Source organism: Orycteropus afer, unplaced genomic scaffold, assembly GCF_000298275.1.
Source record: "Orycteropus afer afer isolate SDZICR_OR568_19922 unplaced genomic scaffold, OryAfe1.0 scaffold00003, whole genome shotgun sequence".
NCBI classification, from domain to species: domain Eukaryota; kingdom Metazoa; phylum Chordata; class Mammalia; order Tubulidentata; family Orycteropodidae; genus Orycteropus; species Orycteropus afer.
In genome coordinates this window covers 23,776,064-23,848,152 of record NW_006921590.1, presented here as the reverse complement: position 1 = coordinate 23,848,152, position 72,089 = coordinate 23,776,064, and the positions used below count along the sequence as shown (strand labels likewise).

The window sequence follows — 72,089 nt, the reverse complement described above, 5'->3', positions numbered from 1 at the left end:
CAGGCTAGATGAAATCTGCAGATGGCCACTCCCCGTTGTACGGGCAGGCCAGTGTCTTTTGCTTGGGTAGCTCCAGCTCCTACCCAGCACAGGATATGGCCCATAGTAGGTACTCAATAAATGTCAGTTGAAAGAATGCATAAATGGATGAATAAATGAATGGAAACATTTCTCCAGAAGTAAAGGATGAGGTGAAGTAAGTGATGTCAAAATAATCAAATAATTAGAAATATGTGAAATTTATCTCCAAAAATTTCCCAGATCCCTAAAACTCTGACACCGAATAATAACAAGTTGGTATTGAAAGTCTGTAATGTTGGGGATAGGAGGTGTGGAGAGGGGGTGGCAGAGGCATAGAAGAAATCAAGTATACCCTAATGCAAGACCAGGTGGGCTGAGCAATCACTCCCTTGTAGGAGTTAATTGTTAGGGCAATCAGGAGTTAGCAGGGAAGGAATCAAGAGGAGTTTCCTTGTAATTGTTATTGTTTCAGTACAAATACGTATCTTTTTCTGGCATGTAATTGCTGTTTTTCTGGGTTGCAGCCATAGGTCCTAACTATGGCGATGTCTTTAAGGAATGACTTCAGATGACTAAGCACAGCCTTGCATCACCAGCTTGTTTGCTATGGCACATGGTGTTTGCCCTCAGCAGCAGCCTCCCCACTGGGCTCTGGCTCCCATGGTTGCTCCTTCAGGCCCATTCTCCACACCACAGAGACCTTTCCAAACCATGAATCAGATCTTAGGAATCTCCCCCTTACTTAAAAATTTCAATTAATATTTCCATTAGAATAAGAGTCCAAACTCCTCAGTGACTAGCAAGCCCCTACATGGTGCAGACCTTGCCTACCTCTCCAACGCCTCTGCTCCCTGTGCTCCAGCCACACAGTTCCACAAACACTCCCAACCCATTCCCATTGAGATTTACACTTGTCATTCTCTCTGCCTAGAAAGCTCCTACCACTTTCCTTCAACAATGCTGGCTCCTCCTCCTCACTCAGATCATTTCATTTCCTCAGAATGTCCTCTGACTTCCTGAATTAAAGTAACTCTCCCTTCCTCTCTCTTTTCAGCCCCCAACTCATGGCAGCCCCATGCACAATGTAACAAAACAAATTTCCCAGATTTACCTAATTGAGCATTGTGATCCATAGAGTTTTCAGTGACCAATTTTCAGAAGTAGAACACCAGACTTTTCTTCCTGCTCTGTCTTAGTCTAGAATGTGTTCAGCATCATAGCAACATGGAAGTCTCCACTAACAGGTGGATGTTGGTTGCACATTTAATTCCATTGGCCAGGAATTAAATCTGGGCCTCCTGTGTGGGATGTGAGAATTCTACCATTGAACCACCACGGGCCCCCATGTCATTTATGACTACCTAAAATTACTCTATTTCTTTGTTTAGGTCTGTTGTTTGTTCATTTTCCTTCCCCTGAGATATATGGTTCAGGGGAAGGAATATATGGTTCATGGGGTCTCCATCCATCAGGTTCTCTGGTCAATCCCCAGCATAGAGTGGCCCATAATACCCACCCAAACCCACTGCTATTGAGTCAATTCCAACTCATAGCATCCCTAATGGACAGAGTAGAACTGCGTTGTAAGGTTTCCAAGGCTGTACATCTTTACCAAAGCAGACTGTCACATCTTTCTTCCATTAAGCAACTAGTGGGTTTGAATCGGTGACTTTTAGGTTAGCACATGAGCACTCTTAGCTACCACCAGGGCTCCTGTGGCCCTAATAGGCACTTAATAATAATTTGTTCAGTGAATAAATAAACTCTGTTCAACTGTAAATAAGCTAGCTCGTGCAGCAGAATCACTGCCAACTTCTTCCCATCCTTTGCTAGAAGATGAGGGTGACTAACCTCACCTGCAAGGTGAAAGAGTGCTGGGAGTGGAAATGCCACAGGCTGCTACATCCTTCTCCCAGGAGCATAACCTCTGGGAGACAATGACTCAGCACAGCACACCTGTTCCCAGGAGCACTTTGAAGATCCCTGAGACCTCCTGGTGACCCTGAAGAAACTAGTCAACCTAGAAGTTGCCAATGACCCCACAGCCCCAGAATCCTATTACAAGACCCAGAAAAGGCATTTGTTTGGTATGAACACCAAGTTGGATTCCTGGACTAGCAGTCATCTCTCTTGATTAAGAGAAATTGTTGCTCAGGAATGGTTTAGTAGCAATGGCAATCAATACACAGAATATCTAAGCAAAATGGGAATTTACTAGAAAGATATGAGAGGGTCACAGTTCTAGGTGGAGGGACTGACATGATTAAGCCAAGGAAGCAAGGAAGTGCAGGGCAGAGCAGGGGATCAGTAGGGGACACAAAGGCAAGCCAAAAACGTCACAGGGGCAGGAAACCCATTCTATTTCCCAGGCACATTAGGTGAGTCCCCTGCCTTCTGTCTTCCGTTCCTTACAGGGTTGAGAAAGGGCAAACTCATCTGAAGTAGGATATCCAAGGATTAAGGAAGCAGCAGTTTCCCCTGTCAGCTCTTCCTGTTGAAAAGGGAGGAGGTGATGGTAACTCCTCATCACCACCTCCAAAGGCCCTGCCCAGGTCTAGATCTTATAGGACAACTGGGGCAACGTAATGGACAAGCATATTCCTTAGCTGACACTCAACTTTTTATATTCAGACCACTTTTGTGGTGTTCTCAGCTTTTCTCTATGACCCCAGGAAGTGATTTTATTAAGACACCAGTGATTGTAGAAGCTACTAGAGGCCCATTGGCCTGGAGGAGCACAAAGGGGAAAGTGGTTTCACGCAGGGCCCATAAGCATGCACTGACTTGCATCTGAAGGGTTGCTACTATTACTGCTGCCACTGTTAAAAACACCACTAAGCAGGAAGCCAAGAGTCACTTGTTTATGCTCCTGAAACTGCTGCCAGAGCTGCTGGAGTCCTCAGTTGCCCACAGCCAACGCTGCTGGCTGTGCCCAGCACCCTACCATGAAAGAGTTCACAGTAACCTGCGACAGCAGCTGCTAAGGTCAAAAACATGTAAAAATTGCTTCTCTCCTCCTGCCTTCCAACAAACTTCATACAGATCCTTCTACTACCAGGACCTAACTGGCAAGAACCCATCTGGCAAGGAAGTTTTGGAAATGTAGTTTCCAGGCTTCCAGCCCCCTGAGATACAGAAGAGAATATGGAAAGGCAGGAATGGGGCTGAGTAGATGTTTCTTGGTGTAGCTACTAAGAAGTAGAGAGGCAGGAAGATAGCACCTGAAAGTTAAGCCTTGGGATTCAGACATATGCCACTAATTAAGAATCAGCAGCCCCAAAGTATTACAAAGTCCATTTGGTACAGACATTTTTCTCTGATCTTTCTACCTAGTCCAGGACATTCTCCTCTGTGGCTTCAGAAGGACAGATGAGAGGAAACAAGCTCCTCCTGAGGAAGGAGCCACATGTTAGAAGTTTTCTGTTAAAGCAGGAAGCATCAGCCTGGAAACCTGAGGCTCCCATTCCATTCCCAGCTTAGTAGCCAAGTGGATATGCGTGACTCTGAGAATAAACAGAGCCCAGGTCAGAAGTATGCTGAATCACTCTCCCACCTCTTTTCCCAATGCTAGTTAAAACTCTTATTCGTTTGTTTTTCTGTTTAGGTATATCACAAATATATGTATTGAAAGCCAGCTGTGTGCTAGACACTGTGCTAGTACTAGGGTTATGGATGTTGACAATAGGCATGCTATTCCAGTGCAGTGTGACAGAGACATGCTCACAGTGCTTGGAGCATAGGTGCCCAGGAGAGGAGCTCTCAGCCCAGACTGTTAGTGGGAGGCACTGTTAGGAAAGGCAAAGAAAGTCTTCCTGGAGGAGGTGCCACTGGAGCCCAGTATAACAAGGAATTAACCAGTTGAAGAGGGGGTTGTTTAATCATTAAGCCTCCAGAGGGTCCCTGTTTGCATACTAGGGGAGAACTTAGAGTTTATGCTAAATTTTTCTCCTTCAAGTATGGATAACAGATTAAGGGCATTGGGAGCTTCTTAGACAGCAGACTCTCAGAGCCCAACCCTGAATTATTGAATCAGAATTCACATCTTAACAAGATCATCAGATGATATGTGTGAATATTAAAATTTGGGAAGCATTGATCCAACACATCCTTTTATTTCATAACCGAGGAAACCAAGGCCCAGAAAGAAGTGATGCTTCCAAGATGACACAGCATTTAAAGTAAAAAAAAAAAAAAAAAGTCTTAAATCTAAGTCTTTCACCTACAACAGCCCCCTTTTTTTTTTCAAGAATTGACATATTTGCCAGTTCACATTATGATGCTGATATTTTTACCCAACAAGCCTGTAGGCCAAGCCTGGAGGACACATTGTTGTTGTTGTTATGTGCCGTCGAGTCAAACCCGACTCATAGAGACCCCTCCTTGGGTTTCCGAGGCAGTATCACTGCGGAAGTAGGATTGCCCAACCTTCCTTCCGAGGAGTAGCTAGTAGCTCTAATTCATCAGGTGAGAACATGGGAGGCCCCAGCAATTGACCTCTGCTGATGCTGTTCTGCTTTCTGTTATAGATGGTTTTGACTGCTTTATGGCTGGCGCCTACCATTTCTATATTCTCCTGGGAGTTGAGCATCTTCCTGTACTTGTTGACATAATTGCTGCTTTTGTCTAGAAGTTGTTAAGTGCATCCTGCATCCTGGAACCCCGGATTGCACCTGTGCTCCTATCTTCCATATCAAATATGTGTGTGTGTATATTTTTATCTTTTCTTTTCTTGGTTTATTTCTTTAAATGTCAGAGACTGCTAATTGCCTGGGTCAGGGAATATCAAGCCATAACCTCAGTTTAAGGTGTTTTGGAATTTTCAGTGGCCCAGACACCTCACAGAAGCAAATAAAAATTTTTGTTGAAGGAAGGTACTTTCAACATAGGCCTCAAATCATTCCAACACATAATTTTTCAGAAATATTGTCTAGCACACCTAAAGAGATAACACATAGAGTCCAAGAATGGCAATTAGCAAAAAGAAAACAACAACAACAAATAGAAACAGATCTGCGAGGAGTTCAGATACTGGAATTATCAGATACAGACTCTTAAAACAAATATGCTGTTTGGTTTTTTTTTAAGGTAAACTTGATAATTTCAGGGAACAGGAAACTATAGAAAGTAATGTTGTCTGTTTGAAAAAGAACTAAATAAAACTGTTGGGGGAAAATGCAATAAGCAAAATACATGCATGCAAACATATATAAATATACATGCATAACAACTTAATGGATGAGTTTTAACAGCAGATGAAATACAACTGAAAAGGGAATTAGGGTATTAGAAGATAGGGCTGAAGAAATTATCCAGATGTAGTTCCTAGAGATAGAAATATGGAACACACAGAAAAGAAGAGGCATACAAAATACATGAGGTCTGACATGTTTTATCAGACTCCCAGAAGAAGAAATTTGAAAGAATAGGGCAGCAGCAGTATTGAAGAGGTAGTTACTGAACTGGGTCTTTGCAGCATTGACTGTGGGTAAGGGGCCTACTGTAAGAAAGCAGGAGTGGCCATGCTTGTGCCTACAGGTGGGTCCCTTCTGGTTGGAATTAGAGAAGCAGAATCAAAGAGCTGGTTTCCACCCCCAGTCCCATCCTCAGCTACATTTCCTTCCCTTCCAGATGTCTTTATTTCTTTTTCATCTATTTCTAGGAGGTTCTGATTCTATGTGTGAAAATAAAAAATCCGGTGTTTATTTTGGATTTCACACACATGGCAGACATGGTTTCTAGGCAAAAATATGTAATTTAGTGAACAAGAAAGCATTTTCTTTTTTTCTGGCACTGCTGATGTTAGAAGCATTTGGGACAGGAAACAAATCTTGTTGGAGGCTAAGGGGCAGGCCTGACACATACAATTGTACAGTTTGTACACTGCACAAAGGGGCCTTCTAAGAGGATGAGAGCCTGAATATAACTATGGCTCCTTGGAAATGAGAATGGCCAGACCTCATCTCATCTACTTTGTCCATGTGGTCAAAAGGGACCATTCCCTGGAGAAGAATATCATGCTTGGTAAAGTGGAGGGTCAATGAAAAAGAGGAAGGCCCTCAGCAAGATGGACTGACACAGTGGCTGTAATGATGGGCTCAGGTATAGCAAGGATTGTGAGGCTGGCACATTCTGTTGTAAATAGGGTTGAATGAGTCAGAGCCGGCTTGATGGCACCTAACAACAACACGTCCTGTGTGTGTGTTTATGTGTTTATATGTTTATGTGTTATATGTTTATGTGTTTATATATATGTAGTAGTGTGCATTATGTATACATGTGTGTATACATAATGTGTACATAAGCATACATGTATAAACTGTGTATATAAGTATGCATGCATGTGTATATAAATATGTATGGTTATGGATAAGTATGTCTGCCAGAAGGGTGCCTTTCACACAAAGATACTACACTAAGTCATACATGCTGCATTTGCCCACAGTAAGCTACTTTTCTATCTTGCCTAAAAGTGTTATATCTATTAGTGGGGACCCACCAAATGGTCCACTGAAGGAATGTCTAACCAAACACAAATCTATTTTCAGGTACCTCACTAAAGCCAATCACGACTAGGGAACTCTGTGTGTGTGCTAGAACATGGTTTGGTCTTGCTGGGTGACCAATTACCTCCATTTGCCAGAGCATCCCAGGCAAACTGAGACAGTTAGTCACCTTATTCTTAGGAACTCCCACGAACTGGGCAACTTGTGACTTTCACTACATGAAGAACTGGAATTCCTAATATTTCCCCTTTCTCTTCCCTGATGATTTTCTTGTCTCATGCTGACCCTTACATTTAAAGAATACAGATCATGTTCTAGTATTTCCCCTTTCTCTTCCCCCATGATTCCCTTGCCTTCTGCTGAGCCTTAAGTTTAAATGGTGTAGACCGTGTCACAGTGGGAGGAAGTCTTCTCATAAAAACATGCGTCGAATGGGGATGTTCCAGTTCCAACTCCTCAGATTTCTTGGCTAACTTGGTAGGTCACATCTTTATTCCTCACCCAGCCCTCCCAAAGGTGTCAGCTTGTCTGTTACTCTTTCACTTTTTGCATTATTTTCTTTTTGTTTTTCTAGCTCCCTTCTGCATTCCCTCAGAGCTCTATTTTTTTTCTTTTCTTTTTTTTTAAACTTTCTGCTGTGAGTTGAATGAAAGTTTACAGAGCAAATTGGTTTTCTGTTCAACAATTCATACACATTTTGATTTGTGACATTGATTGCAATGCCCACGATGTAACAGCACTCTTCCTACTTCCTGTGTTTTACCATTTCCATTCATCCTTCTTTCCTATCCCTTCCTGCCTTCAGAGCTTTATCCCTGACAAATGCTGCCCTTTGATCTCGTAATGTTGGTTATTATAGGGAGTACATACTTCCTTGGTGTTATGGCTTACCGTATAGGCTTGTCTATTATTTGGCTGAAAGTTGAGCCACGGGGAAGAGTTCAGTTCTAGGCTTGAAGGGTATTAAGGCCTACCATCTCAGGGGTTCCAACAGTCTCCATCAGACCAATAAGCCTAGTCTTTTTTTATTATTTTGACTTTTATTCCACATTTTTCTCCCACTCTACCCAGGGCCTCTTATTGTGATCCCTTTCAGAGTGGTTAGCAGTGAAGCTGGGTACCATCTAGTTCTTCTGGTCTCAGGGTTGTGGAGACTGGGGTTCTTGTAGTACATTAGTCCTTTGGACTAATTGTTTTCCTGTGTCTTTGGTTTCCTTCACTCTCTTTGCTCTGGTCAGGGAGAGACCAATAGTTGCAACTTAGATGGCTTCTTCCAAGCTTTTTGTTGTTGTTGTTTTAACCTAATTTTTTTTTTTTAATTTCATTCAAAATGCCTTCCACTACTGAAAACACTTCATTTCAGCAAAAAATTCAAAGCAGAAAATAATTTGATCTTGAAAAAGTTGAAGTATTTCTGGCGTGCCAGATACTATGCTGGGTTCTGAAGATACATGTGTGAATAGGAGACTCAGGGCCCCTGCCCGCACGAGGCTCTGCTGTGAGCTGGGGGGTGAACACTGAACACACAGTGAACATGACACAGCTGAGGTAAGTGCTTGGGCCATCTCTACCCAGAGTCCAGGGGGCTAGGTTGTTTTGTTGTGAATGGCCTCAGTCCCATACCCACTTCTGCCAGTAACCCTGGTCTCTCTGTTGTTGTCATATATCTGCTTATCTGGCTGTGCAGGGGAATGAACTCAGCTCCATGGGTGCCAGGAAGTGAGACAACCCCCCTCCCCAAACACACACACCTCATTGGGACCACATCCCTTAGAAAACACCCATCAGAATCCCTGGGGTGGGAGTTAAAACTTCAGACTGCTAGGCTCCCCTTCAGGCCTCCTGAACCTTAGTATGCATGTTTACCAGGAAAACCATGTGATACTTCTGTTCATCAATCTGAGATCTACTGGTCCATATTTGATGGATGTAGGAATGGTTGTTGTCAGGGCAAGTGCAGCAAGCATTTGCTGACTGCTGCTAAGGCCCACCCAGGTGGGTGATTTCATGGAGGAAGGACGGGTGTCCAGCTCCATCTGACCCAGGAGATGGCACAGGTCTGCTTCCTGACGGAGCTGTTAGCTGAGGGGCTGCTTATGATGGAGCAGGGATCACTGTCCTGCTTCCTGTGTGACTGTGTTTGTTCTACTGTTTCTAGCTGCTGGGAGCCTTTCCTAGCTTGGGGACTTCCCCAGGGTCCTGCAGTGCCCCCAGCATAGCACCTACACCCAATTATTACTCCTCCTCCAGGCCGTGAGCTGTCAACAATGAGTACAGTAAATGGGACTTTCCAGATATGATCAAGGTTATGGGCCTAAGATCTGGAGATTATCTGATGGGTCCAATCTAATCATGCAAACCCTTGTTGTTGGGTGTGTTGATTAGGGCTCATAATGACCCTGTGTGACAGAGCAGGACTGCCCCCTAGGGTTTCCTAGGCTGCAAACTTTACAAGAACAGATTGCCAGGTCTTTCTCCTACAGAACCGCCCGTGGGTTTGAACCAACTCGCAAGCTTTGAAGACACCATTCATCAGAGCTCTACTTCTCTGCTCTTTGGATCCCTGGGTAGAACAAGCTGTGTTATATATTGAGTTGTTTCCAAAAAAAATATGTGTCGACTTGGCTGGGCCATGGTTTTCAGTTGTTTGGTGGTTATGGAATGATTCCCCATGATGTGATCTGATGTGATAAGACAATTAGCTGTAAAAGGATTAGGGTGGACACCACCCTAATCTCATCACAGCCCTGATCCAGTGTAAGGGGAGTTTGCCTCAGATGTGGCCTGCAACACCTTTTATCTTACAAGAGCTAAATGAGAAAAGTGAGCAGAGAGAGGCAGACCTACTACCACCAGGAAAAAGGAGCCAGGAGTGGAGTTCATCCTTTGGACCCAGGGTCCCTGTGCTGGGATCCTCCCAGGAACAAGAGACACAGAGAGAGAAAGCCTTGTCCTAGAGCCGCCACTCTGAATTTGGATTCCTAGCCTCCTAAACTGTAAGCGAATAAATTTCTGTTTGTTAACCATCCCCTTGTGGTATATCTAGCATCACTAGAGAAATAAGATTGGCTCCTTTCCTAATCTGACCCCCAATTATACCTCTGAGCGTCTAATAGTTTCACATAATTGTCTTTCTCCTCTCCTGATTATAAAAGCACATATTTTTGTTGTAAAATATTTAGAGAGTACAGAAAAGTATTAATAGTTTATATTAATGAATTTCTTGCCAGTATTTTTTTTCCCTATGCATATTTTTACATCATTCAGAATTGACTATAATTTTTTATCTGGCTTTTAGAAAAAAACAAAAACCCTTAACACTACAACATGGACATTCTGCTAAAATATTGAAAACATTTTCCTATTCATAGTGTTTGGGAGCTGTGGTAGCATAGTGCCTAAGGCACCTGACTACTAACCAGAAGGCTGGTGGTTCAAACCCACCAGCCACTCATCAGAAGAAAGATGGGGCAATCTACTTCTGTACTGATACTGCCTCGGAAACCCAAGGAGGGGTCGCTATGAGTCGGGTCCGACTCGACGGCACATAACAACAACATACATAGTGTTCATTGATGATATAATATTCTATTGTGTGGTTGTACTTAATTGGCTTAGTCATTCCCCTACCATTCACTTAGACCAGGGATCAGCAAACTTTTCTTAAAGGACCAGAGAGTAAATAACTTTAGGTTTTGCTGACTAGTTTTTGCCATTAGAGCACATGATGAGACACAGACAACAGTACATGGGTGTGGCTGTGTATCAGCGAATCTTTATTTACAATAATAGGTGGTAGACTAGCTTTGACTTTTGGACCATAATTTGCTGACCCCCTGGTTGCCATGGGTTGGAAGCAACTGGACAGCAATTAATAATAACAACAAACTTAGGCTATTTCTAATGTTTGACAATATACATAAAACTGCTAATGAATACCTTTGCAAAGAAGTCCTTGTATATACATCAGATTACCTCTTAGAAAAGAGTCCTACAAATGAAGTTACTGGATCAAAAAAGTATGGCCATTTTTAAGGTCCTTGATAAATAATCTGGGATATGGATTGGAGGGGAGCTCTGGTAGCGTAGTACCTAAAGCATTTGACTGCTAATGACAAGGCTAGTGGTTCAAACCCACCAGCCACTCCTTGGAAGGAAGGTTGGGCAATCTACTTTTGTTGTGATACTGCCTTAGAAACCCAAGGAGGGGTCACTATGAGTCTGATCTGACTCAACGGCAGTGAGTTGGTTTGGTTTGGTTTATGGATTGGAGCAGTTTTCTGAAGAGCAATCTGACTCTGATTCAACATTATTCTTGGATTCTGCCCATTGGACTCCTTGGAATGAACCTTTCCTTGGTTCTAAGAACACACAACTCTGAGCTGCCTCCACTCATCCAGATTCCTCAGCCATTTTCTACCTGACAGTCACAATAGTACCAATCTATTTCCACTCAAATCTCCATTAGTCACCATGAACTACCTTTGCCCTCCCAAATTAGTTGATTAAAGATGACAGACTGAATAGATACTTATTTCAGGTTCTTCTGGAAACCCCACCCTGATGTCAGTAAAAGGATTTTTAGGGTATACATCCACAAAGAGATGATAAAATTTGGATGCCTAGAAAGCAGAAAGGTGAACAGCAAATAACAGCACTTGAGAAACTGAGTCTTAAGCCAGTAGTGATGAAAGACAAGAAGCGACTCAATTTTCACTGACAATTCCCAAAGGTTTGTTAGCTCAGGATTTGGCACCACCAGCTAGCTCTAGATGTAGCACAGACGAGATTGGTTGAAAGTCTTTAAGAAACAAGTCCATATAGATGAATATATACAGGCTTGACAAAGGTTATTTTTACATATGTATTTATATGTACTGCAAATATATCCATGAATATAGTAGAGCATACAGGGGGAAAAGTTATGAAAATTTCTTAGCCATAACCAAACACCTTGAGGGAATGAGTCACTGGGCCTGGGGCTCAGGACCATAGTCTCAGGGGACATCAAGGTCAATTAACACAGCATAGTCAACAAAGAAAATGTTCTCTATCCTGCTTTGGTGAGTGGAGACTGGCATCTAGGAATCTTGTGAGCAGTCATCAAAGTTGCCATTATTGGTTTCTCCCTGTCTGTGGCAAAGAAGAGTGAAGAAAATCAAGGACGCATGCAAACAGTTAACACAGAGGACTAATGGATCACGTGAACCCCAGCCATGACCCTGAGACCAGAACTACATGGTGCCTGGCAACCAATGCCAACCACTCTGAAAGGGATCACAATAGGAAGTCCTGGATAGTATGTGAGAAAAATGTGGAACAGTACCCAAAATAATAATGAAAAAAAGAGAGCGGCCTTACTGGTCTGATAGAGACTGGTGGAACCCCCAAGACTATGGCCCCTAGACACCCTTCAAGCCTAGAAATGAACTCACTTCCCTCAAATTTCAGCCAAACAATACACAAGACTATGAAGTGAACAATGATACCGTATGTGATCAAAAGGCAGTGTTTGCCCAGGGATAAAGCTAAGAAGGCAGAAAAGGATAGGAGAAAAGTATGAAGGGAAATGATAAACACAGTGAAGTGGGAAGAGAGCTGTTATGTTGTGAGGATTGCAATTTATGTCATAAAATGTATATGAATTGTTGAATGGAAAACCAATTTACTATGTAAATTTTCACCCAAATCACAATAAAAAGAAAAAAACAAAAAGGAGAAAGCCTTAAAGAGAAAGAAAACTAAGGAAATGAAGGGGTGGGGAGAAGCAGTTAGACCTGCAAATTGCTTTCCCAAGTCCACACAGTCAGACAAGTGTCCATCCCCCACCCCAGAAGGAGATTGGAGGTTGAAAACAGAAGGTCTTCTGGTAAAGGAACACCAGGCAACAGGGAGGATGGGTTGTAGCTATTGTCAGCCACCTTCAAGTTGGCCCCTAACTCATGGAGATCCCATGGACAACATGGTTGTGATTCTTGAGGTTTTCACTGGTAGCTTAGTGCCTAAGGCACTTGCCTGCTCACCAGAAGGCTGGCGGTTCAAACCCACCAGCCATTCCTCGGATGGAAGATGGGGCAATCTACTTCCGTAGTGATACTGCCTCAGAAACCCAAGGAGGGGTCATATAACAGCAACAACAAGTTTTGGAAGTAGATCACCTTGGCCTTTCTTCCCAGTCTATCTTAGTCTGGAAGCTCTGCTGAAACCTGTTCAGCATCATAACAACACAAGCCTCCACCGACAGACAAGTAGCCCTTTAAGGAAATGTTTGCTGATCTAAATGACTGGTAGGAAAATTAGGCCAATTACATATAGTCACATGTTGTTGTTGTTATGTGTCGTCTAGTTGGACCCGACTCATACTGACCCCTCCCTGGGTTTCCGAAGCATTATCTACATGGAAGTAGATTGCCCAGTCTTCCTTCCCAGGAGTGGCTGGTGGGTTTGAACCACCAGCCTTCTGGTTAGTGGTCAAGTGCCTTAGGCACTATGCTACCAGAGCTCCTAGTCACATATTACAATATTATATAGTCAATGAACATTGTTTATAGAAAAAATGTTTAATAAAATATCCATCTACTGTGCTGAAGATAGAGTACTATACTGAAAGTAGTACTATACTGAACATTTTCATTGTAATCAAGTAAAAAGTTTGCATACTCAATGCTGAGACTCTCCTACTTCCCCTAGGAGCCTGGGTCCCAGAAGGTAGATAGTTAGGATAGTATCCACCAGGCATTGCACTGAAAGATTATTTTCTGGAGATACTTCAAAATATCAAAATGTGGAGTATATAATGCAACACCCTGTTCAGTTTACCACACAGAGAAGCCCACATCGTAACTCTCCACTGTGTGCTCACAGCATCCCAGCAATTTGTAGCTTCCCATTCTTAAGTATTTACAGACAATCAAAGATTGCCACACATCTGAGGGAAAACCCCTAAGAAGAAAGGTAGAGACCAAAGCAGGGAAGACAAAAAAAGAAGAGGCAACAGAAACCAGGCAGGGAGATAGAAACAAAAACCCCATAATGTCCTCAGAGCAGTGTTTCTTGACTTGTTTTCATAATTGCTCCTCTGAGAACAATGAAATTTTGTTTCTCCCTAACAGGAGAAATTCAATGTTAAAGAGCAAGATTTTGTCAGACAGAGGTGAGCTTTGGAAGACCACAATCATTGTAATGTCTAATAGTTTTGTCCTCCCCAATCCAAGAACCGAGTTTTTGCCCTCTTCAGGGGCAATGTCACCCATGGAGAATGCATGTCCTAGAGAGATAAGAGAAGACATTGCATCCATAAAACAAGAATAGGTTTTGTTTTTGTTTTTGTTTTTTTAAAAAAGGAACAGTGAAAAATTAAGGCTCTAAGAATTAAAATATATACATAGATAGATAGAGATATGCGAGCAGAAAGAGAGAAATAGAAGAGTTGTCAGTCAAATCTCCCAGAAAGCAAAACACTAAGGAAAAGAGATGGCTAAAAAGGAGAGATCAGGTTATAAAATTATAATCAGTTCAGGAAGTTCAACCTTTGAATATTAAGAGTTCCAGAAAAAGATAGCAGAGAAAATTGTGTGTGTGTGTGTGTGTGTAAGAGAGAGAGAGAGAGAGAGAGAGAGAGAGGCATGGGGGTGGAGGTGTACGGGATCATCAAATATATTGAGTAAATTTGCCACAACTTGAGAGCTATGCATTTCCAAAGTCATAGCAGCCATGGAGGGACAAGTTCAGCACATAAAAACATCCCAGTTCGCAGCACACCACCATTGCATTCCAGGACAGTGGAACATTCTCTCATTCCTGGGTGGGTAAGAATTTTAAGGTTAAAATGGTATTTCTAGTAGATTTGTCCCAAGAATTTTAGTCCATTTAACTGAGTTTCAGAGAATGCCACTTTCTTTTAATACTTTATTTTCTTAATCTAAAAGTAATATATCCTCATTATACAAAAGACGCATGGAAACAATTAGTCCTAGTGACTGGTACACCATGCGACCCTCAACCTACATGACTATGAGATCAGAAGAACTAGATGGTGCCTGGCTACCACTGTCAACCACTCGGAGGGGGATCTGTGTAGGAGATCCTGGTTAGAGTGGGAGAACAAAATTCAAATTCGTTAAAAAAAAAAAAAAAAAAAGGGATCAGGATGCTGGTCTGATGGAGCCTAGTGAAACCCCTGAGACTATGGCCCCCAGCCGCCCTTCAGATCTGGAATTGAACCCACTCCTGTGGCTTCCAGCTAAACAAAAGACAGGCATATGAGCTGACATTTACATTAGGTAGATACACTCCTTGGAGAGATCAATCATGGGAGAATAGAAGGGCTGTGTATGCACAGGGAGATAGCTTGGAGGCCAGGAGTGCATGGGAGAAAAGGACACAGGGAAGAGGTAACTATGCGGAGGGAGTGGGAAGACAGCTGTTGCTGTTGTGGGAAAGTGCAGTCAATGCCATGAGACAAAGTGTATGTGAACTGCTGTATGGAAAGTGAATTTACTCTGTAAACTGTCATCCAAATCACAATAAAAATTTTTTAAAAAAGTAATATATGCTCATTATAGAAAACTGTGAAATTTCAGAAAGCATAAAAACCCCATACCCACTGCCATTGAGTAGATTCTAATTCATAGAGACCCTATAGGATAGAGTAGAACTGCCTCATTGGGTTTCCAAGGCTGTAAATCTTTATAGATACAGCTTGCCTCATCTTCTTCCCATGGAGTAGCTGGCAGGTCCCAACCTCTGACCTTTTGGTTAGCAGCCAGGTACTTTAACCACTGTGCCACCAGGGCTCCTTCAGAGAAGTATAAAGAAGAAAAAAGTATTAGATATAATCAAACATTCTTGAAATAAATATAATCATCTTGGATTGGTTCCCTCTTGTGTTTTTTTTTTCTTTGCATATATCATCTATCAATCTTTTTATATTTATTATAATTAATTGAAACCATACCTATATACAGTTTTATATTCCTGCTTATTTACATGACATTATATCGTGAACATTTCCTTATCATTAAGAAGTTTAAAAACACTATTTTTAATGATTACACAATATTCAAACTCATATTACTATCAATTATATAGTTAACCTCCCCTTTTCACCAGTCTAAATGATGCCGAGAAGAAAATCTTTGTTTACATACCACTGATTATTTCCTCAAGTTAGATTCTTAACTGTGAGATTAGTGGATCAAAGATTACCTATCAATTTAAGGGTTTTGGTTCATGATGCCTACACAATTGTGTTTTAGACACGCAGTGTCCAATAAGGTAGTCACTAGCCACATGAGGCTATTTAAATTTAAATGCAATTAATAATTCAGTTCCACTACCACACTCACCATTAGCCTCAGTGCTCAAAGGCTACCATATTAGACATGCAGCCACATGACATTTCCATCATTGCAGAAAATTCTGTGATCCAGAATCTTGGATCACAGAATACTGTTTGTTGGAAACTTCAACTCACTAACTTTGAATGTGTCATCAGGAGGGCCAGATCGTTAGAGCAGAAAATCATAATGGTAAAGCAGAGGGTCAGCAAAGGCAAGGGGAACCCTCAGTGAGATGGGTTAACACAGTTACTGCAACAATGGACTCAAACATGCCAACAACAACAAAGAGAGTGCAGGACCAGTCAGTGTTTCGTTCTGTCGTACGTGAGTCACCATGAGTCAGAGTCAACTTTACCGTAACCGACGACAACAGAAAATTAGTGGACAGTGCTGTTTTAGAGAGATCATACTTTTCATACCCTCATAATCAATCTCTCTCCTCTTTCTCTTTTTCCAGCATTGAGTCTTATCATTTTTTTAAGCTTTCTTAATATGATAGGTGGAAAAAGGGAAGTCTCAACTTAGTTTATTATTTCTAATTAGAGTTGACCATTTTGCCCATTGTTTTAGCCAGTTGTGTTCCGTGTGGTAGCTGTCGGCTTTTGCCAGAGTCTTGATATTTTTCTTGTAGCTCTAGATGTGCTTGGCAAGACACTCCAACAAAGTTATGTGTCATGTTCTCATCTGCTTGGCCATGCCCCAGACCAGAAGTTCTGACGCCTCTACTGTGAAAATGTGGAAATATTCTTTCCAAATGATGGTAACAGTTGCCACACTCCGGTTTTCCATAGCCTTTCTTCCTCTTTTTCTTTCCTCTGATGTTCTGAGTATGTGTGTTTGGTTTACTAGCTACCTTATTTTACCTCAGTGAAGACGGGGCTGCAGCTGTTTGCCTACCTCCCAGCACATGCCCACACTGCACCTCTCCCAACTCCTGAATTTTGTCACTCCATCAGGGCCCTGATCCAGTGGGTACCTACTGAACACTATTTAATGAAATGCCACACATTTGGAAAGGGTAGAAATGAAAAGTGAAAAAATATCTAATCTTATTTATTATTTTTTGTAAGCTTATTTAGATTAATATGAAATGTTTGCTCCCCAACAAAAAAACATGGTCTTGTAAAATACTCTCAACTTTACCTGATTTATTTCAGTTTTCCCTTCCTTGATTGACAACTGTGAAGTAGGGAACCAAATACTGTCAAAAGATAACTATGAATAATGTATTAGGCAGGTAAGTCTCGTGCTGTAGTCCCTTCTCTTATTTTGCCTTAATTCCAAGCAACAGTAAAAATGAATCCACAGAATCATTGCGGGATGAGTGAGGTGGAAAGTATTTACCCACAGAGGGAAAAAAAAAAATTTAGGATTCTTGATTGGTGTCTAACATATATTTACACTTCTCAGTGTACCTGGAAACCTTCAGAACCCATCACAGAAAGCATCCCTTAAAACTGTTGCCTAAATTTAATTGAACACAAACTTCAGTAGGCAAAGTAGACTAAATTCTGGGTGAAAGCACCTCCTCTTTGAGACCATCATTGATTCTATGAACTACAGTGGGCCTGGAAACACATCTGTAAGCATTTTCCTCCCTCTACAATGACTATGAAGATGGACTCTGTTATGATCGCAATTAAGATGGGAGTTGAAGGCCAATAAGAACATTTAGTATTTACTGCCCCCTTGTGGTGGAGCATCCACACTCCAGGCCCTTTCTAAGACCCCATGATTAAAAATTCTTGAAGAATTTGCTCCAGCATTTGTACTTAACAATAATTATGGGAGTGGTTCTTTTCTTGGGAAAACAAACTAATGAATAATTAGCACTTGACTGGCACCTTGTAGTAAACAAAGAATTCTCATGTGAATGATCTATTTAATACTGGTGGCAGTCCTATGCTACAGTCACTAGAATCTTAGTCTTAAGAAACACGGAGACTGAAGCACAGGGGAATTGGCAACTTGTATTGGGCAAATCTTGGACTTCAATCCATATGATTAGTATTAGTACCACGGAAAAAGAGGAAGACCCTTAACAAGATGCATTGGCACAGTGGATGTAACAATGGGCTCATGCATAGCAAAGATTGTGAGAATGGTGCAGGACCGGGTAGTGTTCCCTGCTGTGTACACAGGGTTGCTATGAGTCAGAATCAACTTGAGGGCACCTAACTACAACAGCTAACAACAGTATATAGTCTATAGCACTATACAGTGCTACCAAAACCCACTGTCACAGAGTCAATTCTGACTACCAGTGATTCTGACTTTACAGAAGTAAATTAACTCATCTTCCTTCTGTGGGGAACAGCTGGTGCATTTGAACTGCCAGCCTTCTGGTTAGCAGTCAGAAGCCTTAGGCACTACACCACCAGAGGTCATATATATGATATATATAATTACAATATACACCTGAGTGGTGCAAACTGTTGTTGCATTTGGCTACTGACCAGAAGGTTGGAAGTTCAAGTCCACCCAGAGGAGCCTTGAAAGAGAGTCCTACTGATCTACTTCCAAAAGATCAGCCACTGAAAACCCCATGGAACACAGTTCAATTCTGACACACGTGGAGTCACCATGAGTTGGAACTCTCATAGTATTTTCTATAGTACTATTATTTCTGAGGTCCCTGTTTTCCATTTGTAAAGGCAAGGCATTATTGGTTGACTCCAGTCTATATGACTTCACAAATATGTCATCAGTTTTGCTACTAAACCAACCAACAGTGGCCTTGCTTCCCAGGGATCCTGGGCAACCAAACTGTGGGAGAACCTCCTCTGCTGTCCTCATGGGTGTGCAGTAAAGGAAGTGCACCCAGGGAGACTGAACACAAGAACAGTGAAGCAGTGAAAGCCGTTTTTATTATGTGCAGCCTTTTTTTTTTTTTCCCCTCCTACCTCTTTCAAGTTCCTTAAATGAATCCATTTGCTTACAACTAAAACCTTGATGGACTATGTCATTCATTTAACTATTAATATACTTTACAATCAACATATCTTAAAATAACCCCTGGATGGCGAAAATAGTTAAGCACTTTGCTAACAGGTTTGTGGTTTAAACCCACCTGGAGACACCCTAGAAGATAGGTCTGGTGTCCTGCCTTCTATAGATCTCAGACATTGAAAACCATACAGAGCACAGTTCCACTACCCACATGTAGCTTCCTGAGTCAGAATCCACTTGATGGAATTTTTTTTTTTTTTTTAATCTCAGGTTACCTTGCTCAGTGCCAGAAGTGGGCATGTCATTTCACCAGCTTTACATATTCCAAGTGAAAATACTTGCAGTCTCATTTTATGGGATAAGAACTTGGAATCATAATTATTCCTGTGGGTGGAGACAACTCCAAGTTGCTAGGGAGATACTATTGGCCCCCTCATAGGCATTCCTTCAGCCTAGCTCTTGGCAAAGGTGGGGAGACCTTCTCTTATGGCCAGGGTCCTCATCAGTCCCTTCAGCTTTCTTTAGAGGGTGTCACTCTGATGCCTCACTCAGGCATAGGGTCTGCCCTGGATCAGCAACCTTGAATAGTTGCACTTCTCAGGAAGTGTAAGCTACTCCCTGACTCCTCGATTCACATCACATGCTCTGCTAAGGGGAACAACTAGGAAAGCAAGACCACTGTTGATGGAGGATTGCAGAAGGAAAAACAGTCCATCAGTCTTTCCAGTGATTCTAATGCCCACTGGGACCATCTCCTTTCAGTCCTCTCCTCTTGGGGCATTTATCTAAAGCATTTTAGTGACTAGCCCTTTGGATTGTATCAACATTAAGTAACTATCAGAAGCCACCTTTCAGTAGTTTTGTTATTGGCAATGCTATTAAAAGTGTGACGTGCTATTCTAGTGTTCTCTTTACGAGAACTGAAGGGGAAGATTCCTCAAATCTTAAGACGAGTAGTAGCTGCTTCAGGTTTACCTTAAGGAGTTCAGACTTGTGTAGATCTTGTTTCTTCTTCACACTGACCAGCAGCAAGTCAAATTTGTAATTTATTTCCAAGTGTGTAGGAATTTCAGCTAGGCAGTTTGTATGATAACCCTTTATCCTCCTTTACTTTTTCCCTCTACTCCAACTTCCTTACTTAAAACACAATCATCTTATAATTTATGTATTTTTTTTAAAAGTTGTCCTTAAATTCTTTTGGGGAGAATGAAAAAAACTACTGTGCAATGTTGGATATCAGAATAGTGGTGATTATTGGTGAGATAACAAGCAGAAGGCAACCCAGGGGCTTCTGGGGTGCTAGTCATGCTGTTCCTTGCTCTGCACATGGATCTCACAGGCATGCTTATATGACGTCATGAACTACACACATGATTTGTCCACTTTTTTGCATGTTATGCTAAACTTCAGTAAAATGTTACAAAAAAGAAGGGACTAAAGAAACTGGTACTAATAGTATCGTGGGTCTACTATATGCCCCAAATTGTATTTACTTCTTTTAATGGTCAAAATATTGTTAGGTCAGTACTGTTATCCTCATTTTGCAAATGCAGACTCTTGAGGATCAAAAAGGTTAAGGGATGAGGTCAGAGTTCCAGTGGTGTCTTTCTGACAATGAAGCCATGCTTATCTTCCTCCATACATTGCTCCCATCTTTCTACTTTAAATGTCCCACTGCCTTTATTCAGTTTAACCACTGAAGTCCAAGCGCTTTTGGTCAGAGCACAGATAAAAGAACTTCTATGGAGGGGCAGTATGCAGTGTTCTGAGAGGCTGAGGCTGGGTGTGGGTTCATTTGATGGAGGGGTTTAGAAGAAAGATCTGTGGACTGCAAATGAAATCCTGGGCTGGTCCTTGCTCTCCCCTAACAAGCTGCTCTGGAGCACGGCTTAGAGGAATGTCGCTCTGTGAGGAGACCCGTGAGCCTCTCTCCAGACCCACCTTTGACTTCAGAATAAAACACTGCAAATGACAAACTCTGCACTATTCATCAGTGTTGCTCTTACTTGGTATGGACATCTTCTAGCCCCCAAAGGGAGATAATACACAAAGCAAGAAGTAGAAGCTTCTCTTGTTCCCTCTCTCCATCCAGACAGCCTAGGCCCCTGCTCACCCCACCCCAGTTGATGACAGGTGGCAGAGTTAAGACACCCAGTAAGCACCGTGTTGAAGCCATGCTTGCTGACCCTCTTCTCTCCAGAAGCGAGGAGGATTTATTCTGGTTATTCAGAAACACTGTGACTATTATCCAACCCCCTCCCTATGGGGGGACCCCTCCTCTCCAGATATGATTGGGGCTGAAGGGCTGTAGCGTGCTGCACACACATTCCACAAGTCAACATACTCAAGACACAGTGTTCTCATAGATAGCTTTCTGCAGAAAGGAAAACGTGAAGGCTTACAGGATCAACTTCAGTTAGCAGGCAAACAGAACTATGATTTTATTTCACAGAGTAAAGGGTATTACATGCTCAGCTCAGGAAACAGGTCAGCAGATAAACGCAGGGTTTACCTCATATGCCACCACACCACCAGCTATCTGCTTTCAGCGTCATCATTTCCCCCATCCACTGCTTCCTCATTTCCAGACAGGAAGCTGGGACAGTACATTCTAAAGTCCCTCTCAGCTCTGAAATTCAACTCTAGATTAGACATCCACTGTATCTGGAGAAAGGGCATTAGACAGACAGGGGGATAGGTAGTGGCCTTCCCCGCTCTCCCAGGGACTGGTTCAATTATGGAGGGTCTCAGAATCAGGCACGGTGGTTAACTGAGCAGAGACATAGCAAGCAAATACAAAAGCAATTTGTGGTACACAGCTCTTGACAAAGTATATACATGAAATGAAGGGGGATTAAAATGGGCAAATACAAGACATTGGAAAAAAAAGAAGAAAAGTACTACACAATCCTTCAGGATAAAAGTCCATCTGGATGCACTATCTTAGTCCATCTGGCCTCATTTCTCACAGTTGTCTGACATGCTGCCCAAAGGCACACTTACAGGGTCAATAAGCAACGACAGGGGCCTCCAAGTTCTGTTGAGGCTCTTATTCTTTTCTTCCTGGAATTTCACAGTCCAACTACTTGGCTAAATTATGTTATACCATAAAGCTTTCTTTACTTTTTAGGCCTTGTGGTTTTATTTGCATATACATTTTTTAATATAAAAATTACATATGCTCATTTTAAAAAACATTACAATATAAAAATATACAAAGTAAAAAGACTAATTATAAACCTTCCTCTTCAAGGGGCGGCACAAGTGTCCATTTCGTGAACAATAAGGACTTATGACCCAGGGTCAGGGTCACGGGACATGGGTGCTGGGTTCTTTGGAGGCTTTCGGAATTTGCTCTGAAGGAAAACTCTAGGCACGCACAGGCCTGCTTTTCTATTCACAGTCTCTCGGAACACATATTCGTTCACCATTTCTTCATAACCTGTATCCATAAAGAGCTGAGCCAGGAATTCTGGAAGACAAGCAAGGCAACAGCACTCAGTCTTAACAATGTGGCATTTGCCCCCCCAGTGGGTAAGGAGGGGTAGGTGGAAGGCTGAGACTGATACATACCTAAATTTTAATGTAATGGTAATTTTAATGCTCCAATATAAAGGGTTCTTTTTTTCTTGGAGGCAGAAATTAACATATTCCTATTTCTTACCTATCATCTTACACCCAAGTAGAAACCTCCAATTAAACACATTTAAAACAAAAGTTGAAGGACAAATGATTGTGAGCACTTTGCCCTATTATGAGCCTCAAATACAAAACTCTGAACAAAAAGAAACAATATTCTAAACTGACTATGTTTATACAAGGTCTGAATGTGCTCCATTTGTTTAAACTGAAGACCTCATTTATCCTAATGTGAGGAAGAGAAATCTATGACCAGACTGGGAAAAAAGTCAATTTAACCTCAATAACATCACTATGCATTAAACAAAACAAAGAGAATGGCTATGTAGCACAAATATCAAACTGAGTCCATTACCTCAAAAAATGTGCTTTGAAGTACTTTGCAGGTATCATTGCATCTTCTCAATTATTCACTACTGGTTTAATCAAATTTTATGAATCAGAAACATTAAAAACATCTTTTTAATTTTCACCTGACATTTTTAAGATCTTCCAGTTTCAATGGTAATCAAGAAATAAAAACGTTTGTGAAAACAGACTTAAGAAGGTCCAGATTAATGTTAGGCATTTAGACGGTTTTTCTTAACACTCCTCTGAAACAAATCTGTGTATTTAGGAACTGATCCAATCACATTTAAAGAAAAAGGCTTCTTGTCTTTGTGACTTTGGAAAATAACCTAAATGTCCCAGGTGCTTTATTCTTTACTAAACAGAGTGACATTTCTGCAGCGCCCTCCTCACTTCTGCAGCACGGTTCTCAGCAGGGTGCCTATGTGGCAGGGCAGAGTCTGCTCATTCACCAGGCTCCCTGACTGACCCAGTCACCCAGAGAAGGCTTGTGGGAGCCCCTGTGCTGTCCCAGGTGCTCAATAAGTGGTGAGCATTGGAGAGTTGGTTCCATAGTCTCATTAGTGTGTTCCAAGTACAGCTGCAACCCCCTCCCAAACTAGTACCACAGTGACAATGCAACCAAGCAAACAGAAGTAAGTAATAAAACATTTTAAAGGGAGATCCCATTCATCTTACCATCAGTAAAAAAATACGATCTGGTTCCATCTTGTCTAACATAAAAGTTTTCCCCAAGTTTGCTGCCAGCTTTAAACCTAAGCATAGCATGATCATACAGCCCATAGTCACGAAATAAGACACATTTGCCTGGTTTTAATACCTACAAAACAAAAGTGGGATACAAATAACAATGGGGAACCTGGTTAAATGACTTATTGTTAAATAAAATCTGATTAATTTAGGGATTAAAATAACTTTGAATTTGTGATAATTATGAAATACAGGCAGTCCTTGGGCTATGAACGTCTGACTTAAATACAACTCATGGTTATGAACCAATCCTGTTAAGACTATTATATTAAAAATCTGAGGTACATACAATTGTTTGTAATAACAAATGGGCACTTCTATGTTTAAGATGTTTTAATATATCTGGAAGTGTTTTGTTTATGTTTTTTAAGCATAGAAAGATACACTATATACCATATAGTAAGACAAACAGGAAGGGAATTCATCAGGGTTGTATCCTTTCACCATATTGCTTCAATCTGTATGCTGAGTAAATAATCTGAGAAACTGGACTATATGAAGAATATAGCATCAGGATTGGAGGAAGACCCATTAACAACCTGCGATATGCAAATGACACAACTTTCCTTGCTGAGAGTGAGGATGACTTGAAGCACTTAGTAATGAAGATTGAAGACTACGGTCTGCAGTATGGATTACACCTCAATATAAAGAAAACAAAAATCCTCACAACTGGACCAATAAGCAGCATCATGATAAATGGAGAAAAGAGTGAAGTTGTCAAAGAGTTCGTATTATTTGGTTCTACAATTGATGCCAATGGAAGCATCAGTCAAGATATCAAAAGACATACTGCATTAGGCAAATCTGTTGCACAAAACCTCTCTCGAATGCTGAAGAGCAAAGATATCTCCTTGAAGACTAAGATGAGCCTAACCCAGGCCATGATGTTTTCAATCGGCTCATATGCATCTGAGAGCTGGACAATGAACAAGGAGGACTGATGAAGAGTTGAAGCTTTTGAATGTTGAAAGTACCGTGGACTGCTAAAAGAACTAACAAATCTGTCCTGGAAGAACTGCAGCCAGAATGCTCCTTGGAAGCGAGAATGACCAGACTTCATCTCACTTACTTTGGTCATTTTGTCAGAACGGACCGGGCTCTGGAGAAGGATATCATGTTTGGTAAAGTGGAGGGTCAATGAAAGAGGGGAAGGCCTTCAACGAGATGGACCGACACAGTGGCTACATTGATGGGCTCAGGTATAGCAGGGATAGGCTGGCACAGAACTGGGCAGTGTTTTGTTCTGTTGTACAAAAGGTTTCTATGAGTCGGAGATGACTCGACGGCACATAACCACAATTCCTTTTACTGATTTGGGCTGGCTTTCGCCATTCTGAGTCTCAGCTGTGGTTTCACTGTATGTGGCTACCATCACGTACAGCTCAGCCACTATGCTAATAACTGATAAATGCCTAGCACTCTACAGCTTACCATTTTTCCATCCAATCTTCACCCTAATTCTAGAAGATAGGAAGGAGCATGATTATTATCCTCATGTGAGAAAAGGAAACTGACACTCAAAGAGGTTACATGATTTGCTCATGATCAAACATTACCTACTAAGGGGGAGAGTCAGGACTCACATTTAAGTCAAAAGGTCTCATATCATAGAATCAAGATGCCCCCTTCACACTACTGACAAGAAAAGAGGCTCAGAAGGGAGGGGTAACTTTGAGTGGACCTCGTGTATGAAGGGGATCCAATTGATTCAGTGAGTCCTTAGATCAGAGGGCGATCATGTAGGGAAGGGGTCTGTGTCAGCACCAAGTGGAAAGTCGCATAGCAGAGCCTTTCAGAGATAAGTGCAGAGTAAATGTCTCAAAGATTAAAAGGCAATTATAGTGGGTATAATTGACCCTATCTCATATTGCAAAGGGTCATATGCTTTTCAAAATGACACTTGCTTTTTACATGAAAATTCTTTCAAATTATGTAACATACCAATGAGAGAACTTCACAGGAGGAACTAATCTTATTAAATCTTGCAATTCTGATCCATCTCATCAATAAGATGATTAAGATATTTACTTTTAAACAGACACATGCCATTTACTGAAATAATTATTTTTTCTCCTTTGAAAAAATATGTGCTGTGCTGTTAACTTTCCTAAATGCAGTCTGTGATACTCTTCCTCTTTCTGAACAAAATCTGAATGGGTAGCCCACAATGCTTCCCAGTGTGCTAGCAGAATTCAGGCGACTCCCATCACTGCCAGCAGGCATTTTAAAGGCAGTCAGTAAAGAGCCTCATGGATAAAAACAATTTTATCTTGTTCAGAAATGCTGAGTTTTACAATGTGAATAACTGAGAAGGGAACATTCTGAACTCGATTGGTTCACATGAGAAAAACTTCATTTTAGAAGGAAAGAAAGGCTGCATGGATAGAGGAAATAACACTCACTCAGGAATTTGGAAATCCTGATTCAACTCTCAGTTCTTCCATTAGTTAGTTGAATGACCTTTGGCAAGTAATTTCATCCCTCTGAATCTGCCTTCTTGTCTGTAAAACAATAAGCGTGAGACCAATGCCTCCTTTGACCATGGCACTGTATCATTTACCAAGCGTGTTCCAATGTCACGTTCTTTCATTCTCACACAACACCAACAAGTAGGCAGATTATACCCACTTCACCACAAAAAAAGGCTCAGAGTAAAAGTGACTTGCCTGAGGTCTCAAGGGAAGTTGGTAGGATAGGGAAGGTCAAAACCCACATCTTCCAATGGCAAATGTGGTCTATTTGGACTTCACTGTTCTATCCTCAAATCCCAGGAGTTCAACTTTAAGGTTGTCTTCCAGTTTAAATTTCTATGGTTATTTCATTTCTCTAGAGTTAAGATCTGGAGAAATGAGGACTGTGTCACAACAGCCTATTTTTGTGATTGTTCCTGCAAAGCTTCTGAGCTGCCCACAGTGTGTCTTATTGTCAGTGGCTAAGAGAACTTCTTCTTCCTTAGGTAACTCCCTGATGAAACATGTCATTTCAAATTTATGAACCAGACACCATAACAATAGAGAAAAGGTAATCAGACAGGTGCTATAAACACATTCGAGATCAGCTAAAAAAGAGATTTCTAATGGAGGGGAGGGGGTAAAAGCAGGAGGACTGCCGGAATGGAAATTTGTCTCTGAAGAAAGGTTATACCAGGGGCAGGGACAGCCTGAGATAACTCAATTCAATTAAAAAAAAAAAAATTATATATTTAACATTTGATACCTACTGAAATCTATTTAACACATCATGTTTCCATTTACTTAAAATTCAAGATCTGTTGATGATCTAGGATAACAGGGACCAGAGCACTGATCTGGGATCAGGGGGTTGGGGGGAAGCACCTGGGAAACCTGCAGGGTGCTAGAACCTATGTGTAAGTGGTGTTTACATGAGTGTATATACATGAAAAAACTCAACTAATCCTAAAACTTAGGATCCAGTTACTTATTACATGTATGTTAAATCTCAAGAAAATGTATAAATATATATAACATAAGATGTGAATTATAAATTGAACCTCAAACCACCTCAAGAGCTAGAATATTATCAATACTGTTGCATCTGTCTGTATGCTTCTCACCTTTATCACTGTTTGGCCTTCCCCTAGAATAAGGGCTCCTAGAGTCCACAGACCCAAAGAGTCTAAGGTTAGAATTTAGGGGTCTGTGAATTTGATAGGAAAAAAGTTATACCTTTGGTTTCACTACACCCTAACTGCAATTTAGCATTCCGTCAAATTATAATGTACACAACACGTTTTCTCACTAACATTGTTATTGGGTGCCATTGAACCCTGCCTGGTCCTGCACCAGCCTCACAATCCTTGCTATACCTGAGCCCATCATTGTAGCCACTGTGCCAATCCATCTCGTTGAGGGCCTTCCCCTTCTTCGCTATTATAGCACAATATCCTTCTCCAGGGAATGGTCCCTTCTGACAACATGACCAAAGTAGGTAAGATGAAGTCTGGCCATTCTCATTTCCAAGGAGCATTCTGGCTGCACTTGTTTCAGGACAGATCTGTTAGTTCTTTTGGCAGTCCATGTGTGGTAGTTAAATTTGTATGTCAACTTGGCTGGGCCTGGTTGAGTGGCTGGGCAGCTGGTGGCAGTTATTCCCCATGATGAGACTGGCAATCAACTCCATGGTGGGATCTACCACAAGCAGCTGAGTAGCTGCCTTTGGGATGTGGTCTGCCTCCTGTATATAAGGAGAAGCCTTGGGGATAGTCTCTAGCTTATGGCACGCTTGGACCCTACATGTAGCCATGTCATTGTTCAGCAGCCTGCCATGCTCTGCTGACCTTGGGACTTACAATGGACTTGAATTAATGGCCTGCTAAGTGGTTTGGTAACATGGGGACTATGCCTTTTTACTTGTCAACTTTAGGCTTGTCAGCCTCTGCAGTCAGCAACTGTCTGAGTGAAGAGATGCTTCTAGCTTCAGTGGGCTGGGAGCAAGAGGCAGAGCTGAAGCCCAAGGTCGAGGGGCTTTCATATAGCCTTAGAGCCTGGCACTTTGAACCTGGGCTTAAAGCCTCCAAATTGTGAAAGAATAAACTCCTGTTTGTTAAGGCCATCCCATTTGTGGTATATTCCTGTCAGAGCAGCACTAAGTAACCAGAACACCATGATACTTTCAGTATTCTTTGCCAACACCACAACTCAAAGACATCAACTCTTCTTCAGTATTCCTCGTTCATTGCTCAGCTCTCAAATGCATACGAGGTGACTGAAAATACCATGCCTTGGGTTAGGCGAACCTTAGTCTTCAAAGAGACATCTTTGCTCTTCAAGCACTTGAAAGAGGTCTTCTGCAGCAGATTTGCCCAGTGCAATACATCATCTGATTGTCTTGGCTGCTGCTGCCATTGGTGTTGACTGTGGAACCAAGTAATATTAAATCTTTAACAACTTCAATCTTTTCTCGATTTATTGTGATGCTGCTTATTGGTCCAGTTGTGAGGATTTTTGTTTTCCTTATGTTGAGATGTAATCCATACTGCAGACTGGTCTTTAATCTTCATCAGTAAGTGCTTCAAGTCATCCTACTTTCAGCAAGCAAAGCTGTGCCATCTGCATGTCACAGGTTGTTAATGAGTCTTCCTCCAATTCCGATGTCATGCTCTTCTTCATAAAGTCCAGTTTCTCAGATTATTTGTTCAGTATACAGATAGAATAAGTATAGTGAAAGGATACAACCCTGACGTACTCCCTTCCTGATTTTAAACCATGCAGGATCCCCTTTTTCTGTTCGAATGACAGCCTCCTGGTCTATGTACAGGTTCCTCATGAATACAAAGAAGTACTCTGGAATTCCCATTCTTCTCAATGTTACCCATCATTTGTTATGATCCACACAATCAAATGCTTTCGCATAGTCAATAAAACACTAGTAAACATCTTTCTCGTATTAGTTGCTTTCAGCCAAGATCCATCTGACAGCAGCAATGATATCCCTCATGCTATGTCCTCTTCTGAATCCAGTTTGCATTTTGTGAAGTTCTCTGTCAATATACTGTTGCAACTGTTTTTGTTATTATCTTCAGCAAGATTTTACTTGTGTGTGATATTAATGTTATCATTTGATAATTTCCACATTCTGTGGGATTATCTTTCTTTGGAATGGGTACAAATAATGGATCTCTTCCAGTCAGTCGGCTAGGTAGCTGTCTTCCAAATTTCTTGGCATAACCGAGTGAGTGCCTCCAGCACAGCATCCATTTGTTGAAACATCTCAATAGGTATTACGTCAATTGCTGGAGCCCTGTTCTTTGCCAGTTCCTTCCGAGCAGCTTCGACTTCTTCTTTCAGTACCACTGGTTCTGCCACCTTCAGAAATGGATGAACATCGACCAATTCTTTTTGATACAGTGACTCTGTTTTCCTTCCACCTTCTTTTGATGTTTCCTGCATCATTCACTATTTTGCCCATAGAATCTTTCAATATTGCAACTCAAGGCTTGAATTTTTTTTTTTTTTTTTCAGTTCTTTCAGCTTGAGAAATGCTGAGTGTGTTCTTCCCTTTTGGTTTTCTACCTCCAGGTCTTTGCACATTTCATTATAATAACTGACTTTGTCTTCTCGAGCTGCTCTCTGAAATCTTCTGTTCAGGTCTTTCAACCTGTCGATTCTTCCACCCGCTTTAGCTACTCTCCATTCAAAGGTAAATGTCAGAGTCTCTTCCAACATCCATTTTGGTCTTTTCTTCCTCTCTTTTTAATGACCTTTTGCTTTCTTCATGGATGATGTCCTTGACGTCATTTCATAATTCCTCTGGTTTTCAGTCACTGGTGTTCAATGTATCAAATCTATTTTTTAGATGGTCTCTAAATTCAGGAGGGATATATTCAAGGTCATATTTTGGCTGTCATGGACTTGTTTTAATTTTCTTCAACTTCAATTTGAATTTGCATATAAGCAACTAATAATCTGTTCCACAGTCAGCTCCTGGCCTTGTTCTGGCTGAAGATATTGAGCTTCTCCATCTCCTCTTTCCACAGATGTAGTCAATCTGATTCCTGTGTACTCCATATGGCGAAGTCCACGTGTACAGCCACCATTTGTGTTGGTGGAAAAAAGTATTTGAAATGAAAAGTCGTTGGTCTTGCAAAATTCTATCATGCAATCTCCAGCGTTATTTCTATTACCAAGGCCATATTTTCCAACTACCAGTGATTCTTCGTTTCCAACTTTTGCATTCCAATCACCAATGGTAATCAACACATCTTGACTGCATGTTTGGTCAATTTCAGCCTGCAGAAGTTGGTAAAAATCTTCAATTTCCTCATCTTTGGCTTTGGTGGTTGTTGCATAAATTCAGTAATAGTAGTATTATCTGGTCTTCCTTGTAGGCCATGGATATTATCCTATCACTGACAGCATTGTTCTTCAGGATAAATCTAGATACATTCTTCGTAACGATGAATGCCATGCCATCCCTCTTCAATTTGCCATTCCTGGCATAGTAGATCATATGTCTGTCTGATTCAAAATGGCCAAAACCAGTCCATTTCAGCTCACCAATGCCTAGGATATCTATCGATCTTCATGTGTTCCATTTCATTTTTGGTAACTCCCAATTTTCCTAGACTCATACTTTGTATATTCTATGTTCTGACTAATAATGGATGTTTCCAGCTGTTTCTTCCCAGTTAGAGTCATGCCACATCAGCAAACGGAGGTCCCAAAAAGCTTTACTCCATCCACATCATTAAGTTCGGATCTACTCTGAGGAGGGAGCTCTTCCCCAGTCATGTTTTGAGTGTCTTCCAACCTGAGGGGTTCATCTTCTGGCACTATATTGGACAATGTTTCAGAGCTATTCATAGTTTTCCAGTAATATATCAGACAGTGTTTCAATGCTATTCATAAGGTTTTCACTGGCCAATTTTTTGAGAAGTGGATGGCCCCTTCCTTCTTCTGAGTCTTTCTCAGTCTGGAAGCTCTACTGAAACCTGTCCACCATGGGTGACCTTCTCAGTGTTTGAAATACTGGTGGCATAGCCTCCAGCCTCACAGCAACACACAAGCTACCACAGTATGGCAAACTGACAGACAAGTGGTGGTTCTCACTAATAGAAACCATAAATATTTTCACATCATGGTACAGTTGTTGGAGACACCTCAATTTACATCCATCATTACTTTAATATCATAGTATTTATTAGAGCTACTACAAGATTTGGATAAATAATATATTAATAAAAGGCATATTTATTTCTCATATTATAAATGTTTTATAACAAATTTGATAACTTATTTCAAAGTAGTTTGCCCTTGTAATCGTAGTTTTCTGTTTGTTTGTTTTTAGGCTGTTAAAAACATTCTGAGAAGGAGCTCACAGACTTCACAGACTAGCAAGGAGGTGAATGGCACAAAAGTGGCACGAAGCCCTGCCCTACAGATCCACCAGCCTGATCTGTGCTATAAGTCCACTCGTTTTTCACTTTTTTTCTGGGTGGGGTAGGGTAGGGGAAGGGAGGGGTTTGCTCAAAAATGGAATCATGCTGTAAGTAGTCTTCAGCAATTTGCTTTTTAAAAATCAGTCCACGTCCTTGTGTGTAGCTGAGGTCTTTCTCTTTCAGGGTTGTAACCATTCTACAGTAAGCATAGCACACTTTATGTATCTATCCATGGGACTTTTGAGTTATTTTTAGTTTTTTGCTATTATGAACATGGCTGTCACAAACACTCACCTATATGTCTCTTGCTGAGTAAGAATTTCTTTAGGGAATATATGTAGGAGCAGAAGTCTGGTCCGTATTAACAAAAATGATCAATTCTACAAAATAATGTCAAACTGATTTCCAAAGTGGTTATACCAATTTATACTCCTACCAGAAAAGTATATAGAATCCTACTGATCCACATCCTCATCAATACCTGGCTTTGTCAGATTTCTTAATTTTGCTAATCTAAGTGTCTCATTATTGCCCAGATTGAGGTTATCGTCTCATATGCTAATTGGCCCTATATGTGCTCTTTGCTATAAAATGACAAATCCTGTCTGCCCATTTTTAAAATTGAATTGTCCTTCTTACCGATAGGAGCTCTGGGAGTGTAGTGGTTAAGTAAGGCATTTGGCTGCTAAACAAAATGTCAGCTGTTCAAACCCACCAGCCATTCTGTAGAAGAGAGATGCAGCAGTCTGCTTCCATAAAGATTTACAGCCTTGAAAACCCAATAGAAGCTGCTATGAGTGGGAATTGACTTGATGGCAGTGAATTTTTTTTTTTTTCTTACTGATACAAAGGAATTCTTTACATATTCTGTATATTAATCTTTTGTCAGTTGTATGGACTATAAATTTCTTTTTCCAACTTGCCTTTTCAGTTTCTCTGTATTATATTGTCTTTTGAAGAACAGAAACTCTTAATTTTATTATAGTTAATCATCTTTATGTTTAGAATGCTTTGAGGCACTGAGAAAATGTATCCCTAAACGAGGTCATAAAGATTTTCTCCTGAAAGTTTTAAAATTTTATCTTTCCCATTTAAGTTTTAATTCACCTGAGAATGATTTTTTTCTATAGTGTGTGAAGTATGAATCAAACTGCATTTTTTCCCACATGGATAACTGGTCGTTCCATTTTTTATTAAGTAGCCCTTCCTTTCCTAATGATCTTCAATGTCATCTTTATCATACATGAAATTCCACGTATGTGTGGATCTATTCCTAAGCACTCATCACATTTCCTTGGTCAATTTGTCTGTCTCCTCCGCCAATACCATTCTGTGTTAATCACTACAGCCTTAATAAATCTTTATATCTGATAATGTATAAATTCCACCACATTATTTTTCAGAAGTGTTGTGGCCATTATTGGACCTTTTTTGTTTCTATGACTTTAGAATCCACCTGCCATTTTTCTCAAAAAAAAAAAAAAAAAATTTTGGAATTTTTATTGGGATTGTATAGCTCATAAAAAGAAGCTATTTATTCATAAACATAGTATTTATCTCTATATAAATTTTCTTTAATGTCTCTCAATAAAACTATCTAATTTACTCTGTACAGGTCTCACATACCCATTATTAAAAAAACCAAAAACCAAACCCACTGTCGTTGAGTCAATTCTAACTCACAGCAATGCTATGACAGAGTAGAACTACCCCACAGGGTTTCCAAGGCTATAAATCTTTATGGAAGCAGACTGCCTCATCCTTCTCCCATGGAGCAGCTGGTGGGTTTGAACCACCAACCTTTAATTAGCAGCCAAATGCTTTAACCACTGTACCACCAGAACACACAAATTTATTCTAGGTACATTTTATTTTTATATTGCTATTCAGAACATTTTTTTTTAAAGTTACATTTTGTATTACCTGTTGATTTTTGCATAATGATCTTATATCCAGCCTTTGTTAAATTTCTAACTACTTCTTATACTTTTTTAATTCCTTTACTATTTTCTATTTAGACGACCATATGGCACATAACAACAACAACTGTCTACAAATTTCTTTCTTTGTCATTCTTAAATCTTTATTTCTCTTGTCTTTTTGAGCTAAGTAGGATCTCCAGTAAAAGGAGCTCTGGTGGTGTAGTGGTTAAGGTATCTGGCTGCTAACCAAAAGGTCGGCAGCTCAAACCCACCACTTGCTCTACAGAAGAAAGATGAGGCAGTCTGCTTCCGTAAAGATTTATAGCCTTGGAAACTCAATGGGGGTTGCTATGAGTTGGAATTGACTTGGTCGCAGTGAGTTTGGTTTGGTTTGAGGACCTCTAGTATAGGAGCTCTGGTAGCATAGTGCCTAAGGCACTTGACTGCTAACCAGAAGGCTGGCGGTTCAAACCCACGAGCCACTCCTAGGAAGGAAGGTTGGGCATTCCTACTTCCGTAGTGATACTGCCTTGGAAACCCAAGGAGGGGTCGCTATGAGTTGAGGCCGACTCGATGGCAAACAACAACAACAAGTATAATGCAGTATAGAAGAATTGATAGCAGGCACTTCAATTCCCTTAAGACTCTATTCCTTATCCTCTTTCTATCTCCCACTCTTCCCTAATTCCTGAAACCATTCATCAGTGAAATCACTGGTTATCCACAACATCTTCTGAAAACACACTTCCCATTCTTGTTTGAAAAGAAACCGGCTATCCCCTAAAGACACAGTTTTCTCTGCAAACTTCTCAGGTCATGGCTGTGTTTTCTCCCATGAATCTTATACAAATTGGCCTAAATGGGGCTGGTGTTCTCCTTACTTTCCTCAGGTCTGAATCTCTTTCATCAAATTACATCATCCATCATTCCTTCTCTTTACTGTCATCTATCAGTTCCAGGGTCACTTCCTGATGAGTTTATCTTCTGGCTTACTGTTCTATCCTCAGTGCTACACCATTCTTAATTCTGGGCAAGTTCAATACATATGTGGGTTATCTTCCTAAATATGCTAGTCTCTTCCTGATTGCAGCTTCTCTCTTCCAAAGACTTTGTCCTCCACCCTCCATTCAGTCACATCCTAGACTTTGCCAACACTAAGTGTAATCCCTCCATATTCTCAATGCCATGTAAGCTCTGTGACTACCCTTCCATCTCTCCAGCTTTCTGTCTCTAGTTCCCCACCTTTAATAATCATTCACACTCACCTGGACCTCCAAATCACTAATCCTACCATCTTTGCCCTGATGCTCTCTGTGATGGTTAATTTTAGGTGTCAACTTTGCTAAGCTACACTATTCAGTTAATCAAATACTAATCTAGGTGTTGCTGTGAAGGTATTTTGTACATGTGGTTAACATCTACAATCGCATGACTTTAAGTGATCACCCTGGATCATGTGGGTAAGCTTCAGGCAATCAGCTGAAGGCCTTAAGAAGAAAAACAGGTTTCCTGGGAAAGAAGAAATTCTGTTTCAAGATGGCAGCATCAAACCCTGCCTGAGTTTTCAGCCTGCTTACTTGCCCTATATATTTCAGATTTGCCAGCCCCACAACTGCATGAGCTGATTCCTTATAATCAACCAATCTCTCCTTATACTATCTCTCTTTATTTACATGCACACACACATGCATATGTGCATACATATACATGAACACACACGTCCTTCATTGGTTCTGTTTCTCTGGAAAACCCTGCCTAATGCATTCCTTCCTTCTCCTTTACCCAGCTAAACTATCATGCCCCTTTGGGGGTATATATTGGTTCTGATCTGCTCAGATATCATCAACAGGAAAGGGAAGGGAAGAAGAAACTTGCCCAAACCTCACAGGCAGAGGGCTAAAACCTATGTGGTAATATATGAATGACCAAAAATACTGCTTTAAGTGAAAATAATTACCTAATAGGTTTCTGTGTCTTAGAATTTCTACCCTACTACTTGCTTTAATTTAAAAAAAAAAAAAAAAAGGGTTAAATTTTGATGTATAGCTTTAAATACAATAAAAGCTCTTTTAATAAACATCTACTTTCCCAACTTGCTGAATACTCTACTGTGTAAGGCAGAAGGGCTGAAGTTCATGACTCATTGAACATTTGAGGCTGGTAGGCTTTCTAGATCATGCACCCTTACGCTTTAGTGACACCTCTTCCACACCTTGAACTGCACACTCACCATGAATCACTTGGGTTTGCTCCCAAACTTGCTTATGCCAATTGTATTTGGTTTTACAACTGTTACTTTATTAAGGGAGTATATACACAATAAAATATGAATGTGAGTAGAAAGTATTTTTATATTCTATGAAAAGTAAGCTGAATTTGTTCCTTGATAAAGAAGTACTAAACAAACTGCTGTTTAAATAAGTGCAGGAGAATCAATCGTGAAAAGTCTGGGTAAAAACATAGAAGACTGCCCTCTGATTACTTTCCAATTGTTTTTAAGTACTTGTTTCACTTTTAAAGAAACCAAAAGTACCTTATGTGTGTGGTTATGCATAAAAAATAAATGGCCTCACACTCAAAGAAAAGGCCTTGGCTGAAAGTCAAAAAAGTGATGACTGAATATATGCTTTTGTAAATTAAAATAAATGTTTAAGAATGTATCATTTCAATAATCTCTTGGTTTAGTTGATTTTTTAAAAATTAAGAAACATTGTTACCAATTGTTTGTATACATAAGAGAGCTTCTGCTGTAGCTTACAAAATACCTTCACACATACATCTCACCAGTATCTCACAATAACTCCGTAAGAAGTACCACCATTTATAGACAAGGAAATTGAGGCTGAGACATGGAAGCCAAGGTGGCTTATCACAACACTACCGAGTAAAGCTTTACTGCCTGTGTGCTAAGGCCACTTTCTGGGGGCCACAGAAGTTTGGGTTCTCCCCACTCCAGTACAACAGTGGTAGTAACAATAACCACCCCAACAATTATGATGACTGGTTTTTAAAAGCATTTCTAGGTGTTGTGCTAGCACTTTATACATACCTCATTTAACCTTGTCAAATTCTATGATTTGGTTATTACTGTCTCAATAACAAGCTGGCCAAGCTCTGAAGAGCAGCCATAGCCACTGCACAAACCTGAAGTAAGGTGAACATTTTATGTCCTTTCCAAGCATGCACTGACTACACGGCTTACCCAGTGAGAATGGCAGAACTCTGCAAATACACACGGTATGTAAGCCTCAGAGGGAAGTGAAATAAAAGGTACGTCTAATCTTCAAGTGCAGCTTCAAATTGCTTACCTTATAAACATTTTGTAAGACAAGGTGCATCTTGTCAGGGTGAATAGCTGAGAGCACAAATATCAACATGACAACATCCACAGACTCTAAGGGCATGTGTTCCAGGAGGTCATCTTTAGTTAGGTCACACTGGAATACCTTGCATCTTTCTGTGTCATACAAAGGATTTTGCTAGAGAGGGGTAAAAAAAATACACAGAAGAATTTTAATCCAACCACCATGCTGTTAAGAGGAAAAAAAGGAGATTGTACTCCCACTTATATACTGCTGCACAGAAATGAATGCTCACTTTGCTACTAGGTAAAACCTAGTACTGAACCATTCTTACATACAGCATGTAATATTTAACATTGCTAAAAGAAGTCAGATTTCATTTCAGCAAATTATTTTTAACTGGGGAGAGAACAACCTACCCCATATTCAAAACTGAGCCTTTTAGCAGTATGTATTTCCACAGAGATCATAATCCCAAGTGGCCTTTGCTTCTTTAATCTATCTTTGAATTGTCCAGTATAAGCCCCAATCTTATGAGAAACCTTTCCAATTCACCTTATTGAGACGTTATCATGATACGCTTGAGTTCTACGATATGTTTTCCCTTGCTGCAGCAAGCGAAACAAACCTAACTTTTTTTGACTCTAAGTGGGTTTCTGGTACATTCTGGTTGGGGAGCTCTGACAATGTAGAAGAGTATTATAAAGATAAATATTAAATTTCTTTATGTAAATGATAATGATAAGTAAGTTAATGGGCAGGAAGAAGTCAATATTGAAAAGATGTCATTTCTACCCATAATTCCACCCATAAATCCAGTGCAATCTCAACTGAATTCTAATAGAGATTCAGAGTTGACAAGATGAACAATATATCTGAAAAGAGAAAATCTTCAGGAATCCAAACCAAACCAAACTCACTGCCGTGGAGTTGGTTCCAACTCATAGTGACCCCTCCTTGGGTTTCTGAGGTGGTATCTCTATGGAAGTAGATTGCTCAATCTTCCTTCCAAGGAGTGGCTGGTGGGTTGGAACTGCCAGCATTCTGGTTAGTAGTCAAATGCTTTAGGCTCTACGCCACCAGAGATTCTATCTTTAGGAACAGTCAAGTCAAATTTTAAAATGAAGAACACTGAAGGTCAAGTATCCTACCAGACATTAGAACATTACAAAATGAAGTAATCTAACACCGTGGTTCAGAAATGGGACATGTGGATCACTGGGATGTAATAAAGTCTGAAAACAGTCCTGTGTGTATGTGTGTGTGTGTGTGTATCAGAATTTAACACTGCATATGATAAAAGATAGGTGACAATTCTCAGTGAAAGAAAATGGACTTCTCATTCCATCTATCATGTTTGGACAACTGGCTACCCATTTGGAAAGCTACGGAAAAATGAGAATTCCAGATAAATTAAAGGAATTCCACACTTAGTTTAGAGATGTAAACCAGTTACATGATTGCCATTAAGTTGATTCCAACTTATGGTGATCCCATCTGTGTCAGAGTAGAATCGTGCTCCATGGTTTTCAATGGTTGATGTTTTTGGAAGATCACCAGGCCATTCTTCTGAGGCATCTTTGTATAGACTCAAAGCACTGGCAGCAGAGTTTATTAATGGTCTGCACTACTCAGGGGCTTGGAGATGTAGAAAAGTAGAAAGACATAGCCTCCCATTTTGCAACAAGAAAAAAGCTGGACAGACAGCAAAGTAACAATTTCTTGTGAACCCACCAGGCCCGAGGTCACAAGACAAGCAGCCGTCTGCAAATCCGGAGACAGAAGGGTGCCTTCATGGAGCACAGGAGCCAAGGATTTACTAATTTGAGGCAGAAGCCTCCTGCCTGGGAAGATTAAACTAGAAACTTAACAAATTCTGGAGGCCAAATGTAGGTTAGCAAGAGAGTGTGAAGCTCTTCCAGGAACTCCTGGGGCCAAAGGCATAGGCATGTTACCACTCCTGTGCAGGTGTTTCTTCCAAGAGCCCCCGCCAGCCTCACAGGGCAGGTAATGAAAATTCAAAGCTCTTTTTGGTGTTCCCCTGTCTTCTAATATCCCTTAAAGAAGAACAGGTTTAGGTGTAATTTGTAGAAAAAAGGTCATCTAGGACCTGTAGCCTAAGGGCACACTATCGCAGCTGGGGGAAAAGAACCACTCTGTCCAGATTCAGCATTAATCTGCAAGGGGAAATTTTTAAGACCAAAGACAGGATACTGGTGGATATCCCCTGCAGTTGGAGAAAGGTGGGCAAGAGGAGAAAAGCTCTATTCCTGGAGGGACAGAAACATTTGTGAAAGCCATACCTGTGACCCAGGCATACTGTGTACTTGAAAACTGGGACTTAATCAGAGAATTAGACAGTACACTCCTTCTCTCTGTCATAACACCACACTAAAATGTCTCTAGCAACAACAGTGGATTACAGCCGGGGAGCTGCAAGAGACAGACTCTCTCTGGGGAATAGCACAAAGGGAAGAAGGGAGGGAAAAATGAAGTCATTAGAGGAAGTTGAAGCCTCTAGTGTCCATAGAAGAATAAACCTCAACCAACATTGGTTACTACACCAACAACAAATTTCAAACATAGAACAACTCCTGACTACATTATTACAAACTCTTAATTACCTCAGTCCACCACTTGTCTGTCAGTTTGTCATACTGTGGTGGCTTGCATGTTGCTGTGATGCTGGATGCTATGCCACTGGTTCTTCAAATATCAGTAGGTCACCTATGGCAGACAGGTTTCAGCAGAGCTTCCAGACTAAGACAGACTAGGAAGGACTTGGCTAGGTCTACTTCTGAAAAAACTGGACACTGAAAATTTTATGAATATACTGTGTGATATACTGCCAAAAAAGGAGCTGCTCAGGTTGGAAGGCACTCAAAATACAACTGGGGAAGAGTTGCCTCCTCAAAGTAGAATTGACTTTAATGATGTGGATGGAGTAAAGCTCCTCGACCTTCATCTGCTCATGTGTTACAACTCAAAATAAGAAGAAACTGCTGCAAACATCCATTAATAATCGGAATGTGGCATGCATGAGGTATGAATCCAGGAAAATTGAGAGTTGTCAAAAATTAAATGGAATGCATAAAGATCGATACACTCTGGTAGCGTAGTGCCTAAGGCACTTGACTGCTAACCAGAAGGCTGGTGGTTCAAACCCATCAAGCTACTACTCAGAAGGAAGGCTGGGCAATCTGCTTCCATAGTGATACCACCTCCGAAACCCAAGGAGTCAGGTCTGACTCCACAGCACAAAACAACAACAACGAGCTGAAAGGGACTGGTATTGGCCCTTTTGAGCTTGACAATCATATGGTCTCCTATGCCAGGAATGACAAATTGAAAAGGAATGGCATCACATTCATCAACAAAAAGGACATTTCAAGATCTATCCTGAAGTACAGTGCTGTCAGCGATAGTATAATATCCATATGCCTATAAGGAAGACCAGTTAATGTGACTACTATTCAAATTTACGTACCAACACTAAAGCCAAAGATGAAGAAACTGAAGAGTTTTACCAACTTCTGTAGTCTGACATTGACCAAACATGCAATCAAGATGTGTTGATAATTACTGGTGATTAGAATGTGCAAGTTGGAAACAAAGAAGCATGGGTAGTTGGTAAACATAGCCTTAGTGATAGAAATCACACTAGAGATCACATGATAGAATTTTCAAGATCAAGGACTTATTCATTGCAAATACCTTTTGTCAACAACATAAACAACAACTATACCCGTTTATGTTGTTATGTGCCGTTGAGTCGGCCCCAACTCATAGCGACCCCTCCTTGGGTTTCCAAGGCAGTATCACTACGGAAGTAGGATTGCCCAACCTTCCTTCCAAGGAGTGGCTGGTGGGTTTGAACTGCCAGCCTTCTGGTTAGCAGTCAAGTGCTTTAGCCACTATGCTAAACCTACTAGCCACTCCTCGGAAGGAAGATGGGGCAATCTACTTCCATAGTGATTACTGCCTCAGAAACCCAAGGAGGGGTCGCTATGAGTCAGGTCTGACTCGACGGCACGTAAAAACAACAATACCCGTTTATGGGATATATCCATTATGGTGTATATAAAACAAACTCACAGCCATCGAGTCAAATTGATTCAACTCATAGTGACCCCTCCTTGGGTTTCTGAGGCAGTATCTCTATGGAAGTAGATTGCCCAATCTTCCTTCTGAGGGGTTGCTGGTGGATTTGAACCACCAACCTTCTGGTTAGCAGTTAAATGCCTTAGGCACTACACACCAGAACTCCAATGGTGTATATACCCTGATGGAATACACAAGAACAAAATCGACTGCATCTGTGGAAAGAGAAGATGGAGAAGCTCAATATCATCAGTCAAGACAAGGACAGGGGCCAATTGTAGAACAGATCATCAATTGCTCATATACAACTTTAAGATGAAGCTGAAGAAAATTAAAACATATCAATGAGTGCCAAAATACAACCTTGAATATATCCCACCTCAATTTCAAGATCATCTGAAGAATACATTTGATATACTGAACACCAATGACTGAAAACCTAACAAGTTGTGGGATAACATCAAGGATATCATACATGAAGAAAACAAAAGGTCATTAAAAAGAAAGGAAAGGAAGAAAAGGCCAAAATGGATGTCGGAAGAGACTTTGAAACTTGCTCTTAAATGGAGAGTAGCTGAAGCAAATGGAAGAAATAATGAAGTAAAAGAGCTGAACTAATTTCAAAGGGCAGCTTGAGAAGACAAAGTAAAATAATGAAATGTATGTACAAAGACTTGGAGTTACAAATACAAAATGGAAGAACATGCTTTGCATTTCTCAAGCTGAGAGAACTGAAGAAAAAATTCAAGCCTTGAGTCGCAATACTGAAGGAGTCTATGGGCAAAATATTGAATGATGCAGAAAGCATCCAAAGAAGATGGAAAGAATACATAGTCACTGTACCAAAAAGAACTGGTCAATGTTCAACCATTTCAGGAGGTAGCATATGATCAAGAATCAATGGTACTGAAGGAAGAAGTTCAAGATGCACTGAAAGAATTGGCAAAAAACAAGGTTCCAGGAATTGATGGAATACCCATTGAGATGTTTCAACAAATGAATGCAGCACTGGAAGTGCTCACTTGTTTATGCCAAGAAATTTGGAAGATAGCTACTTGGCCAACCGACTGGAAGAGATCCATATTTGTGTGATTCCAAAGGAAGGTGATCCAACAAAATGTGGAAATTATTGAACAATATCATTAACATCACACACAAGTGTAATTTTGGTGGTGATAATTAAAAAATGGTTGCAGCAGTATATTGACGAGAACTGCTCAAAATTCAAACTGGATTCCAATGAGGAAGAAGCATTTCACTGCTGATGTCATAAGGATCTTGGCTGAAAGCAAAAAATACCAAAAAGATGTTTACCTTTGTATTATTGATTATGCTAAGGCTTTTGACTATGTGGACTAAAACAAATTATGGATAACACTGCAAAGAATGAGAATTCCAGAACACTTAATTGTGGTCATGAGAAACCTGCACATGGACCAAGAGGCAATCATTCAAACAAGGGGATATTGTATTATTTAAAATCAGGAAAGGTGTGCATCCAGGTTATATCCTTTCACTATACTTATTTAGTCTGTATGCTGAGGAAATAATCCAAAAAGCTGGAATATATGAAAACGAACAAAGCACCAGGATTGGAGGAAGATTCATTAACAACCTGTGACATGCTGACAACACAACCTTGCTTGCTGAAAGTGAAGATGACTTGAAGCACTTACTGATGAAGATCTGTGACTACAGCCTTCAGTATGGATTGCACCTCAACATAAAGAAAACAAAAATCCTTATGACCGAACCCAATAAGCACCATCATGACAAACGGAAGAAAGACTGAAGCTATCAAGGATTTCATTTTACTTAGATTCATAATCAATGACCACAGAAGCAGCAGCCAAGAAATCAAACAACATTACATTGGGCAAATCTACTGTAAAAGACATCTTAAAAGTATTAAAGATCAAAGATGTCACCTTTAAGATTAAGGTGTGTTTGACCCAAGCCATAGTATTTTCAATAGCCTCATATGATGTCTTGAGAGCTGGACAATGAACAAAGAAAACTGCAGAAAACCTGATGCATTTGAATTGTGGTGCTGGTAAAGAATATTGAGGAGCTCTGGTAGCATAGTGCCTAAGGTACTTGACTGCTAACCAGAAGGCTGGTGGTTCAAACCCACCAGCCACTTCTCAGAAGGAAGGTTGGGCAACCTACTTCTGTAGGGATACTGCCTCGGAAACCCAAGGAGGGGTCGCTATGAGTTGGGTCTGACTCGACGGCACCTAACAACAACAACAACAACAAAGAATACTGAATGTACCATGCACGGACTGCCAGAGAAATAAACAAATCTGTCTTGGCAGAAGTACAGCCAGAATGCTACTTAGAAGCAAGAATGACCAGACTTCATCTCTTGTACTTTGGTTATGCTGTCAGAAGGGAATCATGCTTGGTAAAATGGAGAGTCAGTGAAAAAGGGGAAGACCCTCAACAAGATGGACTGACACAATGGCTGCAATGATGGGCTCAGGCATGGCAACTATTGTGAGGATGGCACAGGACTGGAAAGTGTTTCATTCTATTGTGCATGGGGTCATTATGAGTTTGTGAAGGTACCTAATAAAAACAACGTTACCTCAGTATCTAAAACCCTATGTAATCAGGTATGTCTAGGCAGGGGGTAGTGTGCCCATGACCATGCATAGGGTTGGCAGACAATGTTTCTACAAGTGTATTTGTATGTGCTGTAAGAACGTCCAGGTGTATAGCAGAATTGACAAGGGACAAGGTTGTGGTGACTCCTTGGCCACAGCCAGCTACTCAGAGGGAGCACGTAGTTTGACTATGGTCATAGGAGACATCAAGCTCAACTGGTACATGGTGGCTGCGATGACGGATTCAAGTATAGCAAGGATCATGGAGCTGGCGCAGGATCGAGCGGTGTTTTGTTCTGCTGTGCACAGGGTTGCTATGAGTCAGAAACGACTTGACGGCACCTAATAACAACAACAACTACACAAAAACATTGGTCTATATCCTACTTTAGTGAGTAGCAACTGGGGTCTTAAAAGCTTCCAAGCAACCATCTAGATGCAATGATGGGTCTTTCCTTATCCAGAGTAAAGAAGAATGAAGAAAACCAAAGACACGTGGAAACAATTAGTCCAAGGGACTCGTAGACCATGCGATCCTCAGCCTATATGACCATGAGCCCAGAAGAACTAGATGGTGCCCAGCTACCGCTGTCAACCACTCAGAAGGGGATCTACACAGATTTTGGAGAGTAGGAGAACAATGTGGAACAAAACCCAAAATCATAAAAAGACCACGTTTGCTGATCTGATGGAGCCTGGTGAGACCCGAGACTATGGCACCTAGCTACTCTTCAGGTCTGGAATTGAACTCACTCCTGTGGCTTCTCATCAAATAATAGACAGGCATATGGGCTGAACATTTATACCAGGTAGATACACTATTTGGAGTGATCAATCATGGGAGAACAGAAGGGCAGTGTTTGCACAGGGAAACAGCTCGAGGGGGCAGGAACACATGGGAGGGAAGGACACAGAGAAGAGGGAACTATGAGGAGTAAGTGGGAAGACAACTGTTACACTACGGGGGATTTGCAGTCAATGTCATGAGATAAAATGTGTATGAACTGCTGTATGGAAAATGAATTTGTTCTGTAAACTTTCACCCAATCACAATACAAATTTTAAAAAGTACAAGGCAAGAAAGGCAAAAGGCAAGAAGAAATACAATCTGAAGAGAAAAAGCAATCATCAGAACCAGACTCAGATATAACACAGATGTTAGAACTATCAGACTAGACATTTCATGATTAGTAAGTTAAAGTGCTAATGGAAAAAGTAGACAACATGTAAGATCAAATGGTTAATTTCAACAAAGAGAGGGAAGCCATAAAACAGAAAGAAATGGAAATGCTAGAAATAAAAATAACACAGTAGAGGGATGGACACAGGGAAGAGGTAATTATGAGGAGGAAGTGGGAGGGGAGCTGCTGCATTGTGGTAAATTGTGGTCAATGTCATAAGACAAAGTGTATGTGAACTGCTGTATGGAAAATGAATTTGCTCTGTATATTTTTACCCAAATCACAATAAAATAAGTAAATAAATAAAAATAACACAGTAACAGAAACAAAGACTACTTTTGAAATGGCTTATCAGTAGACCTGATAGCAACTAGGAAAGGATCAGTGAACTTGAAAATAGAACAAAAGAAATTATATAAACTGAAAATACAAAGAGGAAAAAATGTAAAGAACAAAATAGAGCATCCATGAGCCATGGGACAATATCACATTGTTGTTGTTAGGTGCCGTCGAGTGGTCTCCAACTCATAGAGACCCTATACAGAGCAGAACAAAACACTGTCTGGTCCTGTGCCAGCCCAATGATCCCTGCTATACCTGAGCCACTGCTGTAGCCACTGAGTCAATCCATCTCACCAAGGGTCTTCCCCTTTGTCACTGACCCTCCACTTTACCAAGCATGATATCCTTCTCCAGGGAATGGTCCCTTCTGACAACATGACCAAAGTAGGTGAGACGAAGTCTGGCCATTCTCGCTTCCAAGGAGCATTCTGGCTGCACTTCCTCCAGGACAGATCTGTTAGTTCTTTTAGCAGGCCATGGTTGTTTCAGCATTCTTCACCAACATCACAACTCAAAAACATCAATTCTTCTTCGTTCTTCCTTATTCACTGTCCAGCTCTCATATTTGTAAGAGGCAACTGAAAATACCACAGCTTGTGTCAGGCGTGCCTTAGTCTTCAAGGAAATACCTTTGCTCTTCACTTAAAAGTTAGAGGTCTTTTGCAGCAGATTTGCCCAATGCTATATGTCATCTGATACCTTGACTGCTGCTTCTATTGGTGTTGACTGTTGTTACGTACCATCGAGTCAGACCCGACTCACAGCGACCCATCCTTGGGTTTCTAAGGTGGTATCACTATGGAAGTAGATTGCCCAACCTACCTTCCAAGGAGTGGCTGGTGGGTTTGAACTGCCAGCCTTCTGGTTAGCAGTCAAGTGCCTTATTAGAACCAAGTAATACAAAGTCTTTGACAACTTCAATCTTTTCTCCATTTACCATCATGCTGCTTATTGGTCCAGTTTTGAGGATTCTGTTTTCTTTATATTGAGGTATAATATACAAAACAATAAATAAATGTAACTGGAATCCCAGAAGGACAGAGAGAGAATGGAACCAAAGAAATATCTGGAGAAATAATGGTGAAAATTTTATAGATTAAAAAACATAATAATCAAAAATATAAAAATAAATGATTATGTTTAAATCTTTGGAGTGAAGAATTCTTAAACAAGATAGCACCTTAGCACCTCAATAAAAAAGGTGAATACATCATAGTTTAAATTCTATGTAAGAAAAGAGATACAAAAAACAAACAAACAGAGATACCACAAATAATTCTGACAAAGGATATAAGAAAATGCTTGCAACATCTATAACAGAATCAAGAATGAGGAGAATGCATCCTAAAAATGTAAGAGAAAATGACAACCAATTAGAAAAATGGGCAAAGGCACTACTATAATGTAAGCTCCACATGGGTTGGAATTGTTGTGTTTTCTTCACTGCTTAATCTCAGTAGTGCTTAGAATAGTGACTGGCAAATATTAGGCTCTCAGTATCTGTTGAATAAAGAAATTCACAGCAGAAGTAAAATTAATGTTTCCTTATATATAGCAAGGTCTTCAATCTCACTGGTAAGCAGGGAAAAACAAGTTAAAATATGGAGACATAATTTTTTGCCCACTAGATTCAGGAGCTCTGATGGCACAGTATCTAAGGCATTTGACTGCTAAACAGAAGGCTGGCAGTTCAAACCCACCAGCCACTCCTTAGAAAGAAGACTGGGCAGTCTACTTCTGTAGAGATACTACCTCGGAAACCCAAGGAGGGGTCACTATGAGTCAGAATTGACTCCACAGCAGTGAGTTTAGTTTGGGGAGTTTGGGAAAAATAAAAGACTAACAAATGTTGAGGAAATGAAGAAAAATGTACTTTGATTTTATTGGTAAAATTATAAATTGGTAAGATCTTTTTGGAAGGCAACTTGGTATTACCTATTAAAATTTAAATGTGCATTTTTTTTAACCCAAGGAGTTCTACTCTTCCATTATTCACCATAAACACTTATAAGTGTCTTTTAGGGAGCAAGTACAATGATAGTCACATTAACACTGTTTGTAAGAGCAAAAAGTTAGAAATACTTAAATGAGTATCAACAGGTAAGTGTTAAATAGAGTATGGTGTAACCATTCTATGGGATGTTATAACAGGTAAATAAAAAATGTGGTAGATCTATATGTACTAACATGAAAAACTGCAAGGTATAATGTAGTATGAAAAAAAGCAAGTTTTACTATGATGTGTTACCAATATATATATTTTTTAATAGTCTAATGGATACCAAAACTGTAAAAGGTTGATGGGGAACTGGATATGTGCATGTTGCCAAAGTATTCCCACATATTTGTTAATGGCACAAGGTTAATATTTTTACAATGAAGGAATCAGGCAGCTATAACCTTAACCCAGTGACCAAAAGTAGCATTCATTACTAATAGTGAGATTATCAGGCATTATTGCCTCCTGAATAAAGCTGTGTTTCTATATGGACATATTATGTACAGAAACAGGAAAATTAAAGCCCATGATACTAATATCCTGGAGGAGAGGACTAGGATTGATCAAATGGATACAGAGAAGACAAACTAGTCTGAAAAATAGAAGCTTAACAGAATATATGGCTGGTGCACCAACCTTAACATACTCAACCGCTCTAGGAGAAAAATCACAGGCATAGGCAAAAACATTCAAGTCTTCTTCTAAAAGCGGGAATAAACAGTTCCCAACTCCACAGCCAGCTTCAAGTATAGTCAATTTCTGATCTTCAAACTGAGGAAGAGATGTCAAAGTTAAATACATTTGCAGAGTAAAGAAACAAACCAAACTAACAAGTCCAGACCTTAAGAGACACGGTCTCTGCTCTCATAGAGTGGTCAATAAACAAGTGAACTAATAATAAAAAGCAAATACTGGTACCTAATTTATCATCTAAATATTCAAACACTGAGTATGGTATAGAGGAAAAATAGCAAAATGGCTAACAAATCAGGCTCTGGGTCTAATTTGCCTGGATTCAAATCCCAACTCCTTCATTTGCCCCTACTTCCAGTCTGTTCTTGGGCAAATCACTTAAACAGCTTTGTGTCTCAATTTCATCTGCAAGCAGGGATAATTATATCCACTTCGCAGAGTTATTATAAAGCTCAAATTAGAGAACACTGGGAAAGTTCTTAGAAAAGGGCCATGGTAAGTGTTCATTAACACTGACCATTATTCTTAATCTGTCACTAAAGTCACTCAGTATGAATTTAATGTCTATAATTTTCACATTAACTTTAAAGCAATAGAAAATGCCCATTAAAGTTCCCTCTCCTGTGTATTATACGTCCCAGAAACTGCTGAAACTACTTGAGACCAAACAGTATGTTTCTCTCCCAAGGTACAATGCATTTTAATAAGCTTCGTAAATTCCCTCCTTCACATTCCTCATAGGAATGAAGTAAAGCATCCCTCTCTACACATTTTAAATGGAGAGTAGGTCAAATAAGGTGCAATATTAGCTTTACCTCCCTACATGATCTTAGCTCTTCAAACTCTCTGGTGGTCCAGTGTCTATCTTTGAAGAAATTAGTACTATTTCTTTTGTAAAAAAGGTCCCAGTTCTTCTGAGCTTCTTTTTCTAGTTTCTGCTGTTTAAAATCAGACACCAAAGCTTGGTCTCTTTTCAGTTTTTCCTCTTCTTCAGAGCTGAGAATCCTTGCTTGCAGCCCTTTCCTTTGCAAAGATGCCATCTCATAGGGGGACAGTCATGTATTTAGCACTGCTGAAGATTCTCCATCTCTGGACAGACTGAGAAATCCATGCTGGCACTGCAGACACAAGACCTCAGATGTGCTTCCCAAGGCCGCATTTGAGCCTCAGGCAGCATGGGGTGTTTCTGCAAGAAAAGCATAAGATTCCGGTTAGTGGTTCTAAAACAGTTAAGATGTTAGGTTCAATTCATCAAACATTTACTACAAAATGCTGACTCTACACAAAACTGCCTGCTAGAGGAGAGGTCACAAAGGAGTCTTCACAAGGCATCTATCGAGGATCCACTCCCTACCCTTCACCCTGGGCCTAGTTCCAACACCCTCAACAAAACAGGAATCCTTATCTCGCAGACTTGGAAAAGGATGACTTCACTTTGGTCTGGTCACTGACCACCCCAGTTAGTGCTTACTTTTCAGTGCTCCTTAGAACTCAAAAGAGATTAGGTTTAGGATACACTCAACACTATCATGGACTCATTAACATAACTAAGAAACCATTAACCCAAACAAAAATTACACCCACAGGCCAAAAAACCCACTAGGATCATTAGATTTCTCATAGCAACCCTCACAAGACTGAGTAGAACTGTCCCATAAGGTTTCTAAGGCTGTATGTTTAAGGAAGCTGACTGCCACTTCTTTCTCCCACAGAGCAGCTGGTACCTTCCAACCTATGTTTCAATGAACAGCAGAGCACTTAACTACTGTGCCACTAGGGCTCCTGCACAGGCATGTTGCTGTTGTTGTTATTTGCCATCGAGTCGGCCCGACTCATAGCGACCCCTCCTTGGGTTTCCAAGGCAGTATCACTACGGAAGTAGGAATGGCCAACCTTCCTTCCGAGGAGTGGCTGGTGGGTTTGAACCGCCAGCCTTCTGGTTAGCAGTCAAGTGCCTTAGGCACTATGCTACCAGGCATAGGGGTTAATATCCCAACATATATTTTTGGGGACATAATTCAACCTGCAACAAAGACCAAGACACAGTCCCTAATTTCATAAAGTTTACATTCAGTGGCTAGGGCAGTCTCATGCACCAAACTCTAATTCAAAGCATGATGAGTCAACTATTACAACAAATTTTTATAGTTTAGAAAAAAAAAAAAAAACGCCCCCAAAATGACAGAGAAACCTTGGGAGGGAAATGCTCATTAATTTTCAGTGTCCATGAAGGGAGTGACTTAAAAACAATCACAACAGCAAATGCTGCACGAACTGGAGGTGAATGGTCAATGGCCAGACCGAGGTGAACGCATCGTTTCTCAAGTCTGCAGGATTAACGATTCCGTTTTGTCGGAGGTGATGGAGGCAGGCCCGGATGGCCTGAGTCTCACTGCACTCATAAGAAGCGGCTGCACGAACCAGTGGGGGTGTCGCTTCACAGAGACTGAGGCCTTCGCACCCCCATCAGGGCGCTAAAGGGACCGAGAAACCAGTGACGCGTGGCGGAGGGTCCTTAGTGTCTCTCTGAGGACACTAAGGATAAACTGGTCCACTGAGGGCCCCGAGGGTCGGCAGAGAGCAGGCCATTATTGGCTGTCAGAACTGGATTAATGTACTCTGCCACGCTTTGGGATCCATCCATACCCGTTCCTAGGTTCACTTACAAGGGCAGAGCCTGGCGTACTTACCCCTCAACCAGACCCAGCCCTTGGAGGCAAAATTTAGGAGCAGCCGCGGGGAACCCCGAACTTGGACAAGACAGCCTCGCAGGCCTCGAATTGGGATTCTCCGAACGGAATTCTTAGCCATGCCACCGCCCTCGACACTTCCGCCACGAACCCAGAAGTCCCTCCTCGACGCCGGAAGTCCCGTGGCCTCACTTCCTCAGAGTCTTACCCCACCCAGACTCGAAGGAGGGGACTTGGTTCCCGCCCCTGGTGGGTGCCGGCTCGGCTCTGGGTGCGCTCCGGAGTGGTGTCCCGGGAGCATCGGTCTCCCGGACGCCGGCGCCGGAAGCTCGGGCCGCGGCCGCGCAAGAAGAGCGCCGGGCCGGGCGCGAGGCCCGCGCGGGGACATGAACGGGACCGCGAACCCACTGCTGGACCGCGAGGAGCACTGCCTCCGGCTCGGGGAGAGCTTCGAGAAGCGGCCGCGGGCCTCCTTCCACACTATTCGCTGTAAGTCAGTTCACCCCACGGTCCCCTTCGGCCGCCCCGGCTTCCCTTGCTAGCTTCGACTCCCTCCTCATTTCCCTAGGCCTCCCAAAGTCCAGGGACCCCTTGACTTCTCTCTTAACCCTAAATCATACGGGACCTCGGTTTTTTCTTTTTTTCAGCTCTCTCCTTCCAAACTAAACACTTCGTCACGTCCAACTATTCTTCTGCCTCATAACCCCAAACTCTTCTTCCGAACGTCATTGGCCCTTTTCTCTTTTTCTCTCTCCACCCAACCCTTAAGCCGAAACTCCCACCTCTTCGTTTTCGAAAAGCTGTGATCCCACGTCAAACCTCCGTTCTTCTCCCTCTAATCCACCTCCCCTTTTCTGTCTCCCACGAGGAGTCTCCACGTTTAAAGGATTACGCTTATTTGTTTATGACCCGTATCACTGCCCTCCTCCTCTCTCCATTCTCTTTGCCCCCGTTTCCTCGGCCTGCTTTCCTCGCGGGTCTTGATGTGACAACTCATTGCGCTTCGTCCCCACTTCAGCCAAAAGAGCCACATCCTCTCTGCGCCCCATCCGCGTTCCTACTCTTTGAGCTTTTCATGCCTAGTTTGACTTAGATACCTTTTGAGGTCACCAATACTACTGACTTTTCCTCTGTACCAAATGCTGTGTGGGTGAAGAATGAAATTAAAATTTATAAGCCTAGGATAAGTTAAAGCTTGATCTATGTTTGGAAACAGAAGAGAGCATAAGCATAAGGAATGTCAGAATAGTCATTATGCTGGACCTTCTTTTTCTACATGATTATAGACTCTGTTGAGGGAGGCTCACTTCCACTCTACGTCCTGGGTAAAGATCTGGCTGTTAGAATTGGCTGAGAGCATCCCGCTGTGATTCACAACCTTCTGGTTTCCCGTCCTGGTAGTGCTAACGTTGGTTAAGACTTGTTTTTGTCAGATGTGACTCAACACAAAGGAAGAGGGCGTGTTAGATGGTGAAGTTCCATCTGTGTGTGCTCAGTTGCCATGCCATTGTTATGCTTCTTACTGATAGCAGGTCCAGCCCCTTCAGAGAGGATATTAGGAAGATGATCAAAACATCATTTCCTGAACAGTTTACTAGGTTTGATGTTTTCATGGGATGAAGAGCAATGTGGGATTTAAATGGGATGGTTTGCCTATGTACCTGCTCTGCAGTTTGAGGCAGGTGTGGGATAAAATGGAGTACGATGGCTATTCGTGTTGTACTTCACCTGCAATTCAGAAAAATGGGCAGGATAACTTTTGGACATGGTTCAGTGATATTCTCTGAACATCTACAGTAGTATCTTTGTCAAAGCTGTGGAACTTGAGTGTGGCAAATCCTAATTTTGACAGTTATTATGTAAAATGAAATCAGCTTGTATGGTGCTGTAACCTGTCATGTTTTGTATGGGGCTTTACAAGAGCTTTAAAATGTTTTCCATATTTTCTGTTGCTTTTGATCCTCACAGCAGCCCTGCCAAAATGCCTTGTTATGGATAATACAACATTAATTTCCATCTATCACTTAGGAGAAAGGAGTGTCTTAGCTTACATATTAGAATACCATTTAAATTCTAGCTTTTATTTTTCCCAAAAAATAATCCAGTGAGGGGGATAGATAGGGGAGAGAAAAAGTATGTGGAGGAGTAGATGAAACAAGATTGTCCTTAAGTTGGTAATTATTGAATCTGGGTGAATGCCCATAAAGGTTCATTGTACTAGTTGCTCTACTTTTGTATATGTGAAATTTTCCATAATGAAATAGTATTTAAAAATTAAGTTATTTGTATCTGTCATTTGTCTGAGTAGTAATAGAAAATCCTTAAATAAGAATGTACTGGAATCCTGTGGTATAAGTAATTTAGTAGGTAAATGCTTTTTTCTTTCCCTTTAGATGATTTTAAGCCAGCATCTATAGATACTTCCTGTGAAGGAGAGCTTCAGGTTGGCAAAGGAGATGAAGTCACAATTACTCTCCCACATATTCCTGTAAGTTTACTCTACTGTTACTGCTTTTTAAATACAGGATCACAGTGAATCCTCATATTTTGTTATTGCAATTTAAATTTCCTACTGTTAAAAATTTTTAGATTTCTAAGCATAGGAATTTAGAAGGTGGGGGATGAGATTCCTGCTTCCCAGATGCTTATAAATGATTCTTGCTCCCACCCTATACCACCCTATTTGCTACAAAGTAGACAGGTTTTCTCTCTGGACACCTTTCTTGAGGAGCTCTGGTAGTGTACATAGTACCTAAGGCACTTGACTGCTAACCAGAAGGCTGGCGGTTCAAACCCACCAGCCACTCTTCAGAAGGAAGGTTGGGCAGTCTACTTCCGTAGTGATACTGCCTGGGAAACCTTGGGAAACCCAAGGAGGGGTCGCTATGAGTCAGGTCGGACTCAACAGCACATAACAACAACATAGTTTCTTCCAAGCAACTCTTTGAAGAGGAGTCCTAGGCCCGTGCTTATATATAGCAACAACAGTTTAGGAGTGCAGGGCAGCCAAGCCATGAGTTAGGGCATGCAGGAGCCAGGCTGACATCTTTCAGATGTTTGACAAGGGGTCAGGCCCAGGCTGATAGTCGCAGGCATGAACCAGAGGTTCAGAGCATTATGATAACTTAGAGATGAAGAACCGAGTTAAAAGCTGGATTAGAAACCCCTGCAAAGAAAGGCCTTTGTGAAACCCTGCCTGAAGGGTCAGACAAAATGTTCTTAATGAACATGTCTTATTGAATGCTATAGCCCTGTCCTAGAATATAATAAGTTCTTGGTAACTGGTGACAGAATGAAAAGGAAAGACTCTGGACAGGGAGACCTGGAAAGCTTTGTGCTGGGAGACAATAACCTGCCTGGCAATACAGTTTCGTTACTTGTTGCCTAGGGCAGGTTACATCACCTCCCTTTGGACCTTGGTTTCCCAAATGTAAATTGAAAGAGTTGCGTAAATGGTCCCTGAGTCCCTTTCAGCTCTAAATTTTGTACTGTTACGAATGAGAAGTCAAAGAGCCAAGCAGTTTTTGATTCTAAACAAGGAAATATCTTCTATATTCAGTGTTAAACAGATATTAAATATCTGTTGTGTGTTGGCTCACTACTAGGCACTGGGAATACAACTGTGAACAAAAGCACTTTTTTTTTTTTTAATTGTGATTTGGGTGAAAGTTTACAGAGCAAATTCATCTTCCTTACTGCAGTTTACATACACTTTGTCTCTTGACATTGACTGTAATTTCCCACAATGCAACAGCTCTCCTCCCACTTCCTCCCTGTAGCCACCTCTTCCCTGTAAAAATACATTTTTTATGTGGTACTTATGGTTTGGAGTTTAAATAAATACAAGAAAAAAATAACAACTACTGTAGGCAATCAGGAAAGGCTACCATAAGGAAGTGACTTTGAGCAGATATGAAGGTTCATTAAAGGGAAGAAGAGGCAAAATGTTGCAGGCAAAAGAGGTACCTTTTGTCAAAGGCCTGAGGCAGGAAAGAGCCTGAGGATGGGAGAGGCCAGCAGTCTTCAGCTGTGGAGTCCAGGACAGAGTGGTGCTGAGGGAGGCTAGAGAGCTAGGGTTTTTGGTCTAGAGCAGTTGAAGGGTTTAAGCAGGTAAATGACATGATGTGTTTATTCCATGCTGCTCATCTCTTCCAAGAAATTTGGAAAGCAGCTTCCTGGCCAGCTAACTAGAAGAGATCCATATTCATGCATATTCTAAAGGAAGGTGATCTAACGGAGTGTAGAAATTATTTAACAATATCATTAGTATCTGTTCTGGTTACCTAGTGCTGCTCTGACAAGAAATATACCACAAATGGGATGGCCTTAACAAATAGGAGTTTATTCGCTCACAATTTGGAGGCTTTAAGTCCAAGTTCAAAGTGCCAGGTTCTAGGGGCTGGGTGAAAACCCCTCAACCTTAGGGTCCAGCTCTGCCTCCTGTTCCCGACCCACTGGAGCTAGAGGCATTTCTTCACTCAGACAGCTACTGGCTGTTGAGGCTGAGAAGCCCCAAGGTTGACAAGGAAAAAGGCACAGTCCCGATATTACCAAACCACACAGCAGGCCATTAACTTAAGTCCATTGTAAGTCCCAAGGTCGGCAGAGCATAGCAGACTGCTGAGCAATGACATAGCTACATGCAGAGTCCAAGCGTGCTATAGGCTGGAGACCGTTCCCAAGGCTTCTCCTTAAATACAGGAAGCAGACCACATTCCCAAAGGCAGCTACTCAGCTGCTCCCAGTAGATTCCACCAAGGAGTTGATTACCAGTCTCATCATGGGGAATACTACATCCAGCTGCCCAGCCACTCAACCAGGCCTAGCCAAGTTGACATACAAACATAACCATCACAATATCACATGCGAGTAAAATTATGCTGAACATAATTCAAAAATGGTTGTAGCAATACATGGATAAGGAACTGCCAGAAATTCAAGGTGGATTCAGAAGAGGATATGGAAAGGGGGATATATCATTGCTGATAGCAGATGAATCTTGGTTGAAAACAGGGAGAGATGTTTACCTGTGTTTTGTTGACTATGCAAAGGCATTTGACGTGTGGATCATAACAAATTATGGATAACATTGTGAAGAATGGAAATTCTAGAACATTTAATTGTGCTCATGTGGAACCTGTACATAAACAGGTAGTTAAGGTTGTGTGATAGCTTGTCTGGGCTGTGGTTTTGAGTGACTTGGCAGCTGGATAGAGTCATTCCCTATGATGAGACTGTAATCCTCTCCACATTGGAATCTGCTTTGAGCAGCTAAGTAGTTGAAGGGGAGTTATCTTTGAGGTGTGGCCTGCTTCCAGTATACATAGAGAAGCTTTGGGAAAGGTTTCTAGCTTTGTGACACATTTGGATCCTGCATTTAGCTGAGTCTTCATCTCTAGTTCCTGGACTCGAACACAGTGGCCTGCAGCATTGCCTGCTGATCTTGGGATTATATCATTTTACCTGCTGACTTTGGGTTTGTCAGCCTCAGCAGCCAGTAGCTGTGTGAGTTAAGAGACTCCTCCAGCTCCAGTGGGCCTAGATAAGAGGCAGAGCTAAAGCCCAAGTTGAGGGGCCTTCACCCAGGCCCTAGAGCTGGCAGTCTGAATTCAGATGTCTAACCTTCTAAACTGTAAAGAATAAATTCCTATTTGTTAAAAGCCATTCACTTCCCGTATTTCTGTTATAGCAGCATCAGAAAACTAGACATAGACCAAGGGATTACTACATGATTTTAAATCAGGAAAGGTATGTGTCTTGAGTTTTATTCTTTCCCCATATATACTCAGTCTGTTTGCTGAGCAAATAATCTGAGAAGTTGGACTATATGAAGAAGAACATGGCATTAGGATTGGAAGAAGACTCATTAACAATCTGTGATATGCAGATATACAACCTTGCTTGCTGAAAGTGAAGATGACTTGAAGCACTTAACTGATGAAGATCAAAGACTACTGCCTTCAGCACGGGTTATACCTTAACGTAAAGAAAACAAAAATTCTGACAACTGAGCCAGTAAGCAACATCATGATAAACAGAGAAAGTATTGAAGTTGACAGGGATTCACTTACTTGGCTCCACAATCAGTGCCCATGGAAGCAGCAGTGAAGAAATCAAACAACGCATTGTGTTGGGCAAATCTGCTACAAAAGACCTCTTTAAAGTGTTAAAAAAGCAAAGATACTTTGAGAGCTAAGGTGCACCTGACCCAAGCCATGGTATTTTTAATTGCCTCATATGCATGTCCAGAAAGCTGGACAATGAATAAAAAGACCAAAGAGGAAGCGATGCCTTTGAATTGTGATGTTGGCAAAGAATATGTAGTTTACTGTGGACTGCCAGAAGAAAGAACCAATCTGTCTCGGAAGAAGTATGGCCAGAATTCTCCTTAGAAGAGAGTATGGTAGACTTCATCTCATGTACTTGGAACATGCTCTCAGGATGTGCCCGGAGAAGGATATCATGTTTGGTAAAATGGAGGGTCATTAAAAAAGAGGAAGTCTTCAATGTTGTGGACAGACACAGTGGCTACAACAGTGGGCTCAAACATAGCAATGATTGTGAGGATAATGCAGGACTGGGCAGTATTTTGTTCTGTTGTATATAGGATCGCTGAGTCGGTGCCAACTTAATGACACCTGACAACACCACCACTAGGGATAATGACCTGCCCTTGGCAAATGCTCTTTTTGGTTCTTTACCATGAAGGAGGAAATACTGGACTCTGTAAAAGGAAATATTCCTTTTGATCATTCCCATAGTGACAACTCTACTCAGTGTAATACAAGTACTGGCTAATTAATTTTCTTTGTTCACACTTCACCAATATTTGTAACATTTTTCCAATCCATAGAAAAAAGTAGTTTAAAACATACTGTCTTTTCTTGCTTGCTTAGAACCAGTTACATAGGCATGGATTCTTGCTATATGATTATACTTTCTTTTTGCCTGGGAAACCAGAAAGAGTTAGTATAGAAATCAGTTTATTCTGCTCCTTTTGAGTACCCTAATAAAAGATTTAATGATGACATCTATAAACATAGTTTTTATTTCTATAGCTGATGTGTTTACCTGTGTTACAGTTCATCATCTCATACTTTTGTGGTAAATAGGGATCCACACCGCCAATGACTGTGTTCAAGGGGAATAAGCGGCCTTATCAGAAAGACTGTGTGCTCATTATTAATCATGACACTGGTGAATATGTGCTGGAAAAGCTCAGTAGCAGCATTCAGGTCAAGAAAACAAGGTATGTGAATAACTGGACACAGACTCATATGATGCTTCTGTACCTTTGTATTATCTATTCAGTTCTCTTGTAAGGATATTATTATCCTGTGTACTCATGGTGTTCTACCAACACTCCATCTACATAATCTAAGACAAGTCAGTAAAATACATCTTTTCTTCAAATGCAATAAAAAGAAATATTGTTTTTAAGACCTGAAACATGAAAAGTATTTATAGCTGTTATGGGAAGGGCTGTGCTTTATAATTAAATTATAATACAGTTAAAATAATTTTATTAATTTCCTAATTGTTCATACAGTACCACCTAAAGGGTAAGATCTAAGTTTACATACTTAGAATAATTGAAGAGCACATTCTTTATTTTGCATAGACAGTTTATATATGACTACTCACTGAAAGGTTGGCAGTTTGAATTCACCCAGCAACACTGTGGAGGAAAAGCCTGGTGATCAACTTCTATAAGATAAAACAACTAAAACCAAACCCATTACTGTTGAGTTGATTCTGACTCATTGTGACCTCATTTGTTACAGAATAGAACTGCTCCATAGAGTTTTCTTGGGTGTAATCTTTATGGAAGGATTAGAGAGATTTACCTGAATCCGGCTGGTAGATATGCCGCAGAGCTCTGTCTCCTGCCCTGCTGCTTTGAGTGTTAATTATCTGCAGGGACTCAGGTGCCACTGTAACTCCTCCAGTATCTGATAGTTGTGGTCTGTTCTCTTACATCTGGGAACCAGCAACGTCCCATCACCAGGCAGCTTGTTAAAAGTGCAGAATCTCAGGACCTTCTGAGTCAGAACTTGCATTTTCTTTCTTTTTTTTAACTTTTTACTGTGATTTGGGTGAAAGTTTACAGAGAAAATTCATTTTCCATTCAATAGTTCATATATATTTTGTTTTGTGACATGGATTGCAATCCCTACACTATAACAGCTCTCTTCCCACTTCCTCCCTGTGGTTACCCTTTCCCTGTGTCCTCCTTTCCTGTGCATTCCCTTCCTTGTGAGTTTTCTCCCTGTGCAAATGCTGCTCTTCTGATCTCCAATGGTTAATTGTTCTAAGGAGTGCACCTCCCTGGTGTAATTTGTCACCTCATAGGCCTACCTGTTGTTTGGCTGAAAAAGTTAAGCCTTGGGAGTGAGTTCTGTTCCTGGCCTGAAGGGTGACTAGGAGCCATAGTCTGGGGCTTTCACCAGTCTCTATCAGAGCAATAATCTTGGTCTTTTATTTGTAATTTTGAATTTTGCTTCACATTTTTTCCATTCTATATGAGATCTCCAATTTTGATTCCTTTCTAAGTGGTTGGCAGTGATAGCTGGGCGCCATCTAGATATGATCTCAAAGTCATATAGACTGAGGTTCCCGTGGTCCACTGGTCCCTTGGACTAATTGTTTCCATGCATCTTTGATTTTCTTCACTCTTTTGCTTCGGATGAGGAGAGACCAATAGCTGCATCTTAGATGGCTGCTTGCGAGCTTTAAGACCCCAGTCACTTTTCACCAAAGTAAGATGTAGAACATGCTGGGCTAGTCTGTTTACAAAATAAATTTTTAATGGATAGAATTTTCTCAAGCTGGGGTTGTGCTTTTGGCTTGTCTACCAGCAAGAGCTGGCAGGTAATAGAAAGAGCAAATGGGAAATAGATAATGGAAAAATTAGCAAACTGGCCAGTATCTCAGGAGCTAGTTTTATTTAGAGAATTATGGATTTGTGAGTGTAGCTTTATATTATATATGAGTAAAATCCTATTTTCTATTCATAAAGTGGGTTCTTATAATCCATTGCATCCTACAAGCCTATTTTATATACTTTTCACTATAAAATATGAGTTCCTAAGGGAAATAAGTCTGTTTTATTCACCTCTGTATCCCTGGGGTTTAATTCATTACATAATGCATTCAATACTCACCTATTGAATGCATAGTCTGTGTAATTTGTTATAAAATGACAGGTTGGTAGAGAGCAGGGTGTCTGTAGAGACTACCAGGTACTTTGCCACCTAACATTAGAGAACCCTCTGAATTTTTTGCTTTTCCAAATTAATTTTTATACTTCATTTCAGAGCTGAGGGGAGCAGTAAAATCCAGGCCCGAATGGAACAACAGCCCACTCGTCCCCCACAACCATCACAGCCGCCACCTCCTCCTCCTCCACCACCACCTATGCCATTCAGAGCTCCAACGAAGCCTCCAGTTGGACCTAAAACTTCTCCCTTGAAAGATAACCCCTCACCTGAACCTCAGCTGGATGACATCAAAAGAGGTAGAGAGCATTTTATGGAACCACAATAACAACTTGGAGTAGAGTGTTGACAGTCTCATGGTAGTCACATAGAGAGATGGGTATTCCTTGCCATCAAAAAAATTTTACAAAACTTAGAGTTCCAGAGAGGTGGAGGGTGGGGTTTTCTACCACTTAACTCATTTGTCTAGGAATAGTGACTTGAGTTGTTAATATCTTTGCAGCATTCTGCTTAGAAGTCCAGAATTTAAACAAGCATGACTGCCATCCACAGTTGTACAACATACACCTTGAAGTTTGGAAAATGGAAAGATCTCAAGTCTATGTGTTAGAAGGAGAGAGGGAGACCAAGGGGTGCACCAGTGGCTTCTACGTTAGTGTAGTATCTGGGTTAGATGGACATTTAAAATACCATTCAGATGTATTGTTGCTAACATAAACTGTGTAAATGTGAAAGAGGTAATAGGGATTGGTAGAATTAGACCCTAACCTAGAAAGACCGAGAGGTGTGGTTAGGCTCTCTCCAGTGCAAACTTGAGACAAAGCTTTCTCACCCATACAGAGGATGGGTGAGTCTTAGGAAATTATGAGACTGTCATATTTCATATTTGTAAGGTTCATGCAACAAAATTAAATCCAAAATAATAGTAGATAGGGAAATAGAATTGTCCTTTGGAGGTTTGCTTTTCTACCCTATAGAAATGCTGTCTTTTAGCAAGGGAAATCACTGTGTGCAGGGTGCACAGTTGTTAAACCTCCTGATTTTTTTCCTTTGTGGATATTGCAGTGTTGTTGATGGAAGTCTCCACTTCATTTGACTAGGAGTTATGTTTACTTAGGAATCCTCACCATTTAAAACCACATGGTTTGTTTAGATGGGAATCTGGCAAGTTCCTTGATGTATCCAAATGACATGGAAATGGTTAGGGAAGACATGTTTTCCTTCACATTTCTGCTTCACATTTATAAAAAAATGGAGTGCTTGCCAGGCATGATTATCTGTCAGGCATGTTAAGTCAGGCAGGCCACCATTTTCACTTAGTCACCATGGGTCCTTCTGCAGGCCATCTTTTCATCCCAGGATGTGAAAGCTGGGAAGGACCTCAGAAGTTGTCTGCTCTAGCACTTAAGTTTTCCAGAGTGGTATAGAAAATAGATTGGCTTCCACCCAGGTTCCTTGCTGGTGGTTAAAAGTCCATCCAGAATAAACTCTCAGACCTTACAACTCATAATCAAGTATTTTTCAACACCTTAGCATAATTTTTCTTTTCTCATATATGGTGCTTAATCTTGTAATTCACTCTGGATTTGTGAGATGGTACCGGTGTACAGGGATTGGTCCTCATCTTTTTTTTTTTTTTTTTAATAGTAGATAAAGGGAAAATGGACTTAATTCATTTCTTACACAGAACTGTCATTATCTTGGAACGTTTATTCTTTAGTTATTTTGGATGAATTTAATATTTTCATTGTCTCTCTGGAGACAGGTTGGATATTTTGTTTGTTGGTTTTGGTATTTTTGTTTGTGTCATTTTAAGGAATTGAGAAGTGGGGGGTTCGTTTTAGTCATTCACTGCTGTTGGTGAATGACTAGCTTACTAGTCATTCAGCCAGTTTACTATCTATAGAAGGTTCAACAAACTGCCTTAATAATGGCTGCTGTGCTCATATTTGTGGGTGTCCTTTTATTCCAGAGCTGAGGGCTGAAGTTGACATTATCGAGCAGATGAGCAGCAGTGGGAGCAGCTCCTCAGACTCCGAGAGTTCCTCAGGCAGCGACGATGACAGCTCCAGCAGTGGTGGGGAGGATGACGCCCCAGCTTCCCCTCCACAGCCTTCACACCAGCAGCCCTACAGCAGCAGACCCACCGTTACCAACGGAACCAGCCGGCCACAAGGAAGCAACCAGCTCATGAACACCCTCAGTAAGTGGGCTCTCCTTTTATGGTCAAAGGAGATGGCATGTCAGGCCTAAAGACGCAGCTTCTCTTTATCTTATATTGGAATGTGTAAACCTGCAGATACTTGAGGCATAAGAAAGAATCCTGGCAAAAATCATTTGGAGCAGAAAGGAGTTACCAAATAGTAAAAAAAAGGAAGCATAAAACTAAAAATCTGTTCTTTTTCTTCTCCACTCCCCACTGTCACAAATTGGGCTTTGTGAAGTCTGGAAAATGCTACAACATGAACAACTAGGCTCATTCATTCTGCATTTACCACCAGGCTTTAGGGATGCTACCTGCCCCCACACAGCCCCACCCCCCAGGTCATTTGCACAATTCCAAGAACCTAGTGTCTCCAGACAGCCCGAAGACTTGGGGGACTATGCCTTTAGTGGACAGCTGTGAACTTACTAACCTCTGGCAAGGGGGAAACCTGAAGATACTGTAATGTCTGGCTGGCTTTTAATACAGTGGAAACTAAAAGTGAGAAAAACAAAAATGTCTTTGTTTTGGAGGTGAGAAGAGTGCCAGTTTTTTATGCTTCTTTGTGTGGAACCCTGATGAATATTCTTCCCTGGGGTGACTTCATTTGAGGAAAGTTTGGCAGCCACAGTGGGGAAGCTGACCTAGTTAACCCTACTCCTACTGTAGGCTGGTGTTTCTCAACCACGGACATACTTCTTGTTGTTGTTGTTGTTATGTGCCATCAAGTCGGACCTGACTCATAGCGACCCCTCCTCCTTGGGTTTCCAAGGCAGTATCACTAGGAAGTAGATTGCCCCATCTTCTTCCCAAGGAGTAGCTGGTGGGTTTGAACCTCCAGCCCTCTGGACATACTAGGCTATACTAGGCTGGGTAATTCTTTATCCTATGCATTGCCAGATGCTTAAGAGGTGTCCCTGGTCTTTACTCACCCAAAGCCAATATAGCACCCTCTTCCTATTTGTGTCAACCAAAAGTGTCTCACAACATTGCAGAATATTCTCTGAGGGGCAAGATCAGCCTCATTTTAGAACCACTGTTCGAACCTCTGTTCTTTTATCTGAGTGAACTCAATGCTAGTCCCAGATTCAGGGTACATTTTGATGCTCTTTGCAAGTGGCTGGGGATACATAATAAGTTTCACACTGGGAGTTTGGTGTTTATAGTGGAAAAGTTAACATATCTACTGTGGCTTTAACTCAGTTCTTCATTTTGCTTTAGGATTACAGATACTTTGAAGGTGTTTTGCTTGCCTTCCTAGCCCAGGAGATCCTAGAGGGGGAGACAGGGTTAGAAGGGAATGATGCAAGAGAGCTGTGGGCTGGAGTAAAGCAGTCATTGCTCTATTATTCCTTCCTTTCTAGAAAGAAAAAGGAAAGAGTGATATAGTGGGGATGACCTACCTTAAGCACTTGCATTACTTAATTCAGGATTTGAAACTAGAAGCCATTTATAAACCCTAAAATCACAATAAATTACACAAATTTGCTAAACCCTGTTGTGAAAGAAAGAATGAATGATGATGGTGTGAGTTGTTTTCTTGAATCATAACCCAGATCAATCTTGCCCCCAAAAGAGATGGATCAGTTTAAACCTGGGTCAAATCAATTGTAACAAGAAATTTCAAAAAAAGTTTTTAAGCAAGAATTTGAACTGGTTCATTCCAGTTTGACCCCCTGGTAAGAATTTGCTTTTCCACCCAAGATACACTGAATCAGAATCTACATTTTTAACAAGATCCCCAGGTGATTCTAAGTCAGTGTATCTGGGATGGAAAAGCAGATTGGGGGGTAGGGGGTGTCTGAACTGGAATGAATTGGTTCAAAGCCCTGTTTTTAATTCTAGTCCTACTGGTATGTTGACACGTGCATCATATTACTCTGTAAGGAATCATGCCCAAATTAGTTGATTAATCAAAAAAACGAAACTCAATGCCATCGAGTCGATTTTGACTCATGGCCACCCCCTTTGGGTTTCCAAGGTGGTAAATCTTTACATAAGTAGATTGCCAAATCTTCCTTCCACGGAGCAGCTGGTGGGCTTGAATCGCCAGCCCCAACAGTCAAATTTGGGGGTTACCAATTAGCATAGTGCCTAATGCACTTGACTGCTAACCAGAAGGCTGGCAGTTTAAACCCACCAGCCACTCCTTGGAAGGAAAGGTGGGGAAATCCTACTTCTGTAGTGATACTGCCTCGGAAACCCACGGAGGGGTCACTGTGAGTTGGGGCCAACTTGATGGCACATAACAACAACAACAATTGTTGCAATGCCCCTATCACCTTTGCTGAGTCTAGAATAACAGTTCTCAAATATTTTGGCCTTAGAACCTCTTTGTTGTTGTTAGCTACTGTCAAGTAGGGCTTTGAACTGGTTTGACCCCCTGCTGAGAATTTGCATTTCCACCCCAGATACAATGAATCAGAATCTACATTTTAACAAGATCCCCAGTGGAAATGAATATTCTTAGCAGGAGGTCAAACTGAATGAACCATCATCGTGGTCAGTTTCAACTCCTAGCAATCCCATGTGACAGTAGAATAAAATGACACACAGAGATACCAGTTCAGCAACCATTTTTAAGGTAGCACATTGAACTTTATATAAATAGTAAATTGGCAAATCTGATAGTGACTCTTAAATAACTTAAAAATGAATCCCTGCTTCTCAATTCTTTAAAAAGAGGTAGTACCCGACTTACAACGTACTCAAGTTATGGTGAACTGCACTTATGATCGACTATGTTTTATATATCTTATTGTTAGTAGTATGTACTACATATAGTGTTGCAGCATGTAACTTGATGTTGTCATTCTCAGATCTGATGTTTCCAAGGCCTAAAGACAAATAAAAACCAGATTTATAAAGATACTGATAATAAAAGGCAGTAATAATGAAATTATTTTTTAAAAAATGAGATACTCGACTTCCATCAGAACTGACAGATGATGGAGTTGTCTGAATGGAGCCCTGTCTAAAGTCAGGGACTACCTGTACAAACAAAAACACCAGGTCTTTTTCTGTGGAATAGCTGGGAGGATTTGAGCTTTATACTCTTCTTTCTTAAAATTGTATTTATTTTGTTGTTGAGAATATACACAACAAAACATGTACCAATTCAGCAGTTTCTGTATGTACAATTCATTGGCATTGATTAGCTTCCTGGGGTTGTGCAACATTCTTACCCACCTTTCCTGAGTTACTCCTTCCCCGTGAACATCAACTCACTGCCCCCTAAGGTTCCTATCCAGAACCTTATGCTCTTAAATTATTGAGGACACCAAAGAGCTTTTGTGTTTGTGGCCTGTGTCTGTCAATGTTTGCCATATTAGAAATTAAAAGTGAGATATTTAAAATATTCAGTAATTCATTTAAAAAGAATAATAAACCTATTGCATGTTAACAAAAATAACATTTTATTATGAAAAATAAAATTTCCAAATTAAAAAAAAAAAGTAAAAAGTAACATTGCTTTAAAATTTTGCAAATATCTTTATAATGTCTGACTTAATAGGCAGCTGGACTTTTACATCTGCTTCTGCATTGAGCCTATTGTGATAAGTTGTGTAGGTTGAAGTATAAAAAATCTAGCATCAAACAAGTATGTAATTAGAAGAGGGAGGATTTCAGAATCAGAACCCTTGAAAGAATCTCAGGACCTCCAGAGTCCTCAGAAGAGACTTTGAGAAGAGTTGGCTTAGAGATTAGCAACACATAACACAGAAGTTCGCTTTTTTAACCCAAGTGCTATCAGCTGGAGTCTTGTTATTCTTACATTACATTGGGAGTACATAATTCATTCCTAAATTCTACACACTAAACAAAAATCTGAGGTTTTGCAAAGCTTATTTGCTCAAACTTGAGGTTTATAATGATGTGATTTATTCTGGAGAGAGATGTACCAGGGAGATATTGAATTAGCAAATGACTGGTGTAAATAGTATGCAACTTCCTTTACAAGAGGCCCAAGTTGATGTCTTTTTTAGCTTTTATAAAGCAACTCAATGTGAATGATTCTAGAAAATAATAAATCAGTTATTTATAAATGCATTCTTGCTATTTATATATAACACATGTAAAAGCTGTCTAGCCTGTTCCTCCCTTGCTCTATTCCAGTAAGCAGTATTGCTGTTTTTGGCAGATGCTAAAAACAGGATTCCTCTTAAAATGTTAGCTGCATCAGCTTTTTTCAGGGCTTCGAACCAGTTCATTCCAGTTCAACTCCTTGCCAAGAATTTACCTTTCCACTCAAGATGTGCTGAATGGAAATCTACATTTTAACCAGATCCTCAGGTGATTCCTTATGTAACCATTGTTAAAATGTGGGTTCTGATTCAATATGGGAAGGAAATTCTCAGCAGGGAGTAGAACTAGAATGAACAGGTTCAAAACCCTGTTTTTTTTCCTAATACACCAAATTTATTTTTCCCCCCATAATTAAGTTGGTTAGCAAGGCTTTACAGTAGTGTGCAGCCAAGGTAACCAACCAAAAAGTTGTGAGGAAATAATTTTACAGCTGTGTGCTTTTGGTTTTTCTTTTCTTTTGTAGGAAATGACCTGCAGTTGAGTGAATCTGGCAGTGACAGTGATGACTAGAGCTGGATCTTTCAAAAGACACTTTTTGGTGCACAAATATGCTGCAAGACTGGGCTACTTTAGCATGGAGTCTATTGCCAAGAGGAGAACGTGTGGAGCAGTGACTGTAGTAGGAGTTTGAGGCTCTGGAGCTTTCAGATATTCAAGTCCTTAACTTAGAGGTGATGGGTGATTTTCTCGTGTACTTTTTGAACAATCTCATGTTTCAAAGTTTAAATAGATCTATAGAACTAACACAGTTATATTCCAATTTGGTTAGCAGCGTTAATGAAAAACACAGACAAACATGCGCTGGTCTAGATTACTCAGAGACCATGTCTTCCCTAGGCCAACAATTCAATTTTCAACCTCAGCAGCCACCAGTTTGGCCAGGTGGTCTGCACCAGTGCAATGAAGCACAGTCTTTGAGGTGTAGGAGAGGGAGGGAAACCTCAAATTGCAGCATAGAAGTATGTTAAAACCACTTTAAATTGTTGACACAAAGTGGTAAGGAAGTTTTGCCTGAGCCAGCCTGACAATCCTGTGTAGAACTGGACTTCAAGACTGAGTCCTACAGTGTCAGTTGGGCAGAACCCAAGAGACCTGCTAGTTCAACCCCCTTGTTTACAAATAGGAAAGGGAAGCGCACAGCTGGTTTATGGCAGGTCTCCTGCCCCTAGTCTGGATTTTTCACACTGTTCCCCTTGAATCTCATTTGTTGGAGGCAGAGATTCTTCTACATGGACTTTAAGTGTACATTGGACCTTTTACTGGTTTCCAAAAGATAAGTGTTGGGTACTTCCAGTTCGAATTTTTATCTAGACAGTCCTAAGTGTATGAGGCTGGGTGAACAAATTAAACCAGCAGCCACTGGGCTGACTTGTGTGACTTGATTAAATTGGGGCTTTCTCTCCATATACATCCATAGTAAGTGCCCTTCATTTGGTGGCTTTTAGGGAAGGGAGCTATAGGGAGTAGAAGAGAGGTGAAGTGAAAAAAACACTCTGAATAAGTGAATAAGTAAGATTCCAAATACCAGAAGCTAGATAGGAGTTCTAGATATGAAATGAGCACATTCATAAGGTGCTTTTGTACCACTGTTTGTGCCTGACTCCCAGATGTATTTGTGTTTTTGTAGACAAGTAGAAGAAAGTCACAAGATTGCCTTTTGCAGCGTACAGTTTCTGACTTAATCTGTTGTTGTAGGAACGTGGTTGCTAGTAAATAGTCTGTATTGAGTGAATGTATGATAAATCATCCCGTAATTAGTATGGAGTAGCCCTTTTCTAGTAGTTTAAATGAATATGTCCTGAAATTTTTCCATCTACTTTGGTTCAGTGGGTATCAAGACATTCAAAATGATTTTGCTTCCTCAGGTTCCTCCACTTGATGGCCTCTCCATCCCCAGGACTGTGGAAGGAAATGAGTGGTCACTGGTGGGGGCTTTGTTTAGAGTTGCACCTTACAGCGTCAACTCTGCTTCATCCACAAAGTGACCAACTCCAGGGAGCTGGGCACATGGGCAAGGAGTGGGTATCCTTCATCCAGCAGCATGGTCACACCACTTGACCTAAGTGGAGGTCAGAGGTACCTCTCGTGCCCTGTGGTGTATTCTCAGCTCATGGGGTGTCAGTAGATTTAATGGTATGTAAGAACTTACTTATAATGAATTGATAATTGATTTGTAATTCCTTGGTAATGATGACAGCTCAGGGAAGGTGAAGGTCGTGATTGGGAGACTTGAATTGTTACTGGATTTGAATTTCACTGCTACTAACTTGCTCAAGCTGGGGCAGGCTCTAGGAACTTGAACTAAAAATACCTATTTAAGCCTCTTTTCATTTTTATTTTTCCTTTTCTCTTCTAAAATCTTGATTTACATAGACAGAACTGTGGATTTTGGTATGTCAAGTCAAGATGTTTGTTTGTACAGGAAGTGCCTGCGTGCAGCACTGGGGTTGGTGAGTCAGGCTTTTCATGCTTCATCCGTGCATCCATCCTACCCAGCACTGAATGGCTAATCTCCAGCACAGCTCCAGTGTGGATCTCTTCACAGAGCTGTCTGGTTCCCTTTGCCTCCAGCCCCCCCACTTTACCCACCAGAGTAAGGAATCTTTCCTTTGAAATCATGAGTTTGTCTTTACAAACTGCTTTTCACCAGTACCCTTGTGCCAGCCAAACTGGACTTCTTCCTGCCCTGGGCTTTCTTTCGGCCTGCTCCCTCAGCCTGCAGGAACCTCCCCTTAACCCTCCTCCTCCTCTTGTCCCCTCCAGACTCCACTCTTGGGCCAAAGGTGCCATCCTCTTAGATTCTTCCTCTATTTCTTTCCACCTACGTGGAGTGCCCTGTGTGCACACACTGACCTTCCTCTTGCTTAAACTGTAGTTGGTGTGAAATCCTTAAAGCAGGGACTGTCATTCTCATCTCTATTCCAGAACTGGGGTCTCTACAGGAGTAGACAGACATTCAGATGCTTATAGCCTGGTGGGAGCGGAGGCAGAGAAAATGAACAGTGGAGTACAAAGGATAGACAGAGGCAGGAGAAAACATTCCTTGCATTTGGAGATAGCTGAAAGCTATCCATGCTGATTTTCACGATTTTGAAGTCTCTAATTAATTTATTAAAATTCCTTTTTATTTGCTATGTACAACATCTGCCATTCTGTGGATCATGTAGGTGAGGTATGAAGACTTGTCCAAGGGGCCATGGCAAGCCACAGTAAAGACATGATTTAGGAAAACTTACTACAATAAACTAGAGATCTGTAGTGATGCCACTCATTAACTCTTTTATTTCTGTGTTGTTGTTGTTGTCAGGTACCATCGAGTCAGCTCTGACTCATAGTCACCCAATGTACAACAGAACATAGCAGAAGCATTTTTTCTATGTGTGGTTCTTTGTGCTTTGGTGGTGAGAAAACTTGAAAATTCCAAAATCCTTACTTCCCTTTTTAAGAGGCTGGTTCAGTAGGATGTATGTATATGTGTGTGTGTGAGAGAGATGTATTTATTACAGTAGGTTGAAAGAGAAATAGTCTGTTATGTGGAAATGTATTAGGTACAGCCAAACAGGAGGTTTTCATTTGGCAAGGAAGGTAGGATTCCTGAATCTCAGGCCTTAACCAGTAGGTTGGAAGACAAGACCAATTGAAGCGTTATGAAATGTGTGTTTTTGTTGCTCCTTTTATTTCTGTCTTGGTTTTATTGTCTTGTTCTTTAATGATTTTAAAAATCTTATGCCTAAAAGTTTATTTTGCTTAATTATGAAGTATACATGCATGTTTACATTTATATAAAACATTTGCTGTGTAAAGTTCTTTTGGTTTATTCTCTTAAAAGATCATTATATTTAAATAAAAAAAAAAAATGAACATCAGCAATACATTTAATGTCTTGGTAGCTTTGTTTTCTTACCGTCATTAAAAATCAGTGAGAAATGGGGAGTTCTTTTAAGAACTCCCTGTCTGTCAGCCAGATAAACTTACTAAATTGACTCCTTTGTTTTTGTGATGTGGTATTCATGATAATTAAGAACAATTCTGTTTTAAAAGGTACAAAACAAGAAACTAAAGGATGATTTTCAGCAAGCCACATGGCACCTGAGGCCATTTTACTTGGTCTGAAAAAGCAGGGTTAACTTTGGGTCTGAGAACTCTGCAAGGGTTAAACTGAATCATCACCTAGACATAACCTGCCATCATCCTGTTGTTAGTTAACCATCAAATAGATTCTAATTCATAAGGACCCCATGTGTGCAGAATAGAACTGCTCCATAGAGTTTTCAAGGCTGTGACCTTTTACAAACAGATCACCAGGCCACTGATAGATGACTCGGGATATGTTTGAACCTCCAACCTTTTGGCTGGTGTTCATCAAGTGCCTGGTCTCTGATTGACCCTTGTTGGCTGGAAGGATCCTGTTCACCCACTTCTGTCCTCACTGCTGGTAGAACAGTGCTTCCATCTGTGCTGTGGCCTTGGTCCTCCTGCTGGACTGCAAACTCCTAAAAGACAGTGACCATGTTCTTTTTTTTTTTCTCCCTCATTCTCTGCTGTCTTTGACCTAATAGGTGCTCAATAAATTTGTTTTGAATAAAATCGTATGCTAACTAAGCTAAGAATAAGAAGACCTGTGCTCTGGTGACTCAGTGGTTAAAGTATTATCATTCTCTGCTATGTAATCTACAACTGGCTTCCATTCACTCAGGTGGAGACAGAGGTTAGGCTCGAACCAGGGGTCTCATCTGGAAAGTGGTGGTGGTGACCTGGGGAGTTTTATCCGCTCTGTTAGCCCTTGCCACTACAATGGTATGTAACAAACCATCCTGAAATTTAGTGGCTTGAAATAAAGCATTTATTTTACTCAAGTCTGTGATTTGGCAGTTTATACTGGACTTGGCAGGATGGTTCTGGTCGTGATTGGGGTCCCTCATGTGACCAACAGTTGATTGATGTTTAGCTGACCCAGGAGACCTTTGCAGGGCTACCTGGAGCAGATCAGCTCAGTTCCATGTCTTATCCCCTGACTAGCTAGGTTGGGTATGTTCTCATGGCAAAGTCAGAGGTGCCAGAATGAGAGCAAAAAGAACAAAAGTGCTTCTGTTCACAATTGGCCAAAGCAAATCACAAGGCCCCGTTTAGAATCAAGAGGTAGGGAAAAAAAACAATTGATGGAAGGAGTGACAAAGTTACATTGAAAAAGGAGTGGACACAGGAGTGTGTGATGAATTGAGACTATTAATGTAATCAGTCTACTACACGCACATACCCCATGTCTCCAACACAGTTGAGAACACTGGGTCCTATCTCTAAGGTGTCTCCAGGCTCTGATTACATAAATAAAAATCCCAGTAGGAGTTGTTCATGGTTCCTGCAGGGGGCACCAATGCCAAGCCAAACCACCTCTTAGCTTGACCAAAATCTAGCTAAACCCATCAATTAAGATTCAGTGACTCTATATGACAAAGTAGAACTGCTCCATAGAATTTCCAAGGCTGTAATCTTTACAGAAGTATACTGCCACATCTTTCTCCTGCGGAGCAGCTGGTGCATTCAAACTGCCAGCTTTTTGGTTAGCAGCCAAGTTTTTTTTGGATAGCTTAACCACTGTGCTACGCTGCTTAAGGAGAATAAATGGACAGGGGAAATAACCCGTTTTGTTTTGTTTTTCACTTAGTAAGGTTGTGTTTCTTTCAGAGTTATCATACTCTGAAAGTCAACTGTTTGAGTTGAAAGAACTCAGGGTGAGTTCTATTGATTCTATTTCTCAGGTGAGGTTGAATGAGAGGAGGTGGGTAGTCTTTAGCCCATCACTTTTAGGATACTTGCAGCTCCCTCTCAGCAATGTTACAAATGAAGATCTGGGGGAATACACCACAGTCCTGGAGCCTCTGGGCCCTTGAGTGAGCAGTGCCTGTGTATTGCTCTAGTGTAAAGGTCTCCTCGATGTACCACCAAGGTCCTTGATCTGTGAGCTCATCGTTACTACACAAATGGAAGGACTGAGTTTCATTGAAAATTTAATTTGGCCAACTCTACCATAGAGACCCAAAGTCTGGCCATTCTCACTTCCAAGTTCTCATGTACTTTGATCATGTTGTCAGAGGGACTGTTCTCTGGAGAAGGATATCATCCCTGGTAAAGTGGAGGATCAGCAAAAAAAGGGAAGAACCTCAACAGTGGCTGCAACTCTGGGCTCAGGTATAGAAGGGTTGTGAGGCTGGCGCAGGATCGGGCAGTGTTTCGTTCTGTTGTACATAGGGGTCACTGTGAGTGGGAGTTGACTCAACAGCACCTAACACCA

The 72,089-nt window shown here is 41.0% G+C and overlaps 2 protein-coding genes across 2 annotated transcripts; one reads left to right on the top strand and one right to left on the bottom strand.

Moving 5' to 3' along the window:
- Window positions 1–22,104: 22,104 nt before the first annotated feature.
- Window positions 22,105–48,640, bottom strand: METTL6 (methyltransferase 6, methylcytidine). The gene is made up of 5 exons (XM_007936781.2): window positions 48,416–48,640; window positions 47,544–47,678; window positions 36,682–36,852; window positions 23,480–23,621; window positions 22,105–22,286 (listed from the first exon to the last, which is right to left on the bottom strand). The coding sequence occupies exons 1-5, from the start codon at window positions 48,638–48,640 to the stop codon at window positions 22,105–22,107; spliced, it is 855 nt and encodes a 284-aa protein (XP_007934972.1).
- A 1,769-nt stretch (window positions 48,641–50,409) lies between these two features.
- EAF1 (ELL associated factor 1) lies at window positions 50,410–66,307 on the top strand. Its single transcript, XM_007936771.2, has 6 exons — window positions 50,410–50,779; window positions 52,684–52,778; window positions 57,403–57,539; window positions 59,608–59,807; window positions 61,481–61,711; window positions 66,261–66,307. The coding sequence occupies exons 1-6, from the start codon at window positions 50,410–50,412 to the stop codon at window positions 66,305–66,307; spliced, it is 1,080 nt and encodes a 359-aa protein (XP_007934962.1).
- Window positions 66,308–72,089: the final 5,782 nt, after the last annotated feature.

Bases quoted from the DNA above. Each gene is read 5' to 3' on its own strand.
- METTL6 (XM_007936781.2), bottom strand. From the start codon at position 48,640: ATGGCATCTTTGCAAAGGAAAGGGCTGCAAGCAAGGATTCTCAGCTCT. The intron at 47,679-48,415 runs GTAAAGCTAATA...TCTCTTCCTCAG, and splicing joins AGCTAAGATCATGTAGGGAG to TTTGAAGATCAGAAATTGAC. The intron at 36,853-47,543 runs GTTGGTGCACCA...ACCCCTCTCTAG, and splicing joins GAGCGGTTGAGTATGTTAAG to CAAAATCCTTTGTATGACAC.
- EAF1 (XM_007936771.2), top strand. From the start codon at position 50,410: ATGCCACCGCCCTCGACACTTCCGCCACGAACCCAGAAGTCCCTCCTC. The intron at 50,780-52,683 runs GTAAGTCAGTTC...CTTTCCCTTTAG, and splicing joins CTCCTTCCACACTATTCGCT to ATGATTTTAAGCCAGCATCT. The intron at 61,712-66,260 runs GTAAGTGGGCTC...TTTCTTTTGTAG, and splicing joins CCAGCTCATGAACACCCTCA to GAAATGACCTGCAGTTGAGT.